The sequence below is a fragment of the Canis lupus genome, chromosome 20 (genome assembly GCF_048164855.1).
Source record: "Canis lupus baileyi chromosome 20, mCanLup2.hap1, whole genome shotgun sequence".
NCBI classification, from domain to species: Eukaryota; Metazoa; Chordata; class Mammalia; order Carnivora; family Canidae; genus Canis; species Canis lupus.
This window is the reverse complement of record NC_132857.1, coordinates 38,454,092-38,526,180: the sequence shown is the minus strand read 5'-3', so window position 1 is coordinate 38,526,180 and position 72,089 is coordinate 38,454,092. Positions and strand designations below refer to the sequence as shown.

General features: G+C 35.7%; 1 long non-coding RNA gene across 1 annotated transcript; it reads right to left on the bottom strand.

Moving 5' to 3' along the window:
• Positions 1-21,278: 21,278 nt before the first annotated feature.
• LOC140611883 (uncharacterized) lies at positions 21,279-55,157 on the bottom strand. Its single transcript, XR_012013160.1, has 5 exons — positions 54,404-55,157; positions 53,812-53,908; positions 43,767-43,819; positions 26,824-26,959; positions 21,279-22,040 (listed from the first exon to the last, which is right to left on the bottom strand). It is a non-coding gene; the product is annotated as an uncharacterized lncRNA (long non-coding RNA).
• Positions 55,158-72,089: the final 16,932 nt, after the last annotated feature.

The window sequence follows — 72,089 nt, the reverse complement described above, 5'->3', positions numbered from 1 at the left end:
TTATATTGCCTTAACTGAAATAAACTTTCCTTCCCTCCACACCTGTAAGAATTATTAACTGTGTTATTTCACTCTTCATGTGCTAGTTTACACAGTTATTTTTCCATATGTATTTTGGAAGGCAATTTATTATCATTTTGCATACATCTGAACTTGCTGAACAGAAACATTTCCTAGAATTACCTTTCTTTATAGTCCTACTTTAGATCTTATCATAAGAGAAAAGTGTGTGAGATAGGGAAAGTAAAAGGAAAGTAGCTCTGGAGGTTGGTATAAGGTGTAGGCACTATAGTAGCTCACACACATTGCTGATCTTCTGGATCACCTTGCTTTGGTGGGGTGGCAACCTGGCCTCTGGGTGATTGAATATCATAGGACCTCCTCCTCCTAGTTCTGGGCCAGGCATAAGAGCAGTTCCTTAATGAAAGGTCATCAAAGTAATCAGGGCAGCATCAGATTTGGTTTCAATTTGTCCTTATGGGTTTCCTTAATGGATTTGTTTTTTCTCTCTTATTCTACTTCACATCCAGCTCTCCTTTCTGTATGCTAATCTTGCTGACCCTTAGTGTTCATGGTCTTGCATGAACTTCATCACCAGCATTCAAGTGTGCAAACTCTAGGAAAAAAAAAAAATATATATATATATGTAAAAGGGAAAATTGAATCATGTAAAATGTTCCTAGAAAGAAGGTAAAGAAAAGATTATAAGAAAAAAATTGCAATGAATAGTAAACAGATACAAATGCAGTAGGTATTAAGCCATACCTATCAATAATTGTTTTAAATGTGACTGATCTAAACACACCATTTAAAAGATAGAGATTGTCACAAAGAGAATAAAGAACAAGACCTGCCTGTTATCCAAAATAAATAAATAAATAAATAAATACCCCACTTAAAATTCATGAACTCAGCAACTCTGCTAGGTTAAAAGTAGAGTTGGAGAAAGATATACTGTGCTAACACTAATGAAAAGAAAGATGTAGTAATGGATTAGTTACATTAATTTCAGACAAAGACTACAGAGCAGGAAAATCCTCAGAGATAAAAAGAGGCATTACATAATGAAAAAGGGGTCAATTCTCTAAGAAGACAATCCTTAACGTATATGTGCTTAATATCAGAGAATCAAAATATGTGGACCAAAAACTAATAGAACTAGAAGAGGAAATAGACAACTAGTACAAGTGAAGACTTCAACACCTTTCTATCAATAATAGATTCAGCAGCCAGAAAATTGGTGAAGACACTGTTGAACTCAAAAGCAGCATCAGTGAACTGGATCTAATCAGCATATGTGGACTACTTCACTAAGCAACAGCAGAATACACCTTCTTCTTCTCAAGTTCCTGTGGAACATTTATTAAGATAGACCACATTCTGGGTCAGAAAACATACCTTAACATATTTTAAATAATACAATGTGCACTCTCAGACCACAATGGAATTAAATTAGCAATCAATAATAAAAAAAAAAGCTGGAAAACCACAAAAATACTCGGAGATTGAAAAACATAATTCTCAATAGCACATGGGTCAAAGAGATAATCTTAATAAAAATATTTTTGAGCTTTAAATTATAATGAAAATGCATCTTACCAAGATTTGTGGGATACAGAAAAGAATAGTGCTTTCCTTTTTCCTTTTTTTTTTTTTTTTGAGATTACAAAAACTTTTAAGGTTTTAACATGTTACATATTTATTTTCTTTTTTAAAAAAGACTTTATTTGAGACAGTGAGATTGAGAGAGAGAGAGAGAGAGAGAGAGAGAGAGAGAGAGAGAGAGAACAAGTGGAGGGAGGGGCAGACTCCTTGCAGAGCAGAGAGCCCAACTTTGGACTTGATCTGAGGACCTGGTTCATGACCTGAACCAAAGGCAGATGCTTAACCAACTGAGCCACCAAGGCATCCCCATGAGACACATTTCTTAAAGAAAATGAAAAGTTTTCAATACATTGAAATATAAACCACCATACATACAACACATGGCAGGATAAAGTAAAACAAGATTACACAATCTCTGCAGTAGACATGATCTTTTTAAATTTTTATTTATTTATTTATTTATTTATTTATTTATTTATTTATTTATTTATTTATGATAGTCACAGAGAGAGGGAGAGAGAGGCAGAGACACAGGCAGAGGGAGAATCAGGCTCCATGCACCGGGAGCCCGACGTGGGACTCGATCCCGGGTCTCCAGGATCGCGCCCTGGGCCAAAAGGCAGGCGCTAAACCGCTGCGCCACCCAGGGATCCCCAGTAGACATGATCTTAATCTCAGATGTTTCCTCCATCTGCCAAATGTGTTCTTCTGGGTACATAGCTCAGCATAGATTCTGGGGTCACACTCAGCCAAGGCTATAGCCCAAAGAGAACTCATCTGGCTGGGTTGTGGTGGTGTTGGCTCTGCTTAAAAACAAGGCAGTTACCAGAATAGTCAAAAGTGTATTGAACATACTTTAAATATTAATGTGAGAAACGTGAAGGCAAAATAATGATGTTATCAGAAAGTATTTAGCAATTAAGGACAGCTGTGTAATGCTTGAGGCTGAAAAAGTCGCTCACCAGCTTCATTTCTTTAGTTTCCTGGGCGGTGACCGCTGAAATAGCAAGATGTATAGGAAATTATAACATCAAATACATATAATAAAAAAAAGAATGAACATCTGAAGTCAATAACCTAAGCTTCCACCTTAGAAAAACCAAAATAAAATAATTTAGTTTAAAGGAATAAGAATAAAATCAATAAAAATAAGAGAAAGATCAGTTAAATTGAAAACAGGGAAATGATAAAGTCAACAGAATCAAAACCTCACTCTTTAAAAATATCAATAAAATCTATATACTTCTGGCTGGAGAACAAAGGAAAAAAAAGAGAGAGAGAGAGAGAGAGAGAGAGAACAGAAAATCAAAGGCCTAATAATCTGGAAAGCCAGTGGTATAAATTCTATTCCAAAGCAGGGAGGCTTGATATCCAGTTTGGGTTTAAGCACAGGAAGACAGACACCCCAGCTCAAAGCAGCCAGATAGCAGTTATCTAAGGAAAATAACTTACTTGTTCTGTTTGTGTTTCCAGTTGATTAGGTGAGCCTCCTCCACATAAAGGAAGGCAGTTTGCTTTACTCAGTCTACTGATTCAATGTCAACCACATCCAGAAACACCCTTATAGACACACCCAGAATAATGTTTAACCAAATGTCTGGTCATCTGGTGCTCTAGTACAGTTGACACATGATGTTAATCACCACATATAATACGAAAAATAAGAGAATTCATTACTACTGAGCCCATAGACATTAAAGGAAAATAAAGTAACATGAACAATTAGATGATCTGGGCTAATATCTTGAAAGACACAAACTATCAAAAACTAAGCAAGGAGAAATAAATAATCTGAAAAGGTTCATAACTATTATAAAAATTTAAGCAATGATCAATAATTTTACAAAATTAAAAAGTACTAGGCTGAGATGGTAAATTCTACTGAATATTTAAGGGGGTAATTATTCTAATTTCCTGTAATATCTTTAAGAAAATTTAAGCAGATGGAATATCTCCTAACTCATTCCTTACAGCCAAAATTGTCATAAAATCTGATAAAGAAATGACAGGAAAACTGCTACAGACCAATGTCTCCAATAAATGTGCATACAGAATTCTCAGCTAACTATTTGCATATTAAATCCAGAAATGTGTAAACAGAAATATTCCCAATTACCATTGGACTTCATTCCAGATTTGCAAGTCTGATTCAACATTCAAAAATGAATTTACATAATCCTTCACAATAATAGGCTAAATCATATGATCATCAATGGATGAAAAAAAAAAGCTCTTGAAAAACTCAGGCTAAATCATATGATCATCAATGGATGAAAAAAAAAAGCTCTTGAAAAACTCAGGCAAAATCATATGATCATCAATGGATGAAAAAAAAAAAAAGCTCTTGAAAAACTCAGCACTCATTCAAGGTAGAAGTAAGGCTATCAATTGAGAGAAACTTCCTTAACTTAATAAATGTTTGTTTTGGAGGTTTTTGCTTTTTACTGTAGTTCCCAGTTCAAATCAATCTCTGTAAAAATGCAGCATTGCAAAATCAAAGCAACACTAGTTGAACAGAAGCTAAATGAAAGAGACAAGTGACCACAGATGAAAAAGAATATAATTTTTGCAAGAATAGTTGGGGAAAATCACTAAACAAATGGACTACTACTGCCTCAACAATCAAAAATAAATATATAAATTTAAAAATAAAGCACACTAAGGAAGAGAAGAATCTAATTTCCAGAGTTACCATTTTATAATATTCAAATATTCAATTCTCAACAAAAAATAACAAAACAGGTTATGCAGTTTTACATACGGTGGTCTCTAAGGGGGCAACGATTGATCAAAGACCTGCATAAGAGAGTGAGTGAACCACACAAATAACCTGAGTAGGCTCCAGGCAGAAAGAAATTCAGAAAAACTCTAGATCTTCACTGATATTTTGGGAAAATAAATAATATTTGGGGGCTAATAAGATTGGAGGAGAGGTAGCCATTGGCAAGATCAGAAGATGGTGAGATATGTCTATAATGCTCACTAATATTTAGATATCTTGTTCAATAATTTTATGAGCCTGGATTATCTCTGATTCTCATGTTTCTTGCCTGTGAAATCAACTAATTACATATTCATTGTTATAAGTCCAAGATAGGAATGTGAAATTGGGTCTGGGATGTTAGTTGCATTCTGCTCTTTGTTCTAGGTGATGGTTACATGGATATTTTCAGTTTACACATACTCATGACTTATGCACCCTACCGTATATGTGTTAAACTCTAATCAAAAGATTAAAAATACATAGCTATTTAACAGTGCTCTTGTAAAAAATAAAGTAATATGTATGTATGTAAATTGTCATGCAAAGTACCTGGTAAAAATTAGAACACACCTTTTATCTTTTTTTTTTTTTCTTTAGCCTAGAAGCCCTAGAGATTTCTTTCTTTTTTTTTTTTTTTTTTTTTTTTTTTTAGCCCTAGAGATTTCATAGTCCTTCTTATTGCTTATCTTCGGTTTTAAAAGAGCAGATAACAAAGTAAGTAAAATATATTTCAGAAAAAAAATTTAAATGATAATGTGTTCAATGATAAAGGACAAATTCCAAACAAATGAATTTCCCTATCAGCTGTCAACCTAATAAAACTTTCCAGTCTTCCTCTCCCTTTCCTCTAAAACATTTTTGGTTCTTCTGTGAGTAGAACATTTCATTTCTCAGATACATTTACTTAGCTTTCTTACCTTCTTCCAATTTTCTTCCCTATGCATTTTTGGTCAGTTTATTTTTTTAAAGATTTTATTTATTTGACAGAGAGCATAAGCAAGGGGAGCAGCAGAGGGAGAGGGAGAAGCAGGCTCCCCATTGAAGAGGGAGCCTGACTTGGGGCTCTATCCCAGGAACCCGGGGTCATGACCTGAGCCAAAGACAGATGCTAAGCAGACTGAGTCACCCTGGCCCTCTTTCTCTTTTTTCATTTTTGGTCAGTTAAAAAAAATAATAATAGAAGAAGAAGGCACGGGTAGTAGTGGAATAAAACAGAATTCTTCTAAGCAATGAAGGTCAAGAAAGGCTTTATATTTGGGAGTAAATAGTGCCCCTTTCAAGTTTTTCTATTTCTATATTCAATTACTTAATGTTTCCAAACATCTAGATTTTTTTCTTGCTATTGTTATAATACTATTGTAATAATGTAATAAATAAATCCATTTATTTTTATCTGGATATTTCTATTATTTCAGTGGAGTTTGGAAAAGGAAAAATAAGTATGTAATTGTGTGATATTCTGAAGGGAAAATATTATTTTTCTAACACATATTTTTAATATATAGGAAAGCTTTTTTCTATAGTATTATACTGTTTTATTCTTTAGCTTTTGGAATCAGAGTTACATTGGCTTTTGAAAAATTTCTTCATCACTTATATCATTCATCAGTGGTATGTAAGAGCTCCTAAGACACCACCTGGGTTGCCCTTCTGTAAATTTTTTCTAAAACTTTATTTCACAAGTATTAGTGTACTTATTTATACTAAAGAAGAGTGCTCATAAATTATATAATAGCAATCACAAGATGCTTTTGACTTGCCTAAATTTTCTTCTCTTAGAACCTCTCCTCACTTACAGACACTCTCATCTGGAGAAGTCAGCCAATCCCTAGACTCTCCTTATTATGTTATTTTCCTTGGAGAGATTCTGAGCCCAAACATAAGCAAAAATGTATACATGCACTTCCTCTAACATGGCACCATTTCAGAATTGTCTCTGTGGTGTTTCTCATGCTCTGGGAAATCAATAAACTCTGTGTTACTATAACATAACAGGACACTTTTCTTGAGGAAAGGAGTTTTTTTACAATTTGGAGAAGGCATTAAGAGTCAGCAATAAATCTTAATGGCATAGGCTAGGACCTTTTTTACCAGACAACTTTTAGAAATATCTTCTGAGATTGTTTCATCTCTTCTGCTTGATAATCCTAACCTAAACTGCATCTGAGCCCCAATTTTATTAAACTTCTCAGTCCATGAGTTTTATTTTATCCCATAAAAATTAGAATTCACATGCCAGAATACTAGTTATTCTCATGAGAGCAGTCTGCCTAAAAATTCTTGGTGGCATTGTGTTCTTCATCTCACCTCACATTTATCTTGTTGTGTTTTATTTTTAAAAAAGTTTTATTTGCCTTAGAAGAGAAAAAAAGACTACAAAAAGATCAACACAGAGAGAGAGAATCCTAATAAAATTGACTAGAACCATCCTTGAGTACTAATAAATTTTATTTTTGTCAGCCTAGCGTCCTGTAGTGGGAAACTCCACCCTAGGTTACCATCCAAAATACTTATATGAGTTTTATAGGCTTTATCCTGCCCTGGTGTCCCCAAGAGTTGATTTGGGAAATGAAATCCCTTTCGAGATATAGAAGCCATGTTGTTACCACATGAGGAAATCCAAGAAAATCACGGAGAAGCTGATCATGTAATTACCCAATTAACCAATCATTGGCCATCTGACTGTGTACTTATGATCGTGTGGAAATTTTCTGTTCTGTGGGTTTATAGACTTCTTGGCCTCAGTTTTCTCATCTGTAAACATAGGGTAATAAAAGTATCTCAGAGTTATTGTGAGGAGAAGTAAAATAAAGCAGAAAAACACTTAAAAATGCACATTGCATGCAAAGTCCTCAATAAATGCCAACTGTTGTTATATTTTCTTTGTCATAGTTATGCTTCTTTCATCAGATGTTTTATTATTTGCAGCCAGAGGTGCACTAGCCATTACAACCACTGCTTCCTTCATACATCTAGCAGGATTTCCTGCTGGCAGCTATGAGTGGTTAACAGTTCCATGGCATATATTGTAATGATAGGTTGGATTTAGATCGTTTTTCTTTCAATAACATTAAATGCGATTTCTCATCAAGTCTAGTACATTCATGTAAGATGCCATTCCTTTTTTTTCTTGTTCAAAAGCATTGATAAATTGAACATCATTCTCCTCCAAACAAAGTAAAGCAAAATAGAGCCAAGAAGAGACTTTATCTCTTGAACTCATTCTTTTCTGATACCATTCTGAAATTTCTGATGTTATTGCCATCATTTAATCCCCACTCAAAAATATATGTTCATCTTTCCTTTGGGGGGGGGCAGCCATCATCATTAGATTTATCTTTCATCAAAAGAAGTATTTTTGGAATAAGACACCATCTAAGTATAAGGAGGTTCAGTAGGCTGTCTGTATCACATGCAGCTTTGCTTGTAATACTCCACACCTGTCAATGAACATTGTTACTGGGTCTCTTCATTAGATTGTCTAGGTTTGTCTGACTTTTGCATGGGAAATATAATCAAAAGTGGTTGGTGGACGCCTGGCTATTCTTTAGTGTCAGTGGACACCCATTTTCCTTTCTAAACTTCTTTTAAAAAGTAAAAGCCCTTACTTGCCCCCATCATTCCTTCCCCCAGGATTTCTCTGCCCATCTTCCCGGCTCTCTACTCAATATTATTTTTACCTAATTTATGAAGGGAATAAAAACATTGCTTTTTAACAATCACCTACTGGAGTTATGAAAGATATCTGGAATTCAATGTGTAGTCAAAATATTTCAAGAGCATTACGGTGTACTATATGCCTCCTTCAATCTTTTAGGCAGTAAATGGTACTACTGTAAGTATGGAAATAGGAGCACCATGCTGGAAATGAGTTAAAATTTGTACCGTATCTTGACTTCTCATTTTTATTTTTCAACCAACTTATAAAAATGAATAACTACCTTAATAGAAATAGCTTCTAGATTTTCTTCCTGTTTTTTTTTAAGTCCAAGCTATACTTGGTATCACCATAAATCTCTTCTTACCTCAAATAAAAGTTTAGTATCTTGCAAGCAAATGGGTGTGGTGAGGAAAACTAAAAGAAAATTGAACAATCAAATCAAATTATTATATTTCTTATACCCAGCCTTCCAAAGAAAGCATGACTGTATTGAATGGTTTATATATGTTCCTGCCAAAAATGCTAAATGCCTAGAACCCACAAAATTTCTTTAGAGCACTATTTTCATGCTCAGTTTGATGAACAGTGTAATGCTCCCTTTCTATCATAGCAAGTAGCAGAAAACAGGAAGATAGTAAATCAAATTTTAATAAAAATTATTTTAACAAGAATAAGTTATGTCCCATTGATTTGATCTCATTAAAGTAGAAGTCATTAATTAATGAATGAAACATTAATGGGGGACGCCTGGGTTGCTCAGTGGTTGAGCATCTGCCTTCGGCTCAAGGCATGATCCTGGAGTTCCGAGATGGAGTCACACATCAGGTTCCCTGTGAAGAGCCTACTTCTCCCTCTGCCTGTGTCCCTGCCTCTCTCTGTGTGTCTTTCATGAATAAATAAATACATTTTTTAAAGAAACATTAATTGGGATCAGATATCATGGAGAATCAAAAAACACTGGAAACCATGCTAGAGAGTTAGGAGTGAATGTTCATTCATGAGTATCCACCCTACGCTTAATTTTGTTATTATCTCACCATGTCTTTTAAGTCATCTTTTTTTATTTTTATTTTTTTTTAAAGATTTTATTTATTTATTCATGAGAGACACAGAGTGAGTGAGAGAGAGAGGCAGAGACACAGGCAGAGGGAGAAGCAGGCTCCATGCAGGGAGCCCGACGTGGGACTCGATCCCGGGTCTCCAGGATCACAACCTGGACCAAAGGCAGCGCTAAACTGCTGAGCCACCCGGGCTGCCCTTAGGTCATCTTTTTAAACAAAATTCAGTGTGTAGCACAATGCTTTGAACACGGGATATTGGTAAACATAGATTATTTTGCCCTCCATTCTTTTTGTCTTCTTCTACCTCTCAGGGTCTTTCTTAATATATGGTTTTTACATACTAGGGACTTAATGTTTGTGTCTACCCCAAAATTCAAATGTTGAAGCCCTTATCATGAATGTGATGGTATTTGAAGGTAGGGCCTTTGCGAAGTAACTAGGTTGAAATGAGGTTATGAGGATGGAGCCCCCATGATGGATTACTGCCTTTGAAAAAGGAGTGAGCTACAGGAGATCTCACTGAATGCCTGAACCAGGGACGGATCTTGTAAAGACATAACCAGGAAGAGGGTCCTCACCAAGATTCCTACCCTGCTGGCCCCTTGACCTCAGATTTCCAACCTCTAGAACTATGAGAAATACATATTTGTTGTTTAAGCTGCCTATTCTGTGGCATTTCATTACAGCAGTACATATTAAGGCAGTACTTAATGTGACTTGTCCACTCTTCAAGGCCAGGGGTGCCATACACTTGATAGGGCTTAGCATCTTAATGATTAAAGTCTTAAATTATTAGTCTTTCATAAATAATTTTTCCTTAGCCTTTGAAGACCATCTGAAAACTATTTTGTTGTTGTTCTGTTGTTGTTGTTAAAAGATAATGTTTCTGGTGGTTTGGAGCAATGTAAATTAATCTGGAGTGAAATCCTTTTATGCTCTGATCATACTGGATACTCCTCAACACATTAGCTTGTCAGATTCCTTAGTTGTCACCTGAAAGTTTAAAAGTTTTTCCAGGATGGCTCAGTCAGCCTAAGTGTCCGACTTTTGGTATTGGCTCAGGTCATGATCTGAGGATCCTGAGATGGAGCCCTGCATTGGGTTCTGCACTGAGTGTAGAGCCTGCTTGAGATCTCTCTCCCACTCCTGCTGCCCTGCGTGCACATACTCTTTCTTTAAATAAGTAAATAAATACATACATACATACATACATACATAAATAAATAAATGAAAAAAAGTTTTTCCTAATGGAATGTGTGAGAGGGGAAGAAATATTTTGTATTGAGTGGAGGCATGGCCACATAAATATTACTAAGAAGAAAAGAATTTGGGAATCTTCAGCACACTGTGGAAATAACACAGTGCCTCATTCTAGGAAAAATAATGATAGACTTCTCCCTCCTGCTTTTGCAGTGGTCAAAAATTTGGGGAGTATGTGAAAAGTGAAGAAATTTTAAAACATCCTGATGTTTTCTTTTTATTCTTTGTTCTCTTAAATCTTGACACCAGGAGGAAGTGTGTACTAGAAATGGCTTCTACTTGACAAAAATAATTTTTCTTTTTTTTAAGATTTTATTTATTCATGAGCGACAGAGACAGAGAGAGGCAGAGACACAGGCAGAGGGAGAAGCAGGCTCCATGCAGGGAGCCTGATGTGGTACTCGATCCCAGGACTCTGGGATCACACCCTGGGCTGCAGGTGGTGCTAAGCCACTGGGCCACCGGGGCTGCCCCCAAAATAATTTTTCTAAAGATGTGACATTCACTAGATACAAACCAATAGTTACATGTGGCAACTTAATTAAACATAAATAAAATAAAAAATTTGGTTCTATAAAAAAAAAAAAAAAAAGAAAAAGGTTCTCCAGTTCCAGAAACCGCATTTCAAGGGATCAGTATAGACAGGATAGTATAGAGCATTGCCATTATCATAGAAAGTTTTATCAAAGAGCTGTGCTAGAGACAGTTTTCAAGATACAGCTGTAGTCAATAACTACTTCTAAAAGTAGTTAATTAAGCAAATTAATTAAATTATACCTTATTTTTACAAATTCAAAGATACCTATTTCTTCTGATTGGAGTATAATCATTTAGCAGTATAAAAACATACAGCTATTTTACTTAAAGGTGAAATGTTTGGAAAAAGGAACAGCATAAATTGGCTAGCTATTCAAACTGTAAGCATTTACTAGTTAACAATTTTGAGTCACTAACAGCTAGAAGAAGCTAAGAAAAACAAATCAAGCTAAAGGAATTAGGAAGAGAACAACAAATCATTTTTCACTTATGCTATGTAGGGGAGAATATCAAAAGGATATTATTATTTTAGTTAAACATTAAGAAAAAGTTTGTGAAGAATATCAAATCAATATATTTTTAAAAGATTGTATTTCTGTAAAAAGGAACAAGCAAATTGAAGTAATCTGTGTCTAATTTCCAATAGCATCAAAATAAAAATACCTAGGAATAAATCTAAACAAAGATACATAAGAATTTTATATAGAACTAAATATAAAACTCCTGAGGATCATTCAAAAAGATCTAAATGGGGGATCCCTGGGGGGCTCAGTGGTTTAGCGCCTGCCTTCAGCCCAGGGCCTGATCCTGGAGTCCCAGGATCCAGTCCCACATCAGGCTCCCTGCATGGGGCCTGCTTCTCCCTCTGCCTGTGTCTCTCCCTCTCTCTCTCTCTCTCTCTCTCTGTGTGTGTGTGTGTCTCTCATGAATGAATAAATAAAATCTTAAAAAAAAAAGAAGATCTAAATGAATAAAGTAATATATAGTGTTTCTGGACTGGAACACTCAAATGTATAAAGAAGGCAGTTCTCCCCACATTAATCTTGAGATATGGAGCAATCCCAATACGAATTCCGAAATTGGGGTATGTATGTGTGTGTGTATTTAAGTTGACAGTCTGAATTGCGACATTTTTATGGAAATGGAAAGGGCCGCTACTATCAAAATATATTTGAAAGAGGAAAAATGGGAGAATTTAGTAGTTGCAAAAGCTATAGTAATTAAGATGAAACAAAATTATGAAAGAACATAAATAGAAAAAAAACAGAAAAGAAACTAGAAACTGTATAAATATGACAACAAACACTTATTTAGAAAAGACAAAAAATAGAACATATAAAATTCACTAGTCTGTAGCAGTTCTAATACCTTGTTGAGCAGACATTACAAGGGATCTCATACCTTGAGATTAGTGGTTAGGAATAACCTCTTAAGATCCGAACTTGACTCCATAGATACTTACACAGTTCACACACACTCATAAATATCTTCTGTGTGTGTGTGTATGTGTGTGAATGTGAGTAGCCTTGACATCATCATCATAAGAAAAACTGAGGAAGGCCTGAGGCCTGAGTGTCTACCATTCTTGTAACTTGACAAGTTAGCCTGCCACAGTTTCACAGATATTGGCAGAAAACATGAGACTCCTGTGACAGAGACAAAAATTCTTATTATCGTAGCAATGGTGCCAGCTTGGAACATCAGCATTTTCTTGTGCCTGTCCCCTGAGCCCCCGTTCCCTCAGGGAGACATAAAGAGGTTCAGATGATACTCGAACACACAGTGGGCTGCATGATAGGGAAAAACAAACAAACAAACAAAATCCATGAACTTTGAGAACTCATATTAAAAATGAGCGGTAAGAGTACCTAATTCAGAGGGATACACTACCCTTATTATACTGGACAGTAAACATTCCACACTTTTGCCTGAATAGACATTATTTCTGTTCTCCAAAGCCGCACTATACAAACACATTTGAAAAGATTATCCAGAACAAAACCAGTAATGCTTCTGCTAGCAAGGCAGACAGAAACCTGAGAAGTCCCTGGAGAATTATCTCCTAACACTTGCATTTTCATCCTCTTCCTTGGCCACTTCTAAAGTAGGCATTGGAGAGTAAGTTCTCCCAAGAGGGTGGGACCAGGAGTTGGGGAGATGTTTTAGCTTGTTTCCTGTTTATAAGGATTTAAGTTCCTAAGGATTTTTGCACATTTTATAGTGTCAAACATATTTTCAGTCCAGGATATTGTGTCTTTGGGAGACAAACTCTTTCAGAGCTTCTTACCTATTTGGATTTATACAGTTCCACATGTTACTAGCCATATGCGTAAATCTAGACATTTCTCTATCTTTAGATTTAAACGTGGATATGCAGAGCCTATCAGTTTAGTGGGAGAGCAGTCTCCTTACCCTGAAAAAATATGTTTAAGTGTTAAGATTCCCAGGTATCTCAACTTATTCAGCCATTTCAACCACTGATGCCTCAATTTACCCTAGATTTGCCATTTGCCATTATGCTGAGTTCTAACTGACCTTTCTTGCTCATAGCATTTCTCAATTTTATCATTTACTGTTTAGGATTATCAATAAATTGTCATTCCCAGTTCTTCATGTCCACAATCCCTGTACTCTTCATTTCCTCTAATTCCTTCTTGCAAATGGAGATTATTTTCTTAAAGCAACTCTATTAAATGCAACCTAAAAGAAGCCAATGCACACATAATATTACCATTCTATTTTTTAACATCTAGCTCTAGCTCTAAAGTCATATATGTAATAGCTGTATTATCTGCTTTTCAAATCACAGGCAGAATTATTATCTAGTTTTTTGCCTGTCCATTGCACGGATTACCATATGTCCAATTCTCAATATTAGTTTTCTCTCTGTTTGTAGCCAGTCACATATTTTAGTTTTCCTTTTTTTTTTAATGATAGTACTCTAATTCTAGGAACCAGTTACTATAACACATTCTGTAACAGCTACTATAGTAGATAATCCTCAAAATTCCAAGTTGTTGAAAGCAAAGATTTCTTTCCTACGGTCACATATGTCTACTGAGTGTTTTTAGGAGTGCTCTGTTTCTAATAGTCTTTTAGCAACTTAAGCAGACAAATCAGCTAGGAATTTGAATGTTACTGGGCACTGAGTTTGAAGTAAAAAATTGGAGGTGTGGCCGGAGAGTCTTGCATTGGCAATTAAATGTTCTAACCAGAGGAATCACTAACCAAATGTTGTGATTCTTACAAGTCATGGTCATAACTGGTCACATACCTCACTCAACCACATGGGGTCATCAAGTAGGGTTGGCCCATGTATCTAAATGATGATATTTCTGAAATATCTGGTCAGCAAAATTAACGATGGTCATAATACCCTGAAGATAGTTTTGGTTTTCACAGTGGAAGGAACTGACTAAATGTTTAGCTGAGTCCTCCTGCCAGAATATTGCTGCTTCCGCCGCAGACACTAGAGGGAATATGAAGGCATGCATCACGCCCATAGGCCTGAGCAGAATCTTTAAACAGAGATGAATAATCAGATAGAGGTTTGGGAATGGAGAGAGAGAAACTCAGGTGCAAGTAGTTGATGATTGCCAGGGGGCTTAGGAGTTGATTTGTGAAAAAACAAAACAAAACAAAACAAAACAAAACAAAACAAAACAAAAAAACGTTCTGTGCCTCCTTCAAATAGGTCCCTGAGCAATTTGGGACAATGGGGAGATGGGACTGCTACAAACTCTTCTCTCCAACTGTGTGGCAGGGATAATCTCTACAACACGATTTGTCATTTGACTAGCAGTATAGCATGGCAAAAAGATGACTTTGAGATTACAAAACCCTGTACCGCAATACCAATTTTTCTGTTGACTATATACGTGACCTCAGGAAAGTAATTTAATAATATCTGAATCTTTATTTTGTCTTTATAAACTAATACTGATAACTGATATTAATATTGATATTCACATACTAGGGCTTTATACATTAAAGATTAGGAAACACATGGAATGATGCCAGCACAAAATAACTATTTAATAAATAGCAGCATCTGCCATTATTATCATTAATAGTAGTAGTAGTAGTAGTAGTAGCGGCAGCTGCCTAAGTGCCTGATGTTGTTTACTAATACATTCCCTGGAGAAGTCCCTAAATTCTTTGGGTTACTGTTTGATCTGATATAGTGTGTATTTTATCCTTATCTGCACCTTGTTATTTTCTTTTCATCTACATGGTTGAAAGCAGGAGAAATAAAGAGGAAATTATACTTTTTGTAGAAGACACCACAGACAATTATTTAATTATACAAAAGTACTCTGATGATAAAATTCAGCAGTAAGAAAACAATTGAGATACCATGACACAACTATTAGAATGGCCAAAATCCAGAACACTGACAACACCAAATATTGGCAAATATGTGAAACAATTCGAAGTCTCAGTTGTTTTTGTGGAGATGCAAAATAATACATCTCCTTTGAAAGACACTGGCAGCTTCTTAACAAACTCTTGCCATGCAACCCAGCAGTCACAGTCTCTGGTTTTTATGTAAATGGGTTGAAAACTTCTGCCCACACAGAAATCTTTCCGCAAATGTTTTTTATAACAGCTTTATTCATAATTACCAAAAGCTTGGAAGCAACCAAGATGTTCTTCAGTAGGTAACTGTATAAATAAACTGTGGAATATTATTCAGAAGTAAAAATAAATGAACTTTCAAGCCATGAAAAGACATGGAGGAAAGTTAAATGTATATTACTAGGGAAAGCCAATCTGAGAATTCAGCACACTGTGTGATTCCAACTATGTGAAATTCTGGAACAAGCCAAACTATGTAGTAAATAAAAAGATCAGTGGTTTCCTGTGGCTAGAGAGGAAGGAGGGAAGGGATAGGCAGAGCACAGGGAATTTTTAGGGCAGAGAAAATACTCTGTATGATACCATAAAGGTAGATAAATGTCATTATACATTTGTCCAAACCTAAGAATGTAGAGCACCAAGTGCAAACCCTAATGTAAACTATGGACTTTGGATGACAATGATGTGTCAAGGTAGGTCTATAGATTGAAACAAATGTACCCCTGGTGAGGCATGCCCATAGTGGGCAAGGTTTTATATGTGTAGGAACAGGGGGTACATCAAATTCTCTGTACTTGATGCCAAGTTTTGCTAAAACTAAAACTGCTCTAAAAAAACAAAGTTTTTTAATATGAAGGAAAAAGAAGAAAAGTATTTTTGTTGAGCTGACCTGCATTTGAAAAAAAAAAAAAAAAAAAGCAAACCTAACTTATGAAAGAGTATTTGTCACCTTGATTAGTCGGATATCTTTATTGATTCTTCTGGCATGATATATAGGTTAAACTGTTCTGGTGAAGAATCACACAATACAATTAATCATAGGGAAATGAGGCAAAGATAATCTGACATTAAATTATCTGAAATGTCCTGTATTGCATAAAAGCAAGCTGAAGAACATTGACGCATACTCCATCTCTCTTCATTCATTTTGTTTCTTTATAGAGAGATGTGCATAATTAAAGTGTCAGTGTTTCTAGGAACATGTGGCTAAATAAGACATTCATGTCATTTTGTCTTTCTGATAACTTGATGGGAAGTTATTCAATTAATTCGACTAACACCCCAGTATAAGGGGAGACATCTCTATGTAAGTTGTTATGAAGCAGGAGTGACTTGATCAGACTACTGGAGTTGCCTTTGAGCCAAGTTTTGACAGGATTTTTGACTTCTCTCTCTCTTTTGTATTTTCCCCCCATGGAATTTTGACTTGTTCAAAATGTGACAGTGAAACAGAATAGGCTATATTTGACTGTTTTCTAAAAAAAAAAAGAAAAAGAAAAGAAAGGAAAATATCTGGAAGTGGGATACATGCTACATCATCTAAATGCATTGCCTCTCAGTTCCAAATCTCTCTTCTTTTATTCTCCTTTGAGATACTGAAACTGTGCGCTCTAGACATTTCTCCCCTTGCAGCTGTCTCAGTGTTAGGATTTGTCACTAGAAGGAGCTGGAGGGATATTGTAAGAGGAAGGGGTTCCCTGCTTCTATGTGCTGTTTCCACGCACAGGACAGCCAGTGAATCAGCATATAGGAGGTCTGACGTACCCTCTTCAGGAACCTTCATATACTATGTATAGATGTTACTCTCCTGCAGGTTTTTCTAATCTGGCAGGCCACTCTTGCATATGAGCTCTGGCCTGCTCACTCTGGCAAATTTCTTCATCTCTGGAAGGCTGTATTCCCTGTATTCATGTAGCAGCAACATACTCTCCAAAGAGGTCTGAATTTAAGATGGGAATGGGGGGATACTCTAAGTCTGTTCCTTCCTTATTCACGTGGGTTAGTAGTAGCTGAGTTAAGCCTTATCTGCTTCTCTACACCTTATAGTTTCCTTTTATCCTTCTACCATCCATTTGATAATTTGGTACATAAAATTTACCCCCCTCGAATCCCCAGGATGATTTATGTCTTCTGAATGATATACATGTATTAAGTATGTACCTTTGCTTGGCAATAGGAAGTTCAAACATGACGGTGTGAGTCTAATCATTTTTATTAGTAAAGGCTAGGGCAAAAAGCTACTTCTTCTGTAATGTTGCTTAGTAAGAATGCAACTATTTAAATTGAGCATCCATCCCATCAGTAAGGACTAATAAAAATTTCAGTATATCCAAGATTTATCCCAGCAGTTAATGATGTGTGTGTGTGTGTGTGTGTGTGTGTGTGTATTGTTAGTATATGGTCTATGAAGATAAACCCATTAACTCTTTAATTTCTTGAAACTATTATATTTTCTGCCATACATACTTGCATAATTCTACTGCTTTTAACACTAGTATGTGAAAAAGGAGATGATTTTGGCTTAATCCAGCCACTACTGCATGCATGCATTGTTTTATAATGGTCTATTTAATTGTTTCACTTTAATTAATTAATTAATTAATATATTTATTTATTACCAGAATGAAAATTGCATTGATATAAATTGCATATCCTCTCTGTTGGACAAGATAAATTACAGAATTCAAAATACTTTTGCTGCTGCTGCTTCTAGGTATAGATCCCCCAAGGTAAAATTTGAATATTCCTTAGAAGGATTTTTGTATATTGGAACAAGTTGTCAGAAAGAAGAGAATTTTCCAAATAATTTCTGCTTTATTTACCACAGTGAAGGGAATCCAGCACCTGCCTGCTGAATGGTTTATCTTCTTGACTTAGCACTCTAAAAGGAGGATCTTAGTGACACTTCAAAATTTGAATATCCTGAATTTTACTGATTATTTCTTTTTCTCTTAAAGATTTTATTTGCTTATTCACGAGAGACAGGGAGAGACAGAGACAGAGACAGAGATAGAGGCACAGGCAGAGGGGTAAGCAGGCTTCATGCAGGGAGCCCGATGTGGGACTTGATCTCGGGACTCCAGGACCACACCCCGGGCTGAAGGCAGGTGCTAAACCACCAAGCCACCCACGGATCCCCCTCCCCTGATTTCTTATAAATTATTCCATTCTTTTATTCTTCACTTTTAATCCTCACTTTCTCATTGTACTCCACTTTAAGTCACATACTACCTGAATTAATTTCTCTGTTACTGCCCTCACCCTATGGTATTCAATGATTTTACACATTTCAGGAAGACACTGATATGAAAAAAAAATCACTTTCCCATCTTTGTGTTCTGACTGCCTCTTCATTAATATATTATCTTGATCAAGTTACTTAAATCCTCGGATCCTTTAATTAAATAATGATAATAGTATGGTCCATGTGATACTTAATTATATAATTATATTATTCAGGTTCTGCTAAGATAATACTTTGTACTAAAAAGTTCCATAATCTCAATAAGCACTTATTTATTTGTCAGAGCTCTAGAGGCCTTCTGGGACAGTTCAGCTGAGGATATAGTTCAGGTTTATGTCAGCTTCATCTATGCCACTTTGGGAACTGCAGCTACAGAGGCATAATCTTATAAGAGATGCTAAAACTGAAGAGACTGTGCTAACCCAAAGTTTATATAAACATATTTAAGTGCTCTGTTTACATTACCTCCTCTAATATTCCATTGACCAAAACAAGTCATATGACTATCCTAAAGTCAGTGAAACAAGGATGTACATTGCACATATTCTTCAAGCAAATGCTACAAAGACACACAAGAAAATATGCAGATGTATTAATCTATTATTATTATTATTATGTATTGCAGGAAGGAGGTGAAAATTTGGAAACTGCCATCCAATTTACCATAGTCTTCCTCTTGTTTACAAGCATCTGCTTCCCTGTCACATGCAAATTCCCTATTCCAAACCAGTCACATCAATGTCAGTGTTATTGAATAACTTCATGAATTTCAATATTTAAAGTCTCATGTTCTGTATCATAGGTATATGTAGTTCTTCTTTTCTTATAAACCTATGAAGTAAAAGCATAAGCTCTTTGTCCCCCAAGCCCCAAGTAAAACAGGGATAGAAAAACCATTTAGCAGTCCCATTTGGAAAGGAGCAAAGAGGAACATAGAAGACTGGTTCATAACAATTCTACAATCCTTTTGGACAAATGTTGAAAAATTTCCTACTCAAAATGGTAGGAATGTTTCTGGATTGAGCTTCTATTTTGCTTGTGAATAGGTCCTAAAACATCATCTTTAACAATTCTTGGCACTCCCCTATGATACCATGCTTGTTATATGATACAGTTTTCTATTGCATATAGATTACTTGAGGTTGCTCACTTTTACCTCCAATTTTGCAAAAGGTCTTTCCTTGATAGCAGCTTTCTTTTCTTTTCTTTTCTCTTTTCTTTTCTTTTCTTTTCTTTTCTTTTCTTTTCTTTTCTTTTCTTTTTTTCTTTTCTTTTCTTTCTTTTCTTTTCTTCTTTTCTTTCTTTTCTTCTTTTCTTTTCTTTTCTTTTCTTTTCTTTTCTTTTCTTTTCTTTTCTTATTTTAAGATTTTATTTATTTATTTGACAGAGAAAGACCACAAGCAGGGGGTGTGGCAGAGAGAGAGAGAGAAATAGATCCCTGCTGAACAGGGAGCCCAATGTAGGGCTTGATCCCAGGATACTGAGATCATAATCTGAGTTGAAGGCAGAAGCTTAACCAGCTGACCATCCAGGTGGCCCAAAATGTAGACCCTGTAGCAGTTTTCTTTTAGAACATTGTTGCAGGGACACCTGGGTGGCTCAGTGGTTGAGCATCTGCCTTTGGCACAGGTCATAATCTTGGGTTTCTGGAATGGAGTCCCACATCAGGTACCCCTCAGGGAGCCTGCTTCTTGATCTGCCTGTCTCTGCCTCTCTCTGTGTCTCTCATGAATAAATAAATAAAATCTTTAAAAAAGGAGCATTGTTACAAAAGAGATTGTGTGCATTCCAATAAGCCTGTGAAAATATTTACTTTCTCATAAGTCATTAGGAAAATGCAAACAAAAAAAACAAAAACAAGAAATGTGATAACACTCTCGCCTATCCATTTGTCACAAATAGTTTATATTTGGTGTTCAAGAATTTGCAGGGAAACTGTCACACAGTTGATGAGAGTTGATGTCTAAATTGGTAAACCTCAGAGAGCAATATGTTAGTATCTAGGGAAAAAGTACACATCCTTTGAATACTTGCTGGGTGTTTAGCCACTGGACACATTGTCAAAAAATGTCAAGTTATTTATGTGAAGAGTTTACTGCAGCATACTTGCAATGATAAAAATTAAATGAAATACAGAAAAGGTATTTAATTAAAAGATTTAAAAATAATCTAAATTTCCGTAAATATATCACAGTTTAAGTATAATGTACTACCTGTGTACAACAAAAGGGTCTGCAGTTATTGAAAGGATTGAGTCAGATCAGTATTTGCAGACATGAGAATATGTCTGAGATCTATTCTTAAGTGGAAAAGAAAAAATAAGCCCTATATTTGTGTTTTAATGTGTATCAAAGCACTGATTTGTTGACAGATACACCCTCCCACTCTCCCCGGCTTACCTCCCACACATGCATGCTTTTATTTCATTAGAAGAATGCAGAAGAAAAGATATAAATAAACTTTGGTCTTGAGGAGAGTGACTATGATATTTTTAATAACTTTCAAATTATTTGAATTTTCTAAAATGAATGATATTACTTAAAAAATCAAAGGAAAAGTAGAAAAATTACTTTTCCTATAAAATGATTCAGAAAATATTTGATCTGTGGCAAATGAATCTAGAGATCAAATAAATCTATAGATCCTCAGACCTTCTAAGATAGTGTAGTGGTTGTAAAATAGGATGTCATGGGGAGAGCATGCTTTACTGGCTGCTACGTGGGAAGCAGAGTGATGTATCAGGTGAAGAGATGGAGGTGGCTGTTCCATTCAATGGGCTTTCTATAAATTCACAGTTTAGCATAGTGATTGGAGGAAATATTTATGGAGTCCATCCGTGTGAGCTTAGTTCTTAGCTCTAACATTTACTGTGTGACGACCTTGGGTGTGGTTTTTAGTGTTTCTGTGACTCAGTTTCCTCATCAGTAAAACACAGTCGAAAATAATGCCTACATCTGAGAGGATTTGTGATAATTAAACAAAATACTACTTAAAAAAGCTTTTAGGATAGTGATCGGCAAATAGTAAACTGTAAGTACATGTTAAGCAATATTTTAATTAAGATTTCAAAAGTATTAATTGTGGCAAAAATAGGCGGTCTTTTGATGAGTATCACTGACATGGTAAGGTGTCTGAATGAGGCTCAGCAGAACTCTGCTGCATTTCTGGTAGTGCTTTAAACCCTTTGTTTATAGCTCTTTTCTACTCAAAAGGAGCCTTTGTTTTTTCAGATATCAAGAAAATAGAAGCTGATCACCTCTGGCTGATAGGTCAAACTTTTTTTCATGTCTTTCTAATGGAAATTCAATAAAAGCACAGGATTCTTTTGGTCTCAATAGATCTGAAGAAAAATGTAAGAATTTGGCTAACTACATCCAATGAAAGATTTTTTCTCTGAACACAGAGCTTGTTCTCTCTAGATAAGTGAATGAATTTACTCATGAGAATTACTGTGTGAAAGCCCTCCTCATCTCCAATATTAACACTAATTTGGGACAATCATCCAAGTTTTCATATATGTTGATGGCACATCATCCCGGTTCCTGTCACCTAAAATTAAGCAAAGACAAACTCAGTAAATTCAGGTTCACATCATCCCCATAATCCCTGTTATTTTCCTTATTTTTCAAAGTATATGCTTCAACAGAATTGTAAGGCACATTCTTTGCTTCTTAAAATCATTGTGGTGGTGGTGTTTGGTCATTCACTTTGTGGCACCTTGCCACACCACCAAACGGAAACTATCTTATTCTCAGATAAAAATAAAATTTTAAACATAAATAAAATATACATCTAGTTCAGATACTTCTTCACAAATCCTTTGTCAAATAAAGCAAAGCAAAAACAAATCCAGACCTGATAAGAAGAGGCCTGATATGAAAGGATTATTGGGGGGGGAGGTGCTAATGCAATAGGGAGAACATTCTGACCAAAAGGATAAGCAGGTGTCTCAAAGGTTCCACAAAAGCAGTTTTTCCTTTACAGAGAGGAGTGAACAGGGCAGGGAGGAGCCGGGTACGGGAAGTAGGACAAAGGGTGTGCAGTGACAGGCAAAAGACACACTGTTTCACTCTGAGGCCACTTCTCAGGAGGGGCTTTTGGGTCACAAGCTTCACCAACGAAGCTTTCCCAGTGCTCCAACGTTCAGTTTTAACATATGGTCTGGCCATTGTTCATTTGTATGTTGCTTCTCTCAAAGTGTTTTGTTCTGATGAATTAGTAAGGACGAAACAATTCAGCTAATCACTGATAAGAATGGGAATTCAGAGGGTGTGATTTTGGTTTGGGGCCTTGTCATAGGTAAACAAGGGGCACATCTAACGTGGTTCTTTGCAGTAAGCCATTTCCAGGAATACAAAATGTCGGGGGGATTTCTCAGCTTTGCTATTTTCCAGGACCATAGGGCTTAGGTGAAATTCAACATTCTCTGACCCTTATTTATACAGCAATATACATATGTATGTATGTATGTAAATAGTTATGTAAGTGTTAATTATGGACCAAATATCCCATAGAAGTTAATGTAAACATCTCTAGCACATCTCTTTCTATTTATCTATGTATATCTACATATAGATATAAATATGTCTTAAAATACTAAATATTTCATATTGAATCTTTTGGTTGTGTTTGTTTTTTGAAAAAGTGATGAATCTAAATATTTGGGAGCCTGCTGAGGACTTTTCAGTGTTCCTTCCTATGATATATTAATGAGGTATTTGAGGAAATTTAGAAAATGTTCCTCACCTACTGAGGTTTCCTGCATTTTAGGTTGAGAATGCACTTCATGCCATCACAAATACAAAGACTCCTTTCTCTGTTACTGAAATTAATAGATATCTTAGCCCAAGTTGGCCGTAGATGTGATTTCCTCAGGCTTTTCTTTCCTTACCCTTAGTGATAAAGACTCAGCCACTTTTTCATTTGACTCGAGTTCTATGATTGTCCTGCCACAGACTTTTACACCTTCAGGGAATGGTGCTTGGAACAGATATAATAGACACTATACTTTAGGATCTACCAAGATTGCATTATAATTCAGAGCTAAAAAGAAATGCAGAAAAGGTTCATGCATAGGATTGTTCATTATCACTCTCATCGATTTCCTTAAATTTAACTTCACGTGTCCATAATGATTCAGTAGAAGAGCCTCAGGAAATTTGAAAGGGCTGTTTAAAACAGCTTGATTGCTTTGTTTGTGTGGACATCTCTTTGATCATCTAAAAGTGAAATAAATTAGATGGTGGCATTTCCATTGTTGCTTTCTCACTGCTTAATCTATATCAGAGCAATATACATGTTATCAACCCATTTCAATCTTAACTCAATGTGAGGCTTTTAAAATTGAGCCATAAATCATTTTGAAAAAGGAACCCAAAAAAAGAAACAAAGATTTTCATATGGGAAGCAGCATTCTAAAATTTAATTTTGTAAGAATCTTATTTAGAAATGTGAGATATAAAATGAATGGCCTGGAACAACTGGTGGAAAGCACAGGGTCATGTGAAGACAAGTATGAGACCAATGGATCAAAGATGTATGTATACTCTGGTGTCCCTAAAGGGAAAGAGACCACTAACATAATATAAATGAGAAGATGCTAGAGAAGCTCCCTGTCTCCCAAGATATGTGAACATGCCAATTCAAGTGTTAAAATATATCATATACATATTAGAAACATCAAATATAACTGGGAGAAATAACTGTAAGCATATGTGAACCTTTAGCTTTTGCAATGTGAAGAGTTGTTGTTCTTTGCTGGATCAGTATTGCTCCATAAAATAAAGAATTTTAAGACAAAGAAAATTTTATAAAATTATTGTGGTAGATGATCAAATGCAAAATATGAACATTTTTAGAATGAGATCAGGGAGGGATGAAAGTAGCAGAATGGGTGAGAGATACCTGATAAATCCCACAAAATGTCACTCTGGCTTAAGTATTAAGAAAACTTTTCTATTAGTTTTGAATCAGATTCCAGATGAAATCAAGAGTTAATTAATTAGATCATGGAAAATTTGAGAACTTTTGTAGCAAAAAAGTGAACTTCTAAGCCATGTTTTCCATGTAAACAAGAAAGGGTAAGCAGAGATGAAATAAGTGGGAGTGTGAGTAAACTTGTCCTAAATTTCCCATATAGTAAATTTGATCATAAATGTGTAGCAACTAGATTGAACTAGTGTATTCTTTACAGTGGTCCCCTCCCCCTAGAAAAGATTCAGTTGTTCAATTAAAAGCAAAACTATCATCAGTATTGTATGTGTGCCACCTGCATCCCCTTATCTTTATCAATTTGGTACATGCTCACCTGACTTCCATCGCAGAATCTGCATTCCTTTCCCTGAGATCTTTCTCTAGTTTGTAAGCAAGATTCATCAGCCCAAGCATGGGCCAATTTTGCTGAGGATGTAGGACCTCATGGGAGCAGTGATTAACCAATGACTTTATAAAAAGGGAGGTGATGCAAAGAATGCATCACTCTTCTTGTCCCTTTTGTGGGGTAACCTGGAGGCATGATCTTCACACTGGGTCCTAGGACTTCCTCAGCAGAATTAAGCTTCAGCGATCCACAATGGTAGTGGGCTTGATTATGTACCTTCACTCCTGTGTTTCACTTCCCCTACTGTTTCCTTCATCTTTTAAACAAATGTTTGCAAGAGACCCTGGTCTCAAAGTCTGCCACAGGGGAACCCAAACTCAGGCAAAGTCAACTGAGCAGTATACTTTATATACTGTAAATGTATCACTGTTAAAATCCTCTTGTTTCAAGGATGTTACCTTAAAATAACCTGTTTGGTGAATGGATCTCTGAAATCTCTGCTTAGGGAGAGAGGATGAGAGAGAGAGCGCGAGTGAGCAGGTTTGGGTGTTTCAGTGGGTATAAGAAAATGAGATTCATTCTGGTGCAGCCGTTTTCAAGAAGTAAAGGATGCTGTGAGCAGCAGCTTGTGGTTGAAGTTAGTGATGTGGGCACAACTGCCGAGGCATAGATTTGGCCTGCACTCCATATGCACTGCACAGCTGGCTAGGCTGCTGGAGGAGCCTACTGTAGAAGGACAGCCTGCTGGGCTTGAAATAAAACACACCTGCTCCTCATTGCTTCCTTCTGGGACCTTCTTTGCTAAAAGGGATCATCTCTTTTTCAATAAACACTGGGCTCCGTTATGGGAATACATCATGCAGGACTGAAAAAAAGCCAGCATCCACAGAGAAAAGTTGGTAGAACATCATTCCAGGCAAAAAGAGAGTTGTATCTTCCAATTTATATTGGTCTCATACCCACTATCATTACTGAGACATCCATAATCCTAAAAAGACTTTCAGGAGAAAAATAAGCTCAATTGTCAAAGGACCACACAGATTTACAGTTGGTTTTGGCGGTCCATTGCCAGTTACATAGCTCGACATTTGAGATCTTCCAAGCAAAAATGTTCGGAAGACCTCCTGGAAACTATAATTGCTATGTAAATACATCATCAGTCTCCTTAAAATTAAAAGTATTCTTAAGCAATATTCTGACATATGAAAAATTAATATAATATAGCTAACAGTATATCTTCTGTGGTTCAAATTCTCCCAGACCCTTTTCCCTTGTGTGTTTGGTTTGTAGACTCAAGAATCAGAAATTGCTGCTCAAGAAAGCAAAATGGTTCTTTTTTTTTTTTTTTAGCAAAATGGTTCTTGAATAAATATGTAAATGTTGCCTGATGTAAGAATTTCTAATGAATGCATTATTTCATGGTGTCTTAGAAGCAGCTATTGAGAGTTATTATTACTCTTATGAGCCAGATCAATCTAAGAGTTAGGAGAAAGGACAGATCCACATGCTTATGATAGCTCTGGGCTAAGTGAGTCTGTCAATCTGTCTGTCTTTCTTTTTTCTTCTCTTTTTTCTGCCAGACCACCTTTCCAAAGGCTAGCTTACTATCCCTTCCCTAGTAGAGCAGTTACTTTTCCTAAGAAATGTGCGCTGTGGGGTTTATATTTTGCAGAAGATGAAACTTGAGTTTTCTTTCTATTTCCTATAGCTATTTCTTCTTGACTCCTAGCTATCCTGATTTTCATTTGATCCCCAAGCCTGGGTTATAATGAAGAAAACAGGAAACACATTTGAATAGAACACAGTTGCAGTTTATACAAGTTGGAAAACCAAATATAAAGAGGAGAGTCTTTCACAATTTTCTCTAGGCATGCTGTGTTAGTCTTCAAGACGTTGCTACATAACAATATTCCCTCTTCCAAATACTGAAGAAGTTAAGAGCAATTGGTTGAATTCAGACCAAGGGAGAAATGATAAACTCCAATAATTAGTGATGACCTAATGAACTCTTACCATTATGTAATTATGGAGCTTTTTGTAAATGATGCCAACTTCGATTTTGCCAGTGCCATATCACAGTCCTTCTGGTGATAGCTCCAACCAGGAGTTGTTTATAAATGTCAGTGTATATGATTCGAGAAAGAAAATCCTATGGAAGGATAGTTTAGTTTCTCTCAGCCATATTCAATAGAAATATAATGCAAAACACACGTAATCTCAAATGTTCCAATTGCCACATTATTTTTTTAAATTGGTAAATTGATGATACATTTACTTCAATACATCTAAACATTTTTTTTAAAGATTTTATTTATTTATTCATGAGACACAGAGAGAGAGAGACAGAGACAGAGGCAGAGGGACAAGCAGGCTCCATGCAGGGAGCCTGACATGGGGCTTGATCTTGGGTCTCCGGGATCACGCCCTAGGCTGAAGGCGGTGCTATACCGCTGAGCCACCGGGGCTGCCCACATCTAAACATTTTTATTTCAAGATCTAATAAATATAAAAATTATTAATGATATATTTTGCTTTTTTTGGTACTACGCCTTTGAAATTTGGTATGCTATTTACAATTATAGCATATTCCAATTTAGATTGGCTGTATTTCAGACTCAATAGCCACATGTGCCTAGAGCCTACAATGTTGGATAGCCAGTCTATAAAGTATCTGGATACAAAATCCAAGACAAAAAGTGCTGATACTTTAAAACCCAATAAAATGCTGCATTGTTCTGGTGGCATTTTTGAGAGAGAAGGGAGCTTCCATAATATAATGATAAAAATTCACAGCGGATAATGCCTTTTTCCAAAATAAATTGGTTATATTTAAGAATTAAGTCTACTGCTCAGCACTGTATATTTGGAATTGTTTCAGCTCATTTTCTGACATCGGAAGGAGGATGCAATGACTTTTATTGCTTCTAGGACATGATCTGTTTAACATTTGGTAGGTAAACTATGACAAAAAATATGGAAGGTATACATATTAAGGTATGCATATTAAGGGTGGTTTACGTTGTATATCTAGGAGTTTTTAGAATGAGTGTAGTCAGTTCTTCTCTCTCTCTCTCTCTCTACTATTATTAGTTTGTTGAGATAGCATCATGGTGACAAAGATTGCTGCAAAATTGATAGGGCATCCTCTCCTGAATCAAGTTGCCTTTCTAATCAGTAGAAAATGGAATAGAGACCATTTTTAATGGTGCTGTTTTTGTTGTGGTTTTCCAATCACTGTGGGCTGCAAAAGATGCAGAAGTGCACTGGCTCTAATTTGGATGCCCTAGGCATGAAACTGTTCTGTTCTACATACTGAGAAGAGACCATTTCCAGTTAATCCTACATGGCCATGAAATATCAACAAAACATTTGAAACTAAAATGCTTTTCCTATGATGCTTATAGAAACATAAAACATTTTACTTGTCAGAGAATTAATACTACTTATATATTTATGAATATTGGCAACAAAGATATGGAGCAAATATATGCTATTAAGATATTTTTCTCTTTTTTTTATTGGAGTAATCTAGTATTTCTTTCCAACCCCTTGCGTTCCCTCTTTATATTCCTTAAAGATTTTGCTGGAAAATGCAAAATGTATTATCCTGTCCAGAATGTTCCCACAATGAAGAATATAATTAGAGTTTTCCATTTGTCAATATTTACTTCTTAGGTCAACAAGAACTGTAAGAATCAATCAATAAAATCTCAACTACAGAAAACCATTTTATGATGACAGATAGCTTATATTAAGGTATCTCAGTTTTTCACAAATGTATATAATATTTTTTGCTAAGCCCTAAGTCAAATACCAAGGGAAGTTTTAATAACTCATGAAAAGTAAAAATACAAAAGAGTAAAAAAACCTTTTCTCTGTAAGAACTCTATGAAAATAGTACAGTTTACTTTTAATTGAAACATGACACTTTAAAAATAGAATCAACTCTAGAATTTTACCTGCTTCTATCACTAGACATGAGCTTTTAAGTTATGTATAAAGTATATTCAGAAATCTTTCTCAAACTACTGGATCTGCCTTTCACAAAGTTTTGGATCTATTGGAAGAATTTCAAAGCCAGAATAAATAATGTCAAATCACCTAGGGATTGTTAGAAACTTAGAAATATGATGTGGTAAAAAAAAGAATGGGAACCGAATGTTAAAAGTCAGTAAGGAGGAGCTGTTATTGAAAAATGTCTTAAAATCATTTTTAAAAGCTGGAGAACAGTTTAACCAGAACTTATATTGACTATTGTCAATAAAAAGAGTTAGGAAAAAAATTTGTACTTTTGGAAATGCTCTGAAAACCATTAGGGAAACATTTTTTTTCCAAAATGGAAAAAGGAATTTCATATTTGGATAAAAACCCACTCCAGAAATTTACCCACTGAAAATGCATATTATATAAGGGGAAAAAATCCTCCCCTTGAAACTGGCAGTAATGAGAATGTATGAGCATAAAATAAAAATTGACCAGGGTATCACAAATTTTAAGTAATTTTTAAAAATCTGTTGTCTTTATATTTGTTGATTCTTTTTGATCCAAGTGTGTGTGCATATGTGTGGCTTCAGTAGGTTCACAGGAAATCTGTTTTCCAAATGTATTTTCCTATAAGATCGTAAGTTTTTCAAAATGATTTTTTTTGTAACCGTAGGCAGTTTTATTTACTTCAACCAATTGGTTCTGTAGTGATTACTTATTTTGCACCATAGTTTCTAGTTGTCATCCATTATAACATAAGCAACTTTTTTTTTACAAAAATATTTGTAAATATGCTCATATTCACATGAGCATCTCAAAGTTCCTACCAATACATATCTTGCTTTCCGTACTATGATGCATTTAATACTCCCATATTAATCCTACCGAGAAATCAACATTCAGTCTCCATTATTTTTGCACAGATATTCCAAGTGCATTCATATTTAAATGTATCACACAGCTAATTTCTGTTGCCTAGAAGTTCTGTTTGACTCTTTAGAACTTAATCTTTAAACAGTCTCACTTTTATGCCATTGCTACCTAATAATTTATTGCCAGGAGGCTAGTATTTGATTTGTTTTTCAAGTAATTCTATATGGGAAGGAATAGAGAAAGAGATATAAATATCTTGTAAAATAGAAGTACCTTTTTTTTCTAATACAAACATGCATCTCTATTCAGAGGATCTATTTTTGTTCATTAGTTAATTGAATTTATTAGCTAATCCAATATTCACTTATTTAAAATAGTTCAATAGCTAATTATCTAGAAGCTACTATCGACAAAGCCAATGAAAAGTGTTTATGGTGTGGGTTGTAGGGTAATATAAACATGAGTAAGTTTTGTGTTATCAAGGAAAGTTTAAGCTCTTAATGAAGACAAACTATACACACATAACAACAATATAAGGAAGAAAGTAATAAGGGCCATGAGAATGGGTAGAAGAATTTTATATTCAGAAGAGGGAGAATGCACTCAGCTGTGATAATTGGATATTTCATGCATTGGTGACCTATTAGAAAAATACAAAAGAGGAATGAGATTTAAATGGAGTGCCATATTCAATGAGAGTAACAGTTCAGATTTAGAAAGGCCCATATTGTATATTGGAAATGAGGCTCACTGTGAGGAGAAGTAGATGTCCCTTGAAGTAAGGTACAAAACCATTTTCTTAAGCCCTTGGAAAGACCAAGGAGTTAGTCTTTGATTGAGGTGTTCCATTCCCAGTGTTTGGGCAGGGAAATCATATTACAAGGTAGTGAACTTGGAAGTGCATGGTACTGTGTGATTAATGGGAGGAGACTGGTAGCAATCTTGTTAGGGCAGGGGAAAGCTTGTGAAGGATGCAAAACATATTGTGAAAAACAGTCAACCAAGTGTATGTCATAAAGGAATGGGAAAAATAAAAATCCACTGTAAAAGACTGGTGAAATTATTAGAAAGGGAATAAGAAGCTGAGAGAGGAGCTACTGTGTGAGAGCAAAGACAATTTAATGACAGTCGACACAGGGGTAGGGGTGTGCAGATGTCTAATGAGCTAGAAAACAGGAGAACTGGAACACCGGAGTGATCTGGGTCATTTGAGAGGCAAATCTTTATGTAGGCACTAAATTTGATGGGTAAATATTCACTTTATGTTGGAGCATCCCTTAAATATTGGGAGGGTTGTCCATGGGCATTATGACAAATATAAGAATATGAGACATTCAGAGGCACAAATCCCATCTATACTCTGGCTGGTCATGTGCATCACAGCAAAACAGGACAAATGAATGGATGTGTTAAAAATCAGAATGAGTTCTAACTCTTTAAAAATTCACATTAATTTCCTTGTGCCTTACTTATGTTGAGTTTTGGAATACCACAGAGTTTTGTTGAATATTTGTCAAAAAGTGATGTTGACACACTTTCACACAGAACATGGAGATCAAAATGGAGAAAGCAGAGAAAGAGCTGGATACGGTAATCATGAAATACTCAAGGGATCAGATAATATGAGAGGTGAAGGAAGTCATGGGTAAGAATCAAGGCAGCAGGGCAGCCCGGGTGGCTCAGCGGTTTAGTGCTGCCTTCAGCCCAGGGCCTGATCCCAGAGACCCGGGATCGAGTCCCACGTCGGCCTCCCTGCATGGAGCCTGCTTGTTCCTCTGCTTGTGTCTCTGCCTCTCTCTCTCTCTCTCTCTCTCTCTCTCTGTGTGTGTGTGTGTGTGTCTCATGAATGAATAAATAAAATCTTAAAAAAAAAAAAAAGAATCAAGGCAGCAGGCCATGGTCAGATAATGATGTGCAAGGACCAGAGAAAGCAGCGTGTCAGGATCCATTTGAGAACAAAACTTTAGAAGTTCACATATTCTGGAGGGCAGAGTTAGAATGAGAAGTTCAAAGACCAATGAAACACACATGCACCAAAGAGCAGAGGAAGCCAAAAAGAGGTGCCTGGGATGAAGTAGTTACTTAATACTCAGGCAGTGTTTAGCCGGTATAAAAAATTTAGGCATGTATAAACTAATGACTGAAGTCACTTGTAGGGTTTAATTTATTTGCTCCTATTTTATTTTGTTGTTGTTTTATGGCAGGTAAAACTTCTCACAGAATCTCTATATGTCACTGACTTTCAACTTTGGCTACTCACTTGAATGACCTGAAGAGCTTTAAATTTTACTGATGACTTGGTAACTCCCCCCACATTCCAAATTACCTTTCCTGATTGTATTTTGGGAATCTGGAGTTTTTGACCCTCCCCACATAATTCTACTTGCCCACGTTCAGAAATTCTATGTATTTAAAGCTGGCCATAATGGAATTGATCACAGGGAAGGGGAGTGGAGACTAAAGGAAGCTGTATGCCATGAATTGTCTCTATACCAATTTTATATAGGTTATGAAGTAGACTACCTAGGGGATAATTCTAAAAATACAGAATCCTCAGTCCTACCCTCTTGCCCCCCCAGCCCCCCACAATTGAATGGAATCTTAGTTTTGAAGGCAGAACATAAGTGATTCTGATACATACCCCTGTTTAAAATTCCCTGTCATGGGTCTCCCTAACATATATTCTGTAAACTACTACCGATAAAGATTTTGACTTCTGCTGAGTTTCCAAGCTTTGTATGAAAGATAATGCTGTGGCCTGCTTAGAACTCATGATTCAGTACAATTAGTTTCCATCTCTATATTAAATAATAACTAATTACTATTAATTAAGAGCTATGTAACAAGGTACTGATAGTCTCTGAAGATTCACAGAGACGAGCCATAGTCCTTGTCTTTAAGAAGCCATCCACCTAGTGGAAGAAAAACAAGTAAATCACTATGGGTGTGGGGGCTGAATACTGTGCTAAAACTGGGTGGGGCATGGAAGGCTGGCATGAGCAGGGAGGAAGCCAACAGTTCTGCATAAAGAAACCAGGTGGGAATGTTTCACTGGTAGGAGAGATCGGGAGAAGACCTGGGTAGCTGAAGACAGAAAAGAAGTATATTAGAGAGATAGGAAAAGGGACAAACTAGGAAGTAGACAACACTCTAGTGCAAATTTCAAAGTTTAACCAAGATACAGGTAGCCTTCTCTTGGAGCTTCATGATGTCTCATGCCTTCCTCTTCCCCTTTGGCATTCAGACCAATAGAATATATGCACAAAGGTCTATTAGTTTGCCACAGGACAGATGAGAGGGTTCAAAAAGCAAGTCTGTATTTTTTAGGCCAACAACTCTGCCTATTATTAAAATTGGACAAAATTAGTTTTAACCTCTGATGAATCAGGTTGGCTAACTCTCCATTTTTGGGAACTGGATTGAACACAGGTGATGAAGTAGGGGAGAGGGAGAACAGAAATTCTCCTCTTGGTCCTTCTATGACAAAGACCATTAGCTGCTTATTAATATCCATTCTCTACTTCTTCCTTAACAAATAACCCAGGTTTCGTTGGGACAGACAATGCACCCAGTCTAGAAGCAAATTTACCAGTCCCAATTTGGGTTACTGATATCTGTGGGACAGACAAATTTCTTAATTTACTCAAACCACTTTTTGTTGTTGTTGTTGTTGGAAGGAGTGGTGCTGTCCCTGCTGCTTACAGGAATGTTATAATTTCTAACTGATACTTTCTCTCACTAGGGAAGAATTGACTGAAGTAAGTCCCTGTCTCCATAAGGCGAGATTGAAAACTTTGGCATGTAACCAGTAAAATCCACTGACTTATAAATATGTATGCGACGCCAAATTGCAGAACAAGCACTTTTTATAATCTAAAGTAAGAAATAGCCTTAACGAAATCCCCCAAATCTGAATTGGATCTCTTAATAAGAGAAACATCTCATTCTTAAACAATACTAATAAGACTAGCTTACCATTTCATGTTAAATCAATTCTTACAACTATTTTGGAGAAAACTCTTTCCAGGTTTTTCCAATTATTAGGTGAGTAATTTGCAAAAGGCTGCCCCAGGAAGTGTCCGTGAGAGGATGTGCCAGTCCCTTAAATGGAAGTGACAGCTGCTGGATAATGCTGGAGTTCTGGCTTATGCCTTCTGCTCACTCACTGTGACAGAGTTGTGATGAGTCACCTTATGCTATGAGCATAGATGCATCCCTTATGAAGAATGAAAAAAAAATACCAACAATACTTCTTTTTTAAAAATGGACTGAGCAATTGTAAGAAATCTGCACAATTATTCTCTGATCTTTTTAAGGAGTTGATCATCACTGTGGACATTTCATGCTTTTAATGGCTTTGGTTTAAAATTAATGACAATCCTCAAGCTCTAATGATAAACTTTACAATAATGTTTTCCACAAGCATTTAGGGATGCAACATTAGCCACTGATCTGACATTACTCAACAGTAACAATATCCCTCCATAGAGTTTGAATGCTCAAGGAAAACAACATCAACAGAAAGCCATTTTTATTAATAAGAAAAAGGAATTAAACCTCAGAAGAAATGTTCTTTTTCCCATTGTTTCTTGTAATAGGAAATTTCATTTTATAGTGCCTCTGGTGTTCAGGTATAGCTTTAAGTCCCAGGAATAGCTGGAGACTGTGGGCACTGGGGTTTAGGGTTCTTAAATAAAGATACTTGGGGTGGGTCTGTAGTCCAGCTGTGGGATCCCAACATCACAGGATGCAATTTTCAAAAAAAATTTTTGTTAGAGGCAAATGTGTAAATTTGAGGTTGCAGCCAACACAGAATATTTTTTTTAATTTAGTGAAAAATCATTTGGATTATCTTTCTCTATACTTTGGGGTTCATATTTTCCAGATTATTATTCAGTCTTTAAAGAGCATTGTGACTAAAATACACTACTGAGCCCACATACTGGCTAAGTCCCCCAACTGAGAAGTGCACTAAAGAATTCTACAACAGCCTCCATGATATTTTGGATTAGAAGTAGACTTAATGTGCATGGTACTTTAACTTGGAAAACCACTGGGTAAACTTTATTACTGATAAATTCAGCATAGCTGGGAGCAGAGGAAGACCAGGAGTGCCAAGACTGGTTTTCCATACTCTACTCATTTAATGGGATAATGTGGCCTTTGTTTCATGCATAATAACCATGTGAATATCAACAAAGCAGAAAACTCCAATCTGGCTCTGTCAGCCCTTCTTACTCAAATATTAATTTCTCCTACACCAAGAGGCAAATTTTTATTTTTATTTTTACCAAAGTAAGTGCAACAAAAACTCTTCTCTCTTTTGTCATTCACATCTCTTTCTGGCTTATCATGACCAGCTTTACTATGCTGGAAACTGAGACACAGAGCCAGGACCAGGGCTCAGGAAAATGCCAGTGTGTCATAGATGATTTAGCTTTTACTAAGCCCATTTTCCAGACTTCTTTGTACTTAGATATGACACATTTTTCCCTTTCCATCAACCTGATGCACATGGGCTTAGTAACCTTGGGAGTCATGTGTTCAGATCATGAAGCCATTAGATAGAAGAAAAATGAATTTCTAAGTTATCAATTGGAGCAAAGCTTGCCTGTCAATTAAGAGCAATGGTTTTGGGGTGCCTAGGTGGCTCAGTGGTTGAGTGTCTGCTTTGGCTGAGGTTGTGATACTGGGGTTCTGGGTTTGAGTTCTACATCAGGCTCCCTGCAGAGAACCTGCTTCTCCCTCTGCCTGTCTCTGCCACTCTCTCTGTGTTTCTCATAAATAAATAAATAAAATCTTTTAAAACTGGGGAGGGGCAATGATTTTACTTAACATGTTCAAGAAATGAACTGTCATACTTGAGCCTTTATATTTCGGGGGAATCTGTTACACCAGCTAAAATTACTTTAAGTAAGCAAAGAAAAGATTATTAGTATTCTTTTATCTCAGTGATACCCTGCTTATTTTGAAGGTCTCTCTAGGAAACCTATCTCTTCATTTCTTACTTGTCTGTACTAAATCTGCCCCCAACCATGTCTGCCTATGATCAGGGTTTATACATATCTTCCTATAACCCCACCCTATTTCATCTTTCAAAACTGATTATCCCTATCTCATATCTTCATGGACTTTTTCCTCAAAAAACAATGAATGAATTCACTCAAATATATAAATACCTGAATGTGATTTAAAACATTGCCTCTCAAGTACTAACACCTTTGTATTTTAAGAGATTCACAATGCACTAATTCAAATGAATGACTAACGTGAGAAACATAAGCCACAGGATCAACTTTTTTTTAAGATTTTATTTATTTATTCATGAGAGACACACAGGGACAGAGAGAGAGACACACACAGGCAGAGGGAGAAACAGGCTCCACGCAGGGAGCCCCATGAGGGACTCGATCCTGGGTCTCCAGGATCACAGCCTGGGCTGAAGGCGGCACTGAACTGCTGAGCCACCTGGGCTGCCCCAGGACCAACTTTTTGAAGACCTACTTACTAGTTTAGGAAGATTGTTGGTTCTTCCTTTCACATCTCATAATGTGTTCCCTATCTAGCAGTACACAAGACAAACCCTCAGCCTGGTAATCAGTTGGTAGCTACAGATTAGGTGCCCCCACAATATCAGTCATATCCTCATCGCTACTGTCTTCGCATCTACCCCCCTCCTCTGCCTGCCCAGTCATGAAATTTGTATTCCCTGCAGATTTTGAAACTGGTAATTCTTCCAGTGTAGCCACTTACTCCCTATCTGTCTCCTCCTCCCTTCCTGATGCCCTGATGACCCAGGAAGCAGGAAGGGCGATTTCACTGAGGAGTATGGATTGATGTTTTGTGAATTTCCCAACTGGAAAATCAGCTGGGAAATGCTAATAGCTACATCAGGATAAACTAAAGTATGTGACTTTGTGGTGATTTACCAAATAATGCCCCTGCCCTTCCTATTTTACTAAAGTGTCCTTGATTTATTAGAGAGATACTCAGTGGAGAAAGTCCGGTCCATTTAACACAGTGGGTCAAAAGTGTTAACACACCCTTCAGAAAGTTTGCCCACACAGCTGCATGCAAAGTGGCTGTCATGCAGGTGATTCATTCCACATAGATGGCTGTTCTGGATAGCACAGTCTGAACAGAAAACAGTCTATAAACCTGGAAATGCCCAATGGCCTATATTATTCTGTTTGAATGCCTGCATGACTCTAAAAACCTGGAAGCATATTGGGTTGTATTAAATGAATGTTTTCTCTCTGTCCTTCTTAGAAGGTATCATTCTGCTTCACAGCGAGCTTGTGGAAATGCAGGGGCTGGGAATGCTTGCCAAATGGCCTCCTCTCATCAGGGCCTCTGATATCCAATTCATTTGTATTTGGCCCCCATGCATTAGAGCAAATTGCTAAAAATGCCATAAAAAGAGTTATTGTAGAGTTATTGAAGTTCTGATAGGTGACTGATGCCTTAATTAGGCCTGTTAATAGTCTTCTAGTAGTATGTAGTAATAACTAAACAGTCAGGTTGGGATTTAGGGTCACTATATTAGTTTGTTGAGTGCCACTAAATGAGCTTTTCTCTTCAGAACCAAATTATAATTTTATAGCTAACTCATAAACTTAACTCCGCTCAAATACTGTTTAAAAGGCTCAGAGAGGTGCTTATTTACCAAGCTTTGAGCCACTAAGTTCTAAGCTGTAAAACTTGAAGTCTAGCTATTGGAATCTTAATCTTTATTTGATTATAACTCCTTTTTAAATAAAGTTCTACATTTTGTAAAAGCAAAAAAGGTAAATTCTACTATACTGAAGAGAAGAAGAGTTGTAATTATACAAATAGTAGTATAAAGTTACATTCACTATTTCTGTCAAAGAGAAAAATTGATAAGTGCTCTCAGTATTAAGTGTTCCCATTGGATTAAGCCTAATTCCAATCAGTGAGAGGTACTAAAAAAATCTATGTAGTTTCAAAGGCTCCATAAGAAAAACAAATTCCTTGATAGTCGAAATTTAACACGGAAGAGTCTCTTTCACTGTTTTTAAGCTGTACTTATACTGCTATTCTTTTTAATTCTATATTTGCCCACAAAGACTTCAACATTCATCACATTATTAACAAAAGAAATGTTCTTCTCTGTGTATAAAAAAGATGAGCTTGCTTAAATTCTCATCTGTGAATAATATACTTCAATATTCTGACTTTATTTTTTACTTTGCTCCTAAAAGGTATTTTCAATAAGAAAATAGGTTATATCACTTGAACCAAACAATATCTGTGGATAGGCAGGACAGGCATCACTTGCTTCATTTGAGAGAGACAGACAAAAAAAGTCCATGCTTGTCTGAGTCAGCATGCAAATCAGTTGCAGAGTGCCTATTAAATCCAGATGCCTTCATTCCATGCACTAAACCTTTCTAAAACTAATTCTCATACCATAAATATAGAGTAAGTGAGCTAAACAGGAAGATATAATTAAAAACAAAGTTTTACAAATATGGTCCCTCTGCCATGGCAATGGAGAGAAGATGAAAACTAGCCCCTACCACCACCATCCCGGCCCCCTAAGACCTTAGAGCAGATTGACTGTGGAGTTCATCATACCTGTGGAGAACATGGGTATGGCTAGAGGGCTAGCATTTAATGGTATGATTCAGAGGCTGTGCTGGCTTCAAATGTAGATGTTGAATCCAAGTCAAACAGAGATCTAGAGAAAAGTGGAGGTACATAAATATGGAGGTAGATAAAGGTAAGTTAGAAATGCAGTCAAACAAGACAGGGAAAACTAAGAGAAAGAAGTTTCAGAGTCATCGAGTGATGGAGGAGGCTCATGAGTACTCTTAAGTCTGCTGCAGAATTTTACATGCTCCTAAGACATGCTTGAAGAGATAATCATGTACTCTAGGAAGAATCCTCTGTGATAGTACATGATCCCTATCACAGGATAGTATAGACCCCTCAGTGATAGTACAGACCAAGTTGGTGCTTTCAGGACTTGATGATTCATGTACTGTAAAACCAGGATGCACATAAGAAAAACCAAAGTCGGTGGTTAGAATATTCATTTGGTCTGGTTATTTGACAAACACAGGCTCAGACTCCATCCACAGTACTGTTTACATCTATTAAGCTCATTTTTACCAGCATTTAATTTAAATCATCTGTGTGTTTAGATACTGTGAAAATCTTATGAACAACTTTGTTTTGGAGAATGACTGCTTAAGAGTTGTTCATTTCCAAAATATGTTGAATTAATTAATTAATTAATTAAGTAAGTAGTTTCTTCATTCATTCATCAACAAATCATTACTGACTGCTTACCATGTGCCAAACAAAGTAAAATAAACATGATAGCGTGGTACAGATTCACACAGCCTGCAATCCAATCTGAATCCAGCACTTACTAATGAGTTACTTAGACAATTCTGAAACACTTGGTACCTTAGTTCCCTTATCTTTAAGATGGGAACAGGGATGCCTGGGTGACTCAGTGGTTTAGCACCTGCCTTCAGCCCAGGGTATGATCCTGGAGACCAGGGATCGGGTCCCACATCGGGCTCCCCGCATGGAGCCTGCTTCTCCCTCTGCCTATGTCTCTGCCTCTCCCTCTCTGTGTGTCTCTCATAAATGAATAAATAAAATCTTAAAAAAAATAAGATGGGAACAATACTTCACAGGTTTGAACTGAAAATTGGATTTTAAAGAACATGAACTACTTAGAACCTTGCCTCATATGGTGTAAATTATCACTTCCTCCCTCACATGACTCTATCATCTCTCCATGGCTTTTCTCATATGCTATTTATCCTGATGGGAGGGTCTTCTTGTCCCAAACATAGACTCATTCATAATTTATCTCTCCCAAGAAACTTTTGCTCTTGCACCTCTAAACAGAATAAGATGTGTGCCCTTCTCTCCTTCAAACCGCTTATGTTCATATTCCTCTTAATATGTTATTGCAGTTATTTCTCTACTTTTCTATTTTCTTGCCTGAAATTCCTTGAAATTTATCTCAAGACTGTCTTCCATACCTGCCTCTTAGAAACTTAGTTCTAAACTGGCCACATAGTGCTTACTCAATAAATGTTTATAGAATGAATGAATCAGTGAATCCTTGGGAAATGTAAAATGTGAAAGTAAGTAGAACCAGATTATGAATTTGAAAGGTCCTTTAAGGCACTCCAGGGATTTGACAAGAAGACTCTCCACCCTTAAGAATATTCTTATGACTTTGAGGAAAAAAAGAATATTATCATAGGTTTGAAAAATTTTGCATTCAGAAAGATTTGGCTAAAAATCCTAGCGTAAAGTGAGTGTCTCTTTGGCCCTGGGGAACAGAGGGGCTTCTGAGGTAGAAAGTGCGCATCTATAACCACCAAAAAGTCTTCATTTAGGTATTCTGGGATTTGGGTTTTATAAATATTCTCACTCATTGCAGACTCTTCTATTGTCAGAGAGATTTTATCTTAATGACAAATGAGATCTTTTCCAAATGTAGAATCTACTGCACTGCACATCTAAGGACTCTGATTTCCAAAGTTTTTATGAACTACTCTCCTCTGGGAAAATCAGATCTATACGTAGGCAATAGCCTGATTAATTAAACTTAGAAAAAGTCGTTTTCTTTCTATTCGTCTCTTTACTTCTGGCCCAAATAATTCAGCTGCTTTTTGGTGGAATTTCCCACACAATTACTTTTCCATTTTATTTTTCTGAGGAGGCCTGATCAGCAGGAATTACTATTTTACCCATTTCCTCCACTTGAAAAAATAGATGGTTTGTAGTTAAAGCTCTTCTGGTTAGGAACAACAAGAACTCACCCAGACTGGTGGTAGAAAAAAAAAAAAAAAAAAGGAGGAATTGACTTCAGGCCTGGAAAACACTCTGGAAATAAAGCTGTGTCTATGTTTTATAAATGTATTATCTTTCATTCCTATTTATATATGGGCATTTCATTAATCCTTTTCTCAGCCAAATGCTTTCTTCTGCTTGTCATATGAATATCTTCTTAGTTCAACTATTCACAGAAACTAGCTACATATCATAGATATTTCAATCCCAGTTTTAAATGCTTGAGACCAAGAACCTAATTATCCCAAATGGGTCAGCTGTCCACCTCAATCATCTATAACAATAGAATAACCATGACCGTAGACATGACAGGGTTGATCCTGGTCAAGTCTGAAGGCACATTATGCATACTTCTTAAGATAGACCTAACTGGAAGAGCTGCCTAGCACACAGAACAGTGTTTCCATCCAACAGAAATTGGTAGTTTATTTGTGGTTTAGCACTAAAATTTAGAGGCAAAACAAATCCCCCCCCCCTTTTTTTAGCCAATGCTATAGCCTATCCCACTATGGTCTACTGAATAACATAACTTGATAACCAGCAATAAAAGTTAAAAAATAAGGCACAATCTCGGTACTTCCTCAATACTTCATTTGCACATATAGTCTGGAACTCTCAAGAGAAGCTCTTTTTGTTTTCCTCTTAAACTAACTTAAAAAAAAATTATTTGAATATAGTTGTCACATAATGTTACATTAGTTTCAGGTGTACAACATAGCAATTCAACTTCTCTATGCCTTATGCTATGCTCACCACAAGTGTAGCTACCATCTGTCACCATGAAACTAACAATATCACTAAACTATATCCCCTGTGCTGTGCCTTTTATTCCCATGACTTATTCATTCCATAACTGGAAGTCTGTACCTTCCGCTACCCTATACCCATTTTGCCCATCCCTGCACCGCCATGCTCTGACAACTGTCAGTTTGTTCTCTGTATTTAATAGGTCTGCTTCTACTTTTTGTTTGTTTGATAAACTAACTTTTTTTGATCCCTAGAAATATGCATGGTTCTATGCATTTTACTTATAATCAACATATTTAATTCTTATAGAAATTTGAGTTAGGTATAATTTTATACCATTTATAGATGAGCAAACAAAGGCACAGAAAGGTTAAATAATTTATTAAAATCATACAACTAGCAAGGGGGAGCCAGAATTCAAATTAGGACTGGACTTTGGAGCTCAAACTAGCACCATTGCCTATCTTTCTACCTACTTGTATTTTATTAGTCATCTTCAATTTTCTAGCATCTTAACATTACTAATGCTAATTCAGTAAGTACAGTGTGTATGTTATAATTGAAATTCATCTCCTTTAGCCATTAACTAAGTTAAATATACTTTCCATGTCTTAGCAAAATAGACTGAGTGTATTTCTCCTCGCGTTATTTGATATGTTCCTTTTTAAGTCTGTTTGAACTCACAATTTCATTACATAATTTTATTTAGTAAGATATAGACTGATTAAATAGGATAAGGAAAATAGTTCTTTCTATAAAAAGCAAAACAAGTGTTATTAAGAACTTAAGAAAGATGAACTACCACAATAATAGTCTTTCTCAATAGGCTTAGAAAAGATAATATTAAAAAATTAAAAATAATAATTCCACAGAGTAATGGGCTAAGAATAATTGGCAAGAATCTTTAATGTACTGTTCCATTTAAATTTATGACCATAAATATATAATTGTGTATTATTGATATGATTATGCAACAAAGATGGTAATTTCAGTCAGTAGAGAAACGTTTAGGGCCTGCATCAAAATTGTCAAATGTAGATTTATATGTTATACAATAAAATAAGATATTTAAAGCAGACAAATGTCTATCTATCTATCTATCTATCTATCTATCTATCTATCTATTCCATCCTCTCATTTGTCTTATTTTTTTCATGGAAAAACCACTATAGAACACTTTGCCTTATATACATTATCTTTTTAAAAATTCTTAAAGTTTATTTTAAAGTGTACAACTCAGTGGGTATCACTGTCAATAGTCACCATGAAGTTCAGAACATTTTTAAACACCTCTGGGAGAAATCTTATACTCATCTGCAGTCACTCCTCTTTCCTGCTTCACCTACTCCCTGAGCCATTAATCTACTTTGTTTTCCTCTAAAGATTTGTTTAATCTGGACGTATAATGTAAATTAAGTCATATAACATGTGGACTTTTGTGTATCTGACTTCATTAAATTATAATATTTTCAAGGTTCATCCATTTTGTTGCATGTATCAGCATTCCATATATTCATTATATGGATATACCACATTTATTATTCTTTTATCAGTTGATGGATGTAAGAATTGCTTCTACTTTTTTTTTTTTTTTTTTTTTTTTGCTACTCTGGATGAGTCTACTATAAAGACTTACATACAAGTTTTTGTGTAAATATACCTTCCACTTATGTTGAATGTATAAATGGGAGAGAAATTTCACAGTCATATGGTATAATGGTTAGTTTTATAAGTCAACTTAACTATCATGTCTAATTATTCAATCCAACATTAATATAGGTGTTGCTGTTACATCTACATTTTATAGATGTGCTTAATATCTAAAATCAGTAGATTTAAAGGAGATTATGCTTGATAATGTGAGTAGTCCTCATTCAGTCAATCCTTAAGAGAAACATTGAGATTTCTATAAGAAGAAATTTTTCCTGAAGACAAAAGCATCCGCTCCTGCCCAAGAGTTTACAGCCTGCCAAATTGGTTTACTGATTCAGATTGGACAGTCCACACAATCATGAAGTCAATTTCTTTAAGTAATATACCCATATATCTAAATGGTTGTGTTTCTATGGAGAAAATTGATTTATTCAGATTTTTATATTGAAAACTGTTTTGAGGAACAGCATCTTAAGGATGAGTTTTCTGCATTGGTTCTGGGCTTTTTGGAATTACCTAATCTGATCAGATTTTAAGGCAGTAATGACTATTTCCAGTGGTAAAGAGAACACTATTTGATACTCCTAATCAAATACTTCTAAAAGATACGTTTCTGGGTGACTGTATATTTGATACCTTAGGTATTTTTGTCAAACTGATGAGTATAATGAGATTAGTTGCTTCTAAAAGTGGGGGATATAGAGGATAAGTTTGGGACTTAAAATTCCCAGCTTAAGCTTTGCATAAATGACCTGAAAATTTCTGTGAACAGCAACAACAAAACAACAAAAAACACATCTTATCTCCTGTATCTGTAGGGTGGATATTTCTGAAAAGCATATTCAGATTCTTACCTTATTAGTGACTGAATCACACCAGGAATTGAATTCCCAACCTCTAAGGATTCCTGTTAAAGTAAAGACATTGATTGGGAGAAAAATGGGGTCAGGAACAAAGTATTTCATATGGGACTACTAAGGAGAGCATCTGGATTCAGTTTTGAAGCTCAAGGAGTTAGAAGGGGCTCTAACAATTTGATTGGTTGGGTGGGTGAAACATGGAGCAAAAGGTGGCATACACTAAATGAGGTTGAAATGCCAAAACAGTCTTGGAATACTTTTGAAAAGATCCGAAGGTTTAGGGAGATTGTAGTGATAGAGTGGATTTATCATGTAAGACCTGGTCTCTCATTCTGGAAGGATCCACAAGACCATACATACTTTCACCATTTTTGTGAAAAGTAAATTTGTGAAGGGTGCCCTAGCATTCTTGAAGACTACTGTAGTTGCTCTCCTCTGTCGGTCAGAAATTACAATGGAAAGTGTTCCTTCTGATTTGGGATTATTAAATGTGGTGAGAGACTGTTAGATGCCAATGGCAGCACTTAATTGCCAAAATCATTTAAATGCCAAAGGCAAGCATGATGGCCTTAAAAGACAGACAGTCAAAGCAACAACCAAAAGTCTGATTCACAGAGACCAAAAATGTTGTCCAGTTGATCTTGATGTTTCTAGAAGAAAAACAGATTTATAATCTAAAGCAATTCGTACTTGATCTTTATAGACAGAACAGAAGTCTAACTTGAATCACCGAAACAGTCACAGACTCAGTCAGTTCCTACACTGGATCCAGTTTACAGACCCAAAGCCCCTCGAGTAAAGGTAGGGGGAGGCTGAATACACTTCAGGAAGAATCCTACTTCCCTAAAATTAATATTGATAATTTATAATCCTGATCATACTGATAATCTTCGTCTCAGCATTCCCCAAAGGGACCTGCAACCTTTAATTAGGTAGGATTACTATTCATAAGGGAAGAAGAAACTGTCAGACTTTTTTGGGGATTACTGGACACTACATCTGAACTGACATTAATTTCAGGAGACCCAGAGCATAAGTATGATCTACCAATCAGTATTGGTTATTTCCACAGTCACCGTTTGCAGAATCCCTGTGTTGTTCATAGTAGCCTCTTATGATCCTCTGTATTTCTGTGTTATCAGCTGTAGAGTCTCCTCTTTCTAATTTTATTTATTTGAGCCTTTTTTTTTTTTTTTTGGTACACTCTAGGTAAAGGTTTGTCAATTTTATTTATCTTTTAAAAATATTTGTTTTGGGGTGTCTGGGTGGCTCAGTCATTAAGCATCTGTCTTTGGGGCTCAGGTCATGATCCAGGGTCCTGGGATGGAGCCCCAATCAGCAGGTTCCTTGCTCAGTGGGAAGTCTGCTTCTCTCTTTCTCTTTCCCTCTGCCCCTCCTCCCTGCTCATTCTCTCCCTCAAATAAATAAAATCTATAAAAAAAAAGTTTGTTTTGAAATCTTTTTTCTTTCTTTCTTTTCTTTCTTTCTTTCTTTCTTTCTTTCTTTCTTTCTTTCTTTCTTTCTTTTTTCTTTCCTTCTTTTCTCTATATTTTGTTTATTTCTATTCTGATCTTTGTTATTTCTTTCCTTGTGCCAACTTTGGGTCAATGTATTCTTTTTCTGTTTCTGTGAAGTGTAAAGGTGGGTTGTTTATTTGAGATCTTTCTTTTTCCTTAAAGTCGATGTTTATTGTTATAAACTTCTCTCTTAGAACTGCTTTTGCTGTATCCTGTAGGTTTTGGTATATTGTGCTTCCATTTTTATTTATCCCACAATATTTTTTGGGTTTCCTTTTGATTTCTTCTTTGATCCATTGGGTTATTCCAGGGTCTGGTTTGTTGTTGTTGTTGTTTTTTAATTTTCATATATTGTGAGTTTTCCTCCTGTTACTGATTTCTAGTTTCATGCTATTTAATTAAAAAAATACCTTTGTTTTTAATTTATTTAATTTTACTTTTTAAAATTTTTATTTCAATTCCAGTTAACATACAGTGTATTATTGGTTTCAGGTGTACAATATAGTGATTAAAAATGATATTTGATATGATTTCAGTGTTATTAAATTTGTTAAGATTTCTTTTGTGGCTTACCACGTGACCTTTCTAGAGAATTTTCTATTTGCGCTTAGGGATGTATATTCTGCTGCTGTGGAATAGAATGTTCTCAATGTCTCCTAGGTTGGTCTGGTCCTAAGTGTAGTTCAGCTCCAATGTTTTCCTATTTATATTTTGCCTGGATAATCTATGCATTATGAAATTAGGGTTTGTAAGTCCTCTATTATTGCATCTCTGTCTCTTTCCCTCTTCAGTTAACTTTTGACTTACATTATTTAGGTTCTGTGATTGGATACTATATATTTACAATTGTAAATTAAGATATATCTACGTTTATCTTTACAATACAACTTTTCTTGTCTTTTTATAGATTTTAACTTAATATCTATTTTGTCTGATATCAGTGTAGCTAGCCCTGCTCTCTTTTGGTTTCTACTTGTATGGTTTTTATCTTTTTTTCCATTCCTTTACTTTCAGTTTCTGTGTGTTCTTTTTTTCTTATCTTTTTTTTTTTTTTTAAGATTTTATTTATTTTTGAGAGACAGAGAGGCAGAGACATAGGCAGAGGGAGAAGCAGGCTCCCTGGGAGCCTACTGTGGGCCTCTATCCCAGGGCCCCAGGATCACAACCTGAGCCAATGACAGACACTCAACCACTGAGTCACCCAGGTGTCCCTTTTCTGTGTGTTCTTAAAGATAAAGTGAATTTCAGGCAGCATGTATATATAGCAGATAGTTGGGTCATGGGGTTTTTTTGTGTGTGTGGTTTTTGTTTGTTTGTTTGTTTTTATCTTCCTGGCCACTCTGTGTGTTTCAACTGCAGAAATTTATCCATTTACATGTAAAAAAAATATTGGTAGGTAAAAATTTACTATTGCCATTTTTTAAAAATTGATTTGCAGTTCTTTTGTTCCTTTCTTCCTCTCTTGCTGTCTTCCTTTTGATTTGATAATTTTTGGAGTCATATGCTTTGATTCCTTTCTTCTCTTTTGTGTATCTCCTATAGGTTTTTGCTTTGTGGTTATGAAGCTTACAAAAAACATCCTAATGTTCTAATAGTCTGTTTTAAATTGTTAACAACTTAGTTTTAATGATATACAAACACTATATTTTTGCTCCCCCCAATATTTTGTTTTTGATATCACAATTTATAGATTTTTATATTGTTTAACTATTAACAAAATACCATAGCTATAGTTATTTTAAATCATTTTGTCTTTTAGTCTTTCTAAAAGTAATTTTTATGATATCATTATAATATCAGTATTTTGAATTTGGATATATATTTACCTGCACCATTGAGTAATATACTTTCATATATTTTCACGTTACTACCTAGCATGCAGTTGTAGGCTTCTTACAGATATTCTTCATCAGGGTGATGATTTTCCCTTTAATTTCTTTTTCTGAGAATTTTTATCATAAATAGGTATTGGATTTTTAAATTGTTTTTCCTCTTAATTAACATAATTTTCAGTTTTTTTAAAGCTTTTTTGATATAGTAGATTATATTGTACAATTTTGAAATGTTTAACCAACCTTAAAACCTAAAATAATCTTACTTTATCATGGTATATAATTCTTTATAACATTTTTATTTTATTTGCTAATATTCTGTTTGCTATCTTGCATCTAGCATCATGAGAATTATTGGTCTATAGTCTATATGTTATGGATCACAGGGGAGAGTTGCCTTTGTTTACATTTGGTACCAGAGTAATAATAGTCTAATAAAAGGAGTTGGGTAGTGTTCCCTTATCTTCTGTTTTCTGGAAGAGGATATATAAATTTAGTTAATTTTTCTTTAAATGTTTGGTAAAACATATGGCTTTTGCTCTCTGGCAAAAACATATGTGCTTAGAGATTTATGTTTTGGGAATTTTTAAATTATTAATTTAATTTCTCTGGTGGATGTAGGGCCTTTTAGATAGTTTATTTCATTTTCTTTGAGTCTTGGTAGTTTGTGGTCTTTGAGGAATTGATCCATTTCTTCTAAGTTGTCAATTTATGAGTGCAAAGTTGTGTCACATATTCCTCTTTTTAATGGCTGCAGGATCTCTAGTGATGTTCTCCATTTTATCCTGATAGTTGCAATTTTTGTCTTTTCTCTTTTTATATCTGTCAGTCATGTTAGAAATTTATCAATTTTACTGATTTATTTCAAAGGACCAGCTTTGTGTTTTATGGATCTTTCTCTGTTGTTTCACTATTTTGAATTTTATTGATTTTTGTTCTTTTTTAATAATAAATTTATTTTTTATTGGTGTTCAGTTTGCCAACATACAGAATAACACCCAGTGCTCATCCCATCAAGTACCCCCCTCAGTGCCCGCCACCCAGTCACCCGCACCCCCTGCCCTCCTCCCCTTCCACCACCCCTAGTTTGTTTCCCAGAGTTAGGAGTCTTCCATATTCTGTCTCCCTTTCTGATACTTCCTACCCATTCATTCATTTGGGGAATATAAGTAATAGGGAAAGGGAATAGAGGGGAAGGGAGAAGAAATGACTTTTGTTCTTTGTTAATTCATTCCTCCTGCTGGTTTTGAGTTTATTTTTCTTTCTCTAAAGTGCCTTGTTGTAGGGAATAAGATTATTCATTTGGTAACTTTCTTTATTTATCATGTAAATATTTCCATAAATTTATTTCTCATCACTGCTTTAGAGCATACTCTATGTTTTGGTGTGCTTTTTTTTTTCCCCCATTCAATTTTTGTATTTTTAAATTTCTTTTGAGCCCCATGGATTATTTAGAAGTGTGTGGGTTTTTTTTTTTTAAAGATTTTATTCATTTATTCATGAGAGACACAGAGAAAGGCAGAGACATAGGCGGAGGGAAAAGCAGACTCCCTTGCAGGGACCTGGGATCATGCCCTGAGCCCAAGGCAGACAGACGCTCAACCACTGAGTCACCCAGGTGCCCTAGAAATGTGTTTTTTAAAGAAATTCCTACATTCTTATATTTTCCTGTTCTCATTCTATTATTTATTTCTAGCTTGATTTTGTTATGGCCAGAGAACACACTATGTAAGATTTAAATTCTTTTGAATTGATTGAAGTCTTTTTATGACCTAGGATATAGTTTATCTTGGTGAACATTCCATGGGTCCTTGAAAAATGTGTATTCTGCTATTGTTGGTTGGTGTGTTTTTATACATCAGTCTGTTTGTTGGCTATGTTGTTCCAGTCTATATTCTTGCCAATTTTCTGTCTAATAGTTTTATTATTTGCTAAGAGGTGAGTGTTGAAGTCACCAACTGTAATCATGCCTCTTTTTCATTATAGCATTATCAGTTGTCACCTCATGTATTTTGGGTCTCCATTTTTGGGTATATACACACTTAAGATTGTTATATTTTTTTGGTGTGGGGTGGATTAATCTATTTATCTTTTTATCTTTAGTAATGCTCCTTCTCCCCCAAGGTTACTTTATTAGGTATTGATACGTCTCCCCCTGCCCTTTTTTTTTCCCCCTGCCTTTTTTTAATTAATGTTTGCATGTATATCTTTTTCCATCCTTTTAAATTTAGTCTATCTATATCTTTGAATTTGAAGTGAATTAGTTTTAAGTAACGCTGAATGTGAGATTTGTCTTTTTCCCTCAGTTTATTAGAATGATATGCGGAGACTTTTAATAGTGACAAATGGATGTGGATGTGCTTTCCCTGTCCCTCTCTGCCAAATACAACTGAAAACCCTAATAAGACTAGGCTAGTAAGTTATGTTATATTTTGTTTATCAACCCCACCAATCTTTGTTATTTAATTGGTATATTTAGAACATTTACTTTTTGGGTAATTATTGCTTAAGTCTGGTACTTGATTATTTGCTTCTTGTGGTTCTTCTTCTTCTGTTTCACTTTTCTTGCCTTTTATGGGCTATTTATGTTGTCTAAATTGTGTGAATGTTAGCTGTTTTTAGATGTAAATCTTCATATAATTTTTGTGGTGGTTGCCATCTGTATTAAAATACACATATATGACTGTTTCATGTATAATTTTATCAGTTATAGAATTTGTGACAGTTTTTATCTTTCAGCACTTAAAAAAAATCAGCTTACTTTCTCTTGGCCTCCATGATTTTATATGAGAAGTCCACTATCATTTAAATTTGTGTTCTTCTATGGGCAATGTATTGCTTCTCTCTGGTTGCTTTCAAGATTCTCCTGTCTTTAAGCTTTTAAAAGTTTAGATATGATATATCCTGGCAAATATTTCCTTTAGTTTATCTTGATTAGTGTTTATTCAGCTTCTGGGATTTATAGGTTATGTCTTCCACCAAATTTGGAGGGTTTTTTTGTTATTTCTTCAAATCAACCAGCCCCAGTCTCTTACAAAATATCATGAAAATATGAACATTAGACCTTTTGTTTTTATACCACAAGTCCTGGAGGCTCCGTCCATTTTTTTTTCCAGTCCTTATTCTCTGTGATATTCAGATTGGGTGAATCCTATTGTTTTCATTTTTAAGCTGATTGAATCTATCTTTTGTCACCTCTATTATTCAGGCCATCCAGTTAGTTTCTTTCTATATTGTATTTTTCAATTCTAAAATTACTATTTAATTCCTTTTAGAAATAATTTCTAGTTCCTTGCAGAGGAACTAGAAAATTTGTTTAAAAAGAATTGTAATGGTTGAAAGAGTTTTATTAGGGATATTTAAAAATTCTTGTCAGATAATCCCAATATTTGATTTAACTTTGTGTTCATATCATTTGGTTGTCTTTTCATATTGAAGTTGTGATTTTCTTGGTTGTTGGTATAAGATGTGATTTTTGTTTTTGCTTTATTTTGTTTTTATTTTAATTTGCCCTGGACATTTTTACGTATCATGTTAGGAGACTGGATATCATGTCTTTTATTTTGTCAGTATTCTTCTGTTTAGGTTTAACATGCTGGTGTTCATCTATTTTATGGGCTGTGGTTCAATGTCAGTTTAATTTTCAGAGTCTTAATGGTGTTATTCTGGTCTGTTTAGTTAATCTACTGCCACTTCCCCAGGTCTGGCAGCAGAATGTCTTCAGTGAAGGAGCAAGTGTGGTAGGATCTAACCACTGTCCACTCCTCTTCTCACCCTCTACTGTTCTGGTGTTTCTGGAAGAGGAAGAAGAGTTTATAACCCTCAGAGAAAAAGAGGCTTCCCAACCCAGGTTACTCTCTTCAGTTAATTCTCTCATCTGTCTTCTTTTTACATCAGTATTTCTTATAGGAAAAGGAAATGTTTCATGCCCTACAAGGGAGAGTGCCTCCACTGGTAGCTTACTTCTCCAGAGATCTCAAATAGCTCTCCTTGTTGATGGTGTTTTCCAGCTCACTTGATGTTGTCAGAGGATCTCTCTCATGTCTAGGGGAAGAATGAACTACTTTTGGTTGCTAGGTCAGACATGAGTACATGCTGGGTCTGAATGGACTTCCTCCGTTGGGTAGGAAGATGCTAGATGCCTGCCACTGTGCTATTCGTCTCATTCTGGGGTCCCAAACCAGATCACGTTCTTCTTACCACCTCTCAGAGTTCTTTTTTATTGTTTCTTGAGCCATTTACAAGATTTTCAGTTGTGCTTAGCAGAGTAGGGCAGGGAAAGCAGATGAACACCTTTTCCCCCATCAGAAGCCTCTGGATATGATTTCTAATAAACTCAAGGGTAGAGGGCAAATCTCACATTCAGTGTGAATGAGTGCAATGTAAAGGAGTCTTTAATATCAAGCTTTTCTGTGATAGGAGAAATGTTTAAAATATTTTGTGTATGGTAGGATATTATTCCTGAGATATATTTATTAAATTTTCCACTTATTGAAAGCCTAGGGTAGTTTAAACATGGCTCTGATTTCAAGATTTCCATATATGGTGATGATGTAGGCTCTGGTGTTTATACCTTCACATAGAAGAGAAATTTGTATTGTTACTCTGCCTCAGGAATGTTGTCACTCTCATGCCAGAACTTAAGGACTTTCAGTGATATAGAACAGTAATGAAATTGGAATCAAAGAAAAATTATGAGGTGACTTTTAATTAATAATTGCACATTTGTTAAGGTATTAGAGAAAGAGAATGAAGCCATACCAACACTCTAAACTTAGAGGGTGAAAACCAGCCAAAGACAGGCAGACAGAAGAAAGAAATGTGTGTGATAAGGGAGCTGCTGGATAGCAAGGCTATCCATGCCCCTGGTAGCAAGGCTTTGGGATAGAGTACCAATCACCAGTTTTTCATGTGGTAGATTTTGATCAGGGCAAACAGTGAAAAATATCTCCACAACTGTTATCATAGTTAGGGCCACAATAAACAAGGTTGACTTAAAAAAAAATAACCTCTTTGGGTTCATGGAGAGCCACCTTAAATCATAAGAAAGTCCCGACCCTGAAAAATCAGAAAATTTGTCTATTTAAAATAGTTTCTCTATAGAATCAAGAAAATAATTAGGCTATTTCTGATTTGTATACTCACACATACAAAAAAACATGTACAAAATTGGCAGTAGCCATGAAGAAGCAATAGAATGAGATTTCTAGAAATGAATAAGTAAAGCTAAGTAAAATGAAAAATAGTTTGGATACTGTAGAAAATCAAACAATAACTATAGACTCTGGATTCTGAAGGCCTAAGATGCATGCATTTGCTCCAACACTCACATGTTGACTGATGTAGAAGCAAGAAAGGCAGGCAGAAGTGGAGGGAGAGATGGAGAGGACAGGCACAGAGACAGAAAGAGATATAATTGTGGTATAAATCTTAACAGGTTGGGAGAAGTTTTGTTTTGTTTGTTACATTCTTTTCTTTTTCACCTTCTACAAATGAGCTAACCCTAACAGTTTGTTGAATTAGGGCAATGAAGGTACTTGAAAGTGCAAGAGCAGGAAGAGGGCATGCCAGGATAAGTAGAGGAGGTCCAGAAAAAAAGGCTATAGGGAAAGAGATTATTCACTGAAATAATAAAGGAGAAAGATTTTGTGTCAGTCAGGGTCTAATCAGGAAAAGAAAATCCACTTTCAAAGTTTACAGCAGATGCAGTTTACTGCAAGAGTTGGTTGCACCTATGATAGAGAAGTTAAGGAGCAAAATAGATCACACTAATAACAGACTTCCAACATCAGGAAACACAGTGCTTTCAGGCAGAGAGACGGAGCAAGAAGGTGATTTCCCAGAACCCACATACCATATAGTAGAAGATGGAACAATTGCAAGCCTGCCCAGTAGGAGGTGAAGGAACTAAGGAGAGGTAGCCACTGAAAAAGAAAGTGCTTGAATCCAAATAATATCGTGGAGCAAAGAATGGCAACATGGACTGTATTTAGCATTGGCTAAGTGATGGAAGGATTCAAGGATGCTAATGAAGGTGCTGTTAAAAATTTGTCATCATTTATTCAGACTGCATAGAGAATTGGTTGACTTAAAAAATGAAAAAAAAAGATTAAAAGAGAAAGAGAAAAAAACAGTTAATGTGTACATCATATCAAATGTGACTTTGGGTATAGTTCACTGGAGTGGCTCAGATAGGAATCAGATTCCTAGAGGTTCAAGTGGGTATAGGTTGCATCATATAGGCTGTAGATGACCACCAGTTGATCCAGAAATTAGAAATAAATGCAAGATGAGAATAAAGAGTGATTGGGAGTAGTTATAGGAAAGTGAGTTATTTTTTTGTTGTTCAGTATAGTAAAAGTTGTACCTACATTCAGAAAATTAAAGGAAAGGACAAGTTTCCACTGACAGGTAATTAAGATAATTATTTATAATTCTGTTTAAAAAGTGGTTTCAGTCACCTGTCTACACACCCTTTATTTTGAATCAGCTGATTTTAAATGCTAACATCAAATTAGTAGTATCGAAATCAAGATATTTTAAGACCTTATAGAAATTTTGCATGTATAGCCTTGACAACTTTATCTTTAAACATCCCACCAAGAACATCATGCTAATCCCTGGGAACATTTCCAAGCACAGTCTTACAATAGCAATTTTGAAAACTGGGAAACAAAATTTTCTACTCACGATGACGGCAATGTGTTGTCAAAGAGGATAAAAGCAAATGATGTACAGGTGACTTTAGCATAGACAACCATCTGGGAAATAGTCCAAAGGACAGGTCCTGAAAAGACACATAGCATTGGCAATGGACTGGGTAGATAATCATGTAAGCTTTGTGGTTCTATACCACTTACAATTTAGAGCAACTCAAGGGAGAAAACTCTAACAAGGAAACCACTGCAATAATTGAGCCATAATTATTAGCATTTTAAAGAGAACATTAAAATTAAACTCAGTGTACTGTATCTGTTCTCCTTAAAAATGGGATACCCTGTGGAGAGAAAGAACTCTGAGTAAAAGTCATCCCGATTATAATGAAAACAAAGTAATATTGGAAACCTGGAGGTCAGGTGAGGTGTAGGAAGGTCATCTTACTTCAATATTTTGATACAATTTAGAAGACTGGGCTATTTCTTGTCCAGAAACTCACTCACAACATTTGGAAAGAGTGAGTCATATTTAAATTTCTTGGGATGCATTCTGTATTAGTCAGCTTGGGCTGCCATAACAGAATACCATAGACTAGTGGCATAAACAGCAAACATTTATTTCTCACACATTAGAAGGCTGGAAGTCCAAGATCAAGATGCCAGTCAGTCTGGTTCCTGGTGAGAGCTTTCTTCCTGACTCGCTGATGGCCTTCTCACATGTCCTCACATGTCAGAGATAGAGACAGAGACAGAGAGAGAGACAGAAACTTCTTATAAGGTCGCCAATCCTATCAGATTAGGAGTCCACCCATATCATACTACTTGACCTAATTACAACCTAAAAGCCCTATCTCCAAATTTGGGTGTTAGAGCTTCAATATACCAATTTTGGGGTGATGCAGTTAATTCCATGGCACATTCTAGTAGTTTATTTGAGTCAAAGTCCTTAGCGTAGCCTTTGGAGCGTATTATGTATGGCCTGGGCTCTAGGCCAATTCTCTAACATTTCTGTCCACTTGATATAAGCATCCTAAGCACTTGCACTTTCTTGAAATGCTAAATATAGTCTTTCCTGGGGCCTATATATGCAGTGCTTCCTCTGCCTACTTACATACTACTTCTGTGCTTGGCTTCAACTCTTCAGTCAGATCTCTGCTCAAATGTTGCCACCTTCAATTTTTTAGGTATTTATTGTATACTTTCATCAATAGATTATAAATTCAGTAAGGAGAGACACTGTTTTGTACCTATTTATTGTATGGTGAGTACTAAATAAATGTTGAATAAGTAAATGGATCTTGAACCAAGTTAAGAATTTAAAAAAGCTTGGGAACCAACTCTATTTTCATTGCATGCCAAGAAGGAACTGAATATCTAGCCTTCTTCTCATTTGTTTATAAATAAGATATCTTGGACCTCGGCAGCCCGGGTGGCTCAGCAGTTTAGTGCTGCCTTCAGCCCAGGGCATGATGCTGGGGTCCTGGGATCGAGTCCCACGTCAGGCTCCCTGCATGGAGCCTTCTTCTCCCTCTGCCTGTGTCTCTGCCTCTCTGTGTCTCTCATAAATAAATAAATAAATGAAGTCGTTAAAAAAAAAAAAAAGATATCTTGGATCTGAGAGTCACTCATGAAGAAGGGTATCCTTTCTCCCTCTCTGGTTTTCCTATTCCAGCACACATTCATGAATACACATATCTAACTCCTTTTTAGATAACCAGTGTGATCAGTGAACCATTGGGATCCACATTACTACTGACTCACATCTCCAGTCTGGAGTATGCTTTCTCAAAAGCACTATGGGATGGCATTGTAAAAGGAGTCTCTCAGAGGGAGTCAACACTTACAGTCTCATCTCAGGAAATCCAAAATTTATTATAACAGTTAAAAAACAAAAACAAAATGTTAAAAACAACTCAATAATCTTGGTTGTAAGAAAGCATAATTTGATTGTAGACTTGTTTAAGTAAAAAGTAATTTACTGGAAACCTGTTAGCAAAGTTGAATCCACTGATGATCCCTCCTATCCTCTTTGAATGGTATCAACATTCTCAATGACAGCAGAGAGCAGTAAGAACAATCAAGGTAGCAGGTTAACGTAATTATAGAAGCCCCAGGCAATTCACACCAGCCCTTCTACCAAAGGAATGGCTCTGTCTTCCCCAATCCTAGCATTCGTTTCCTATGCTACGGGGGCCACCAGATAGAACATGAGACCATATACACAGGTGACACTATGCTATTTAAAGTATCAGAATACAGTAACTATTCTGTGTGTGTGTGTGTGTGTGTGTGTGAGAGAGAGAGAGAGAGAGAGAGAGAGAGAGAGAGAAGCAAGAGAGAAGCAGACTTCCTGCTGAGCAGTGAGCCCAGTGCAGGGTTGATCCCTCAAGCCCAGGACCCTCTGAGATCATGACCTGAGCCAAAGGCAGACACTTAGCTGATTGAGTCACTAGGTGTCCCTGAATTCAGTAACCATTCTTAACTTGCAAATTCAGCATACTAACTTTTATTTACAATCTAAAGATCATCTCTTGTCATTTCTTGCTTCTCATTCCTCAAAACACACAAACAACTTTTCACAATCTCTTAAACCTCCATAATCATGAAATACAGGCAGCTGAACCCAAACATGCTGTTTATTTCAGTTGCATGTGGCATATCTTTTTATAATATATTTGGCATGAGAAGGCAGTTATAAAAATGCTCACTTGGAATATCCTTTTTCAATTTAACCAAGTTGAGTCCCATTTGAATAGAATTAAGACATCTTATTTATCTTAAATCTGTCAGCCAGCTATGTAAACTCATTTCTTTTCCTATTAGCCAAAGTAATTTCAATAGAGCATTTTAAGTCATCCAAGTACTTATGTCCATAGGATCACCTCACATAATGTTGCCAATTTTTAAACAAATGACATTAACTTTTTAATTTACAAGATGACATATAAATTTCACTAAAAATCACCTTTAATTTTTTATATAAAAGGTTTTCTTATATGTTTTATATGATCTTATGAAGGATTGTGCAACGTGCATGGGAGGCAGAGAGACCAAACTTAGAAACGCTGGGAACTTAAAATGTCCCAGAAGGATATAAAAGGAAGAAACGGCATGGCCAGGAAGTTAATACTTTGGTGATTTCAGTGTTAATCCCAGCATATTTAACAATAGAACTGTTTTTCGGTCACAAAAGTATCCCAGTTTGAATATTAAATTATATTATTAATCTTGTAATGACATCAAGAAATATCGAACTATTGAATTACTCATTAACTGGGTAAATTGCACAAGATGAAAGACCTATATGTGAGTAGAGAGTGCAGGCCACAGCTGCGAGATGCTTCATAACATCTGAGTGACGTGTTAAAACAAGTGAGTATAACTTATGAATCTCTTTATTCTTTCTTCTGCGTTTTCTCTGGGAGAGAAATACACAGAGGGTAGAAACCATTGGGAATGGAAATTGAAAGTCTATCTGAAACTCACTTGGGAGAAATGTATGTCCAAAAACATCTACAGTATGACTGATAAAATATGTGAACAGAAAAAGGTTTAAAACCATTGGAAACTAAGGAAAAAAATTAATACAGAAAATCACATGAAGTCTAAAAATGCCTCAGAAAATTTAATGAATAACAACACATTTATAACTGGCCTTGCTGGTTATCAAAATCTTTATCTAAAGAAAGTATTTTTTCATCTATATGGACATATAATTCTTTCCATTGATGAAATGATCCCCAGTGTTAGACCAAACCAAGGAGATACTATTTTCTGTTTTGCTCCCACACAGATATAAGGAGAGGTAACAGAAGCCTGTCCAGCTGCTGCTTCTCCCTCCCAGGTTAGCTTCAGAATGAGAACTGCTTCTTCAAATCTGAACCAGGATACTTCAGTTATTATTTTTAGTTTCACTATTGTTGTCATTATTCTGAAAGAAATGGTAATTTTAGTTCTGCAGATCTTTGAGAAAGAAATACCCATGTGTATTGCCTGGGTTCACTGTGAACAACTCTCTAGGCAAAAGTGAGATAAAGCTGAAACAAATTAGTTCGACAACAGGAAAATATGTACAATAGAAAGGATAATTGTTTCTTTTTCTCTTTCTAGTATTCCATTAGTTAGGATTGTTCTCTTTTGTGTTAAATTTCAGATTTTTCTACCAAGGCAAGAGAGTGTTCTGCACATAAAATAGAAAAAAAAAAAAAAAAGGACTAGAATTAGGTCTTTCTTAATGCTTTGAATAGGCTGGTTTTGCTTTAATAAATTAAATATGAATCATTCTTCTTTTATCTGAAAAGCTGTGTATGACTGCCTTGATACTGGCAAACAAAAGCTTATTATATACTAACATACACAATACGTGTATTTATTAAAGTATAAAATAATACAGGTGTGCAAATTGTGGCAGCTTAGTGTGTAAAAGATGTCTTTATTTATTGAAATATTATTACCATAGAGTGTTCTGTTAGTTACAGGTGTACAATATAGTGGTTTATCAGTTCTATACATTTCTCAGTGCTCAACAAATGTACTCTTAAGCCCTTTTGTCTATTTCACTCATCCCCCTCTTCCTCTTGCTAGCCATCTCTCTGTTCTCTCTATTTAAGGATCTGTTCTTTTGTTTGTCTTTCTCTTTTTTTAAGAGATGTTATCCATAATTATGTGACTTCCTTCAGGGGTCGGGACAGGCATGAAACTATTATTATGCTATAAAGGCAGCAAAGATTTCAGAACAGTTAGGCCAGAAAAAAATGAGAGAATGGAGGAGACAGAAAGAGAAACAGACAAGGAGAGACAGACAGACAGACAGAAAGGTTAAGAAGGAAAAGGAAAACCATTGAAGTCAAGGATTTTGAAAAGTTAATAATAGCAGAAGTAGAAGGACAGTGGAAAGATAGAATTAATAAAGAAAAGAACACATTTCAAACAAATGCAGTGACAATACATAAATCCAAACATGATTTATTTCAAAAACAGGAAAATCTAACTCAGTCAGGAAAAGATAAACAAGGAAGCATAGACACAAAAGATTAGAGAGAAAAATGGAAAAGAACCAAAGATACAGAGAAAATTAAATGAATTAAATAATTTATCACTTCTTCAAATCAATTTGAAAGCTGAATATAATAAATGAGATTCTGGGAATATGAGAGTTGCAAAAATCAAAAGTTGAAGTGACAGGAAACATAAACAGACCAATTTCATGAGGGAAACTAAACATGCTCCAAAAGAAAATAACCTCCTCCTAACCACTGCATCTCTAATATCCTGCAAAAGGCCAAGAACCAGAGGTTATTATAGGTGGATTTTATCGATACTCCAAGAAATTGATCACGGTGATGCTATTTAAACTTTTCCAGAGCACTGAGAGCAAAGGAAAAGTTCAAAACTATTTTTAAAAGTCAAATATAGCCTTGATACCAAAACCAGAGAAATCAGTTCAAAGAAAGAAAACTCATTTAAAAATATTGATTTATAAGTCTCTAATAAAATAGACTCCAGCAAAAAGCTAAATTAGGAAATACCATAGAAAACTAGGTTTTCCAAAATAAAAAAAGACTTAATGTTAAGAAACATATGTATGTAAGAAATGTATGTATATAACATAGTAAGAAACATATACTAATATAAAAACGTATGCAACATAGATTAGAATTAGTACAAAAACATATAAATATAATTGCTATAAAACATCTACAAAAGCTAGATTGATGGCCAGAAGACATATGATAAAATTTAAAATGTATTTTTCATTAAAATCACTTAGCTTTCAAGAAAATAGTAATCGATGGATACTTTCAGTGTAAAGTTTAAAATGGAACACTGAAAAAAAGCATTACACTCAGAAAACATAGAGTATGTGTATCACTACCAACACTATTATTTAACATTATTCCAGAAGTAATAGTCAATATAAATACCCCAGAAATGTGCATAAAACATACATAAAAACGTCTTTGTTAAGGAAGATATGAAACTATCCTTATTTAAATATGATGAAATCATACAGCTGGTTATTCAGAATATTTAAATTTAAACTCTATTAGGAACTCAAAATAAATTCATCAGTGTGGGTACAAAAGTAATATACCGATATAGAGTTCATGTTTATCAACAACAACTTCTTGGAAATTAGAGATTCCATTTATAATGTAAACAGATGTAAATTATATAAAAAATAAACTTAAGTAAGATCTGGACCTAGAGGAAGAAACTTTACATACCCATCAGTTGTTCACTACTGTGTAATTAATCACCTCAAAACTTGGGACCCCTGGGTCTCTCAGCGGGTGAGCGTCTGCCTTCGGCTCAGGACATGATCCTGGAGTCCTGGGATCAAGTCCCACATTGGGCTCCACGCATGGGGCCTGCTTCTCCCTCTGCCTTTGTCTCTGCCTCTCTCCCTCTCTCTCTCTCATTAATAAAATCATTAAAAAAGATGATCTCAAAATTTAATGTGTTAAAGCACAATTATCTATTCACTTATGTTTCTCTTGGTCAGAAGTTTGGGCTGTGCTCAGCTGAAATGAATCCTCTCTGCTGCTCGTGGTGGTGTTGGCCTTACCTGTGTCTCCATGTGTCCCTCCATGTGTTCTCTCTTCCTCTAGGAGGATAGCCTAGGTTATTCACACATGGTAACAGCCTTTCATGTGAGAATATAAGCCACAAGATTATTTTAGGCTTAAATTTAGAATTTGTAGGGATCCACTCAGAAATTGAGAGCTGGTATAAAGATTATTTTTTTTAAAGATTATTTTATGCATTTGAGATTTCACAGATGCAGAAAGAAACCTTCTGAGAACTTCTCTGATCTGACTAAAAGCAAAAACTTCGGAGAAGTGAGGACTGCAATAAATTCCCTTTCCAGGGCACCATCTATTCCCAGGAGAAAGGCTGCAAATAAACGTACTAAAAATCTCCTCTCCAGGAGTTTTATGGTCCCGAAGAAGACCACTCATACCTAAATAGACAAACCGTATCACAAGCTTTATTATCTCCCATTTGTTCTAAAAACCATTGGTCTTTCCTTAAGAGACCTATTTGTACTTCCCACAGAAGCCATTTCTTTCCTTTCCCCTACTACTTTAAGTATATAAACCTTTACCTTTAACCATTTAACAAGCTAGCTACTTCTTTTATTGGCTTCTGTGTGCCATGAATAAACATGTTTCCCCTGTTAATCTGTTTTTTGCCAGTTTAATTTGCAGGTTCCAGGTACCAAATGTAAGGGAGTAGAGAAGCTTTTTCTTCCTGGCAAAGTCAAGTTACAAGATCAGCCTGGATTCAAGCCCGACCTGGGAAAATAGATTCCATCTCTTGATAGGAAGAACTACAAAGAATTTGTGACCACTTTTAATTTTCTATATTTACAAAGGGAAATTAAATGAGACACCTAAATGGCTTGTCATTAGTCAATAAGAATAAATGTTGTGGGGCACCTGGGTGGCTCAGTGGTTGAGCAGATATCTGCCTTTGGCTCAGGTCATGATCCCGGGGTCCAGGGATAGAGTCCCACATGAGGCTCCTTACAAGGAGCCTGCTTCTCCCTTTGCCTATGCCTCTGCCTCTCTCTCTGTGTCTCTAATGAATAAATACATAAAATCTTTAAAAAAAAGAATAAATGTTTAAGCATTCCAATTCCTTCAAAGTGCGTCTATAAAGTTAATGGGATTGATTAAATTTTGGCTAATTATTTTGTTTGACACTTAACTTGATGCTAAACATAATATGTGAAAACAGGTAACAGTTGGCATAAAAAGTGACAAAAATAGTTACGGTGATGAAAAGTTATGATAACAATTTTAATTGGCAGTAATATTTCTACAGATATTAAAACATATTACAAAAAGATAGTAATAGAAACTTTTGATGTTTTCACAGAAATCAGCAGGTAGATAAATGAAATGGATTGAAGATTTCATAAATATACTAAGCATATGATAAAGCTATTATTTAAAAACAATGAGAAAACTATTAGTTAGTGAATATAGAGTTCATATATAACTGATAAACCAAGTAAAAATAAAATGCTGCATCTGTACATTTTTTACACTATGCTCTTCTTGCAAAAACTAAAGCTAGAGGACAATAGAGAGGAATTTATTTTATAATCTCAGAGAGGAAAATGTTTTACTAAATAAAAAAGAATCCAGAGTCTTTAAGATAATCCTTATTATGTAAAAGTAAAAATATATGTATGGAGGGGCACTTGGCTGGCTCAGTTTGTGGAATATGCACACTTGATCTTGGGGTTGTGAGTTTTAGCCTCACATTCAGTACAAAGATTATTTTTAAAAATCTTTAAAAAAAAATTTAAGTATGGAAAAGGAATACCAGAAGACAAAATACGAAAAGCAAACTGATAAATACATGGAGGACAATTAAGACTCAATAAGACAGCTATCACGAACCCAATAGGAAATAGAGTAGGCAAGGGATATGGGTAAGGGGTACAGTGGTTAATTCCATTTGTCAACTTGACTGGCCTACGGGATGCTCAGACAGCTTGCAAGACATTTCTGAGTATGTCTGTGAAGATGTTTCTGGAAGAGCTTAGCATTTGGTTTAGCTGAGTAAAGCAACTTGCCCTCACCAATGTGGATGAGCATCACCTAATCTGTTGGGTGCAAAATGGGATCAAAAGGAAAAGAAAGGGCAACTTTTCTCTCTCTTCTTGAGATGGGGCTTTCATTTTCTCCTGCCTTTGGACTTCAGATAAAGATCCTGGTTTTCCAGCTTTTGGACTCCAGGATTAACTGGCTGGAAATACATGAGCGATTATTACAACAAAACAAACAAACTCTAGAAAGGTATTTTAATTAAGTGCCCAGAATTGAAACCAACATACTTTCTGTTACTGTGCTAAAGTATTAAAGAATAGAGAGTATTGTTCTTTTAAACCAACTAAACAACACAACAGTTTCTTCATCAAGGTTCATTTTCAAGACCCTTGTTTTACTTTCTTATGACCATTAATCCAAAATTATTAGTTCGTATACTTTCCCTGCCTCATCTCAACCAGTTTTCCATTTGCAATACTTACCTCAAAAATCACCAACAAAGACTAAATCCCAATTTTTCCATTTTGAGACATTATTCAGAATTGGTTACGAAGGTGATTCTCTACTGCTCAGCTCTGAATAATAGATTTTACTGGGGGGTCTTTGGGGGAGTTGATAGTTGACTACATCAAGTAATCTCAAGAAATAGGTCATTTAACCAAATGTTGAAATGAAGTGTTCTTAGGTTGGCAGTTAACCTTCTGTCAGCTTCTACTCATCTCATCACCTTTACCTAAATGATAACCCTTTGTAGAGCCACAATCATCCAGTAAGCCCCTTTCTATATATGAGTACAGAAATGGACATCTAAGAATATTACTTGAATAGTCAACATTAATGCATGGAATTAAAGATGCAGGGCTAGAATCCCTGTTTCTGAACTTTCATACTTAAATGTTCTATTAAAATAATGCCTATTGCTGAGGAAATCAACATTTTTTAAAAGTAAAGCATAAGCCTCAGAATTATTCTATTAAATTTGAGGGGATCCCTGGGTGGCTCAGCGGTTTAGTGCCTGCCTTTGGCCCAGGGCGCGATCCTGGAGTCCCAGAATCGAGTCCCACGTCGGGCTCCCAGCATGGAGCCTGCTTCTCCCTCCTCCTGTCTCACTGCCTCTCTCTCTATCTCTCAGTGTCTATCATAAATAAATAAATAAATAAATCTTTTAAAAAAAAATAAATTTGAAATGTTGGCTGAGGCACTTCCAAGATGGTACTAATAATAAGTAAACATGTTACCAAAATGTAGTTCATTTATTTTAGGGATATAAGTGGAATTTTGAAGTAGGGTTTCTCTAACTTACCTGACAATAAGAATTGCATATAATTCTTGTTGAAACTGTGGTCCTTCCTTGATCTGTTGAATATTTTTTGGAGGTGCCTGAGAATTTGCTCTTTTGTCAATTTGTTAGAGGTTTCTTGACCTAAGGCAAGTGTGGGAAATGATGCATTCTCGGCCAGTGGCTCACAAACCTGTCTGTACTTTTGAGTAACCTGGGAAAACATTTTTTAAAACACTCACAACCACCTATGTCCTAGATCAATGAAATGAAAATTTTGGGAGGAGCGATTCAAGCATGTATGTTTTTATATCTTTCCAGGTTATGCTAATGTGCACCTAGCACTGAGATATAGTGTATCAAACCAGAACTTCTCATTTATGTGCATGCAAATCTTAATAAAATGCAGATTATGATTCAGTGGATGTGGGGTCTGGTCTATGATTTTGCAGTCCTAACAAGTTTCTAAGGGAGGCTGATGTTGCTGTTCAGCAGACCACACAATGAGTAGCAAGAAATTAGAACAGTAATTCTCTAAGTCTGATCCTCAGACCAGCAGCATCAGCCTCATCTGGGAACTTGTAAGAATACAAATTCTTGGGCTCCATCCTAGACCTATTTAATCAGAAACCCTGGGGCACAGATCTTGCCTTTACAATGCACCTCCACACCCTCAAAAAATAGCAGATTCATAGTCATTTGATACATTGAGATTCCAGCAATGATTTTGCTTAAGAACAATGATTAATAAATAAAAATGGGGATGTAGGTAGATAATTAGAAGCCCCACATTTGTAGGGAAATTCTGGATTTAGAATTAGACAACCAAATTCTTACTGTAGTTCAATCTTCTCTCAGTTATGGCAGCTTGGTGAGTCAGGTAACTCTGAGCCTTCAACTTCTTAAATTAAAAAACACTAAAAATGAATACCAATACCTTCCTTCCCTGCTTTACAGGTAGATGTGAGGAACCAAGCTGTTATAGGTAGTGGAAGTCTCTACTTGGTAATAACAAGTAGGATGCATAAAGAAATATATAATTAAACTTTTAAACTTGGTTCTAGCTGCACAAACTTTATTCAGAAACAAAGTTCAGCCAACACTAAAGAAAGCAAAAAGTTGCTACAAGGAGAAAAAAAAAAGTATAGTACAATTTACTGAATTCCCATTCGGTGCTTTATATATGGTAATAATTCATTTTTCCAACATCCTAATAAATTACAAGTGAGGAAATTGGGATTTGCCTTTGGAGTTACATTAATGGGCTTTTGTATCAGAAGACCTAAGTTTAGTAATACCTGTCAGTAGCTATGCAACTGTTGATTAAAATTCTCTGTCTCAGTACGTCTTTAATGAAATGGATATAATATCTGCCTAACCAAAAACTTAGTACTCATGGATTTAAAAGATATGTGAAAAAAAAAAAGATATGTGAAATTGCTATAAAAATTTCAAAGATTTTTAGTGATATGAGGCATTGTTGTGTAAAATAGCATGTAAAAAGTCTTATGATAAAAACTTTAATATTTTCACATTTTCCTAAATTTACTTCAATTTCTCTGACTTATACAAATATCATAGGTAATGTTGAGTTGTAGAATATACATATATCTTCAAACTTAATTTCCATATATTTTAATTTCATAAGTTATTTTTATGAATATTATTTATTCGCTAGTCAGGAGAGGACTCTGAGTATAATCATGTTGAAAATTTTGTCTGATTGTTATGTCATTTTCATTTTACTAGAAGGGAATTCATCTACTAGTGTTGGTTTTATTGGTAACTTCTATAGTTCCATTGTACTTTATATATTTAGAGCTTTGTTGTACCAGTGTTTAGGGACAGGCTCTCTCTCTCCATCAGATCCTCACTCGCTTGTGGTTTTGCAGGTGCTTTCATAAAGCCTCCCAGGACTCCCAGTTGAGATCCTCCCATGCAGGATGCATGGCTCAGTTCCTACTCCATGGTGACTATAGGAATTGCTTTTGATTCAATGACTGAGCTGGCAGGGGTGTCTCTATCTTGTTGCTGCTTAAGAAAACAGATGGATGTGAGCTATGTTGCCAGGCAAGGGTTGGCAGAAATATTTTTCAATTTTCTTACTTTCATAAGCAAAGGTCATTATCATACTCTGCTTTTAACACAGTGACCCTGACTCTATTTCCTCATCTTTTCTGGAGAATGTTCACTTTTTATAACCCTACATGAGTCAGATTCTCAGATGCTTCTACCTGCTTTGGGGCCTGTGGCCTGGAGTGCTCATGGCTTTAGCTCTGCTTTGAGCTTTGTTTTCTGATTTTTAGAGACATTTATTTTAGTTAATTTTATAGCAGGGTCATATCTTTTTTTTTATTTGCTGTTTAGAAATTATTATTATAACTTTAGAGATTAGGAAGGGCCTCATAGTATAACTTTCCATGCCAGCTTAATAGGACACAGTGCCAATTTTATGAACTGGATGTTAGAGATATGAGGATTAGAAGAGTGGAGAAGGCATCATGGAAAATGGCCCAATAGCGCTCACACAGGCAGAATCAATCATTACAGTAATTTCTGTGTGTTTACTCCATGGGTAATGAAGCAATACCTTTCCATACTCAGTGCTGTGGAGGCTGAGCCAATCCTTTGTTCCTCTTCTACTGTTTGTCACTTCATTGCTTTTCCTCATGTGTTGGCCCCTGGCCCCTGAGGGGGAGTGAGCTTGTTTGCTCTTTACAGAGGCCTGTAAATTGGCTATTTTTCAGTTGAAAGTGCCCCTAGATGACTGTGACTAATACAGATCAACCTTTTGCAACTTGACGGATTGTCCTATACTCTATGATAAAGAAGGCTGAGAAAAGAGTAACAGAAAAGTTGTGAATTTGTAGTCTTTTCCTAAGGACACATTCACTTGTCCCATGCTCTGTTTGCAAAAGTCACCTATCCAGCACAAAGTTATAAAATACATTAAAAAAAAAAAAAAACATCAGTTATAAGCCTTGAACAGAGTTTTTGGTCCCCTTTTCAATTGAATGGGTTATATTAGCTTTGAGCCATAGTTGGGTGAAATCATAGTTGGGTAAAATCATAGTTGGGTAAAATCAATTACCTTGCGGTGTTGTCTCAAGAAAGATACAGAACTCCTTATTATTGGGACCTTATCCTGAGTAATATCCTAAAATGGCTCTATGTGAAAAATCACAGTATATATTTTTTAAAATCGTACTGGTTTATTCTCAGAATCATTACTGAGCTTCTGAATTTATCTTTGTGAGAGTGGGAAACGTGTAGATCTAGAGATTTTTACTGTATTAAAAGTTAAAAATTGCATATAGAAATCATTGCAATATAGTTTATCTAAACATAAAGAGAATATATAGAGAAAATAAATCTAGTAGTTTGAATACTTTTTTTCATTAGGATATACTTGTTTTAACTAGCAATCTGGAAATACAGTTATCTATCATTTATGCAAGGGGTGGATCAATCAGTGTGTAGACTAACAGTGATTAAAAATAGTAATAGTTGGGGCACCTGGGTGACTCAGTGGTTTAGAATCTGCCTTTGACTCAGGTCATGATCCTGGACTCCTGGGATTGAGTCCCATATCAGGCTCCCCGCAGGGAGCCTGCTTCTCCCTCTGCCTGTGCCTCTGCCTCTCTCTCTGTGTCTCTCATGAATAAATAAATAAAATCTAAAAAAAAAAAAAAACAATTCTCAATAAAATAGTAATAATGTGTGTGTGATGTCAAGGAAAGGAACAATATTAAGTTAAACTTTTTACTTAAAAATATTAACAGATGCTAGACCATCTATGAAGAAGAGGCAAGGAATTGTTAAACAAGTTTCAGAAGCCTTATTTTATTCTTCTCTTGGATAGGTTCCAGCAATGAGAAATTCCTTGGAGAATACAATCAGTATGCAGTGTGTTTCCAGAAAAGATGGAGTTGAACTGGTTCATTCCCAGCCTGTTAAATTTGGGCTTCAGCATATGAACACAGGAACTTGCATTCAGCTCATTTCTGAAATAGTGTCTGATTGCAGAATGGGAGAAATAGGCCAAAGTGGAACCAATGTGTTCTTCTACCAAGACATGAGCTAACATCTTGTTTCTCATTGTTCAGGCATCACTCTATGAAAGGATCCCATCTTTGAAGGGCCTTCACTCAGGAAGATTAGGTGAGGAGCGAGATACCCTCTAGTAGAGAATGTTCCCTGAGCCTTCCAGATGTGTTTAAAAGGGTGTGTAGCAACATGGGAGCTGGATGGGAGCAAAGATTGAAAAGATATACATAAACCTTAAATTTTGTGGTTTAGTGACAAGAACATAAAACCTGAAGCTTCAAGTTTCTTCCCTACCATTTTCTCTTTTGGAATCTTGGGTAAGTTAGTCTCTGGTACCTTAATCTGTAAAATGATGGCAAGTATATAAGCCACATACTATAGCTAATGATTATCAATTCAGGGGACTCTGTAGGGATAAGAAAAGAATATGAGGGTGGGAGATGAGAAAAGGAAGCTGCCCCTCCCTTCTTCAATTGAAGGGGCTCAGGATTCATCAGCTGTGTAGGTAAGATATACCAATGAGCTTTAATTTGAAGAGGAATTGACTAAGAAAATGAAAACTGGAGATGATGAATGTAAAATATAAAGGACAGGATAAGGTTATTTTTCATTTCAAGTTTTCAATTCCAGAAAATTTAGGATCATGAAATCATAACAGGAGTGATAGACCTGGGAATATGAGGTGGTCATAATGGAAATCTCAACAAACTGCATGGCTCTCAAAACGTTGGAGGGAAGCAAGAGTGGAAGCCAAGTCAGGGCAGTGCTAAAAGTAGGTGTATAGAGAAAGTGTGGTATTTATTTATTTTTTAATATTTTATTTATTTATTCATGAGACACAGAGAGAGAGAGAGAGTGGCAGATACACAGACAGAGGAAAAAGCAGGATCCATGCAGGGAGCCCGACATGGGACTCAATCCCACGTCTCCAGGATCACGCCCTGGGCGGAAGGCAGCGCTAAACCACTAGGCTGCCCTAGTGTGGTATTTCTAAAGAGTGTGGGTTTGACGTTAGGAGGTGAGTTTGAGAAATGGCTTGGGTAGCCTTTGGCAAATCATTTAATCATTTTGGTCTCAGAATCTCATTTAGGAACAGCACTGAAGTCAGGCCCTTCTCTTTCATCTTCTCCTTCAGATTCTGTCCTGCATCCATGTTCTACTGTTTGTCATGTCTTTGAACACAGAAAGTTCACCCATGTCTACTGCCTGTGTGCTCATTACTCTGTCTTCCCAAAGTATTCCAAGGGGGCTTTGAATTCCAGGACAGCAGGGCTTAAATCCTCCTTTAGATCTCCAGAATGTAGCACAGTCATACATAGAAAAGCACAGATACTCGAGTGTTTTTTAATGCATAAAAGAATAAAAGAAGAAAGCAAGAAGAAAGGAATGAAATAAAATGGCATAGTATTGATTCGTTCATACTCAAAGACCTGCTCAGCCCTATAATTAGGGCCACACATGTACATGTCTCATTAATACAGATTTCCAAATCAGTGAGCTAAGCAGCTTGCAGCCTGAGCAGGGTGGGGATTGAGAGAAAAAGAGCAAGAAGGTATATAGGGAATTGTGAATTTTAAGGCTATGAATCCCAGCTGTGCCCTCTGAAGTAGGCGATATCCACTACCAATCATTCTATATTGACTTTTTACCTACCATCTATGGCGATGAAGGTAGAAAAGATGAGCAGGATAAATAGCAGAGCCACCCAGGCATCAAGTATGCCAGTGCTTTTCATTTCTGCTGAAATAGTTTTCAGCCAGCCAGTTTACTTTTTGGACTCTTTGGCCTGCCATCTGGGTACCAAACTCCCTGCAGCCACTAACTCAGAGCTCAGCCCAAGTGTTGGAGATAATCCAGGAAATGTTCCCTTTTACTATCACTTGTCAAAGCTACAGTCTTGCACCTAATACAAAATTGTCTCCATGATTTGATTCCACATGTAAAAAATTTAATTGGGGCCTTCATAGATTTTCCCATTGTAAATGTCACCATTCTATCAAGCTACTCCTAACTGCCCAGAGCTATATACAAACTCTCTTTGCTATTATCCTTCAGCTCAGACTTTTGGCTTTTAGCAAAGGAACTATTTGTTGGTATTATAGTTCTTAATGCAGAATTTAATGTGGAGCATCAGTGTGATAGAATAACTCTTGCAGAATGAGCTGAGACACAAAGAATTTGGGTTCTATTTTGAGGCCTTTCTTATGCCAGTTTGACATTAGCCCATTGGGAAAAGAAAACAATGGATAGTGATCAGAAAATTAGGTTCCAATTTCAGTGTGAAAAAGCAGTGTGGATTTCAACTCAGTTTACCTTTCTCACATAATTTAATATACAAAACAAGGAGATGGAACAAGATGATTTCTGTGATGCCTTTCAGTCATAAAATTATTTAGAGTGAAACAATTTATTATACTTGGAATCTTATTCTTGATACATTAAAAATGGTTTTCCACATCAAAGATAGGAAATTATCAACAAAAAATGTGTTAAGGAGCATGGATTCATATAGCTTAATATTGCACAAAGAGGCTGTGTTATTCATTAGGGGACTGATTAGTTATTGACTGGATGTAAGAGAAAAAAGATCTATGATAAATGAAGAAATAATGTGAAAGCTACATTCTTAAATTAAAAGTTCAAGCAGATTTCCATGTGCTGATGTCATTTCTCTACTTTATTGAACACAATTTGAACAAAACATTTCATTGTTATGCCCCAGACTACTCTGCTGGCTCAAATAAATATTGAATTCCCCAGATATAAAAAGATTTTTCACCTTTCAGAGGGACTTTGCAAGGTTCCAGTGACCTGCTCCTTAGGCAAACAAAATGTCTTTTTCTGCACATAATTTTGACTTGAGAGAAGGTAAATTGAAATGACATTTTAAAATTTAAAATTAGTTTTAGTAAATCCAATATTGACAGTATACTATTTGGGGGCACCTGATACTTGAAAGATCAGAAATCAGTCCTTCCTCAGAGAAATCCTGCTTTTCTGTATCAAGAATATTTATTTATTTTAGAAACATCAAATGTGAAATTGAGCATCAAAAATAGCAAGTTGACGAAAATTATATGCTTAATTTTTCTTTTTTTACTTTTTTAAAGTACTTCCATATGACTAAATTTAATTATCATATTTTTTTTTTTTTGAGAAAGAGAATGCACATAAACAGCAGAGGAGGGACAGAGGAAGAGGGAGAGAAACAATCTTAGGTAGGCTCCATACTCAGTACAGAGCTGTACACAAGGCTCAATCTCATGACCTGAGCCTAAATCAAGAGTTGGACCCTTACCCAACTGAGCTATCCAGGTGCCCCATAATTTTTGTAGATTTTAAAAGCAAGATATAATATAAAATTAAATGTATAAATCCTGTGTGTGATTTTTTTCAAATGTATAAACATCTGTAAGTATCACCCAAATAAAGGATATTACCAATTAGCAAACATATTAGCACATCAGAAACTTTGTTTGTGTCTTCTCGCATTTAAGCCCCACCCCATAGTTATAACTTCTGCAACATTTATAACATAAATTGATGTCTATTTCTGAACTTTCCATGAAAACTATACAGTATATGATACTTTTTTATCTCCCTTATATTTTATGTTTTATATATTTAATTTATCTCAATTATTGCTACCAGATTTATCTGTGTTGTGTGTAGAATTTCTTTTATTTTCAGATTTTTTTATTGCTGTTATATTCCATTAATAAATATGTCACGATTTATCAAATTTAACTTTGATAATAACACTGCTATCAACACTCATGTACTTACATTTTGGAAAATATAGCTTCTGTATATGGGTGAAATTGCTTGGTATTTAGCTTAATAGTTACTACCAAAAGTTTTCCAGAGTAGTCGTTGGAATACTAATTTACATGCCCACCAGCAGTGCCAACACTAATTTCCATTAACATATTATCAGTGTTTTTTAAATTAATGTTTTCAATTCGAAAATGAGCATAGTGATATCACACTTTTTCTTCATTTTAATTTCCCTAGTATAGAGTTGTATGAATATCTTTTTGTATTGCGATTCTATTAAACTTATCTCTTGAATTCTTAAGTTCCACTAATACAGCTTCTGTTGTAAAATTTCCAAAACATGTTTTCAGTTTCTGGCTAAAAATCTGTCTTTTCTGAATATATTAAGTATAGTTATCTTAAAATTTTTCCCTGATAGTTCCAGTATCTGGATCACTTTTAGGTATTTTCTTTTATTAATTTTTACTCTTGATTTTTTGGTCATTTGATTCTATTTCTTGGCATGCCTATTAATTTTTCACTAAAAATGGGATATTCTGTGCTTTGGATGATGCTTTTTCCAGAGAAGGTTTAATTCTACTCTGGCAGGTGGATAGCATACAGGTAAATTACCTTAGTCCAGTGGAAACTTTGTTTCCAGTGTTA